Genomic DNA, 58,013 nt, shown 5'->3' on the forward strand with positions numbered 1-58,013 from the left:
ACATTGACCTGATAGGCGTCAGTTGGGTAAAGCACGGTCGGCAGTTAGCCTCTTGAGCTACAATCTGAGATACGACGTTTTGACGACTCGTGTCCAAATTGAATAAATCAATTTACGTCATTTTAAAATATTTGCCGATGCTAAGTGTTTCAGCGAACTGACGCCGCTGATTGGTCGTAGATTCGAGTGAGTGTACGATGTTGATCATCATGTTTGTGTCACAAAATCGCATTCGTGTCTGATTTTTAGTGCCATGCTTTATTTCACTAAATCAGTTTTGAGTGTCACCCATCGGCGGGTTTATTTTTTTTTTTCCGTAAGATTTTAGTGGTGAAACATTATGATGCATCCCATTTATTTCAAAAATAAATAAGATGCCGAGATCGAGGATGAGATGAAATCGCATGGATATGATTATTCTGTTTTTTTTTTGAAGTCTTAAAATCCAAGTAGTAGCAATATTGTGTTTCTTCAACGCGAGTCGTCACCGATATTGTGGCTTGTCAGTGAAGTAACACTAATGTCTGCCTTAATAAAAACACAATAGACAAACTGGTAAACGTGTTTAGCAGCCTGGAAACGAGGCTTGTGCGTGAAGCTTCATTTTAAAGCGGTCTCACTCCGGTGGATTAAAAGTTCGCTGATAACGAAGATGATATCAACACCAGTCCTTCAACAAATCACGACAGCAGGGATCTTTATGTGAAACTCCAAACTTGAATAAGGCCGTTGTAAAGTGAAGTGTTTCCGTACTTTTACGATAAGCGGGGATAGTTTCGCGGTTCCTCTATGTAGCATTAACGGATGACGTGTACGTACGTTGTAGCTGAACCTGCATTTCATTGAAAACTAGTTTTCCCCTCGAACGACAAACTGTTCGGTTCTGTGTATTTATATTATTTAAACTAGTCTCCATTCACTCCTGCGTGAGATTAAAGTAAAGAAACTATTATCAGACTAATTACTGTTAGAAAATAATCCAGAGCAGCCTTTTCCTCCACTTTAACATTCAAACACAAGTCAAGCGTACATGCTCTGTATTTAAATGGAGAACAACACATCAGTGCTAGCTTAACTCGCCAAGCGGCCCGTTTATCGGACGGTGATGACGACGTGTGGAAAAATCACGAGCGTCAGCCTCGCGAAGAGCAAAGATGGATGACGTGCCTCTGCTTCCTCGCTTTACAGAACTGAAGCAAACTTCCTTTACACAGTGCGTCGAGACAATAAGAGATTATAGAGAAACCCAACGTTTCCCACGAGCACTTTGCGACTGTGGTGAGAATAAAAAAACTCGACCTGACCGATCACAAGCCAGTCTCAGCTGTCAATCATGATCAGAAACACCTGAACAGACAGTGAGACGAGAAGAGAACGACCTGAAGTGACAGAAAGCTTTGAGAAAAAACAAAAAGCACAAGATGGCGGCACGTGTGTTTAAGATATTTTGGCTTCGGGAGGAATTGGAGACGCGTCGTCCATCTTCATTTTCAGCCCAAGGTTCCGTTGAACATTAAACTGCCGCCACACTTCGGGCGAACGCATCAATTATCCAACGATGACTTCGGGAAACCGGCTTTTATTTCCCGCTTTTCTTTGACTGCCCGTAATGAACAGTTCTGAATATTTCATCTGTCAGATTCTTCATCTAATCTTATTCGAATCGTCAATAATATGACTCAAACACATTACGCTACTGTAGTGCATGGCTGTTCAATCGCCGATTCCTCGCGGTTTAACTTTCAGACTGCGTTCTGCACGAGGAGCTCCAAGGACCTGAACGGTGCAAAAAGCCGAGGATTATTAATATCATCTGTAAACTGTGCGGATCGCGGGTTAAGTGAGCTGGAAGGTGCTGCAGTGTCGTCATGATGCAACACTGCAGCAAGCCGGTGTCACGTTGTCGGAATCGACTCCTTTTTCCGTGACAAAATTGAAACAAGCTGCAAGAAATGCTCCCCCATCGAAGCTCGTTTGATGTCGAAAGGAGTATTTCTTTTTCTGCCTGTTTAAAGAAACGGACTCGTATGTTGTGAAAATGTGGAAATGAGGGAAACTGCATAGAAGGAAATGACACGATCACTTCCTGCTGGTCATTTTATTCGTGAGTCAAAACTTCACTTGTTAGAATGGGCTTCTTTTTTTTCTTTTTTTTTTTTTTTTGCAGTGATGTTGTGTCATTAGCCCGATTTCTCCGCCGCTGTTCTTTCTTTCTTTACCACGCTTCCATCAAGTATCAATAGATGGCTGGTCTGCTGCATTGCCACTGTACATAAATCAAAAAACGACAGAAGATATTTTTGTTCTCTTGGTGTAAACAGATTGTGAATAAAGTCTCATTGTCGATGCAGTATTGTAACGGAATCCACGACTTGTGAGTTTTGTGTCTTTATCCGAACTGGTGTCCTTGGACTTCCCTCATCGTGTCGCTGTTGACCACGGGCGTGGTCCGAGCGAAGGGCGCCTGAAGGGGTGAAAGCTGTTTCACCCGTTTCCCATAATTCGTTGATTTATTCTGCCTTTACCGACGAAAAGAGAAACATCCCACATCCGTCACTACGTCCTTTACGTGGCCTTAGTTGTTAGGCCATACATCCACTAGAGGGCGGAGGGGTGAGATCAAGTAGCTCTTAAATATTACTTCAGTATTTACGATGGATTGAAGCACCAAAAGAAACGAGATAAACGACTCTCCACAACTACGTCCACTAGAGGGCAGCGCTTGAACCTTTGGCTACACTGCCCCCCCACTGTTGCCGGTGGTACTGCCCCGCTTTGTCCGTGCACAAACACAGATAAGATGAATGCAGAGTCCAGATAGAAGCTTCTTTACGTGCATCTAACTTTAAATGAGCCGTAACCCGTCAGGTACGAAGAGATCCCACCGATAAAGCATCAACGACCACACGCTCACTTTCCAGACTGGTTTCATCTCGACGTCCAACTTCCCTCAACTTTTTATCCACTCATCCATTAAAACTTTTACAAGAACAGTTTCAGGTCAAAGAGTGAAATAAAGAAAGGTGCTGGGTCTGTTTTATTCCAGCTGGCGAACACCGATATATTTTATCTTTTTGTTTTTTTTCTAGCAGAAAGTTTGTGCAGCTCTGAAGAAGATTGCAAATACTCATTATTTTTTGTTATCATCATCATCATGTCATTTGCTGCTGCTGCTGCTGAGGCAGAACAATCACACACGGATACATGCATTTGCAAAAATGTGTTTTTTAAGAGCGAGGGGACGAATGTTTATTTTCTCTTTGACACGTAGGCACAATGGAGATTGTACGTTTGGGATTGAAAAAGGTTTTTTTGAGGTCATGAAACTCATTCAGCAAATAAATGACAGCGGGAACTTCAAAAACAAGTGAAGCAGGAAAAAAACATAATTACCTCAACGCTGTTTCTTCCCCCGTGTAGACACAAGTGTTATGAGCCTCACAGTGGTCGACTTTATTTTACATCCAAACAAGATGCCGAGCATGAAGCTATAACAGCCCCCACTCTGCCGCCAGTTATTCTCCCCTGTCGGCTAATGAGGTTCGCTGAAAGGCAGCAGTCGTGTCTGCACGGTTCGAAATCGTCCGCCGTTATTTGTAAAACCACAGAATAGCCGACCTGTTAATGGGCCGTCGTTCTTGCAGCGAGGAGAAATCAGAAAAGGGTTTTTTTTTTTTGCAATTCACACACTGGATGCAGGAGTTTTGTTTTCTGAAATGAGGCGTCTGCATTTTGGAATATTTCGTCCGAACGTGAGTCAGCGCAGAGCGTTCGTGTGCAGGCAGATATTGTGTGATTGTTGAGTGAGTCAATAAAAGACACACACACACACACAGTCAGTTTTATTTATCTGAGGGTTTTACAGAGCACACATAAAATAAAACTCGCTCATGAAAACACAGCTGTGTGGGAACAGGCTCCGGTCGTTGAGCCGTCGAGATCGAGGGACTTTCTAAAGGTCGCCTGAACGTGAAGTGCTGGAAAATGTTCCGACCCAATTTTTGGGACATTTTCCAGAGTTCGTGTTTCACATATGAAGAACGTAGCCGGAGATTGTTCGGGGTCAACAACAGGGAATTCAGGTGAGGGGTAGAGCAGCAGGAGGAGGAGGAGGTGGAGGAGGAGGAGGAGGAGGATGAATAAATTCCACTGCAGAAATCCTGTGTGTTTGTTTACAGCTCTGGAAAAAGCTCTGGAAGGGATCATGATACCTCTTTTGTGCCCCCACGTCAAATGCTCTATGTTTTCGATGCGTCTTTTTCAGAGGATTTTCTAAAACGTCAAATCCCCTGAACCTGAGCGATGTGACAGTCAGGAGGTCGCGTCACTGGTGTGAACTCCTCAGGACGAAGGCGAACGAAGGGAAGTTTGAATGGTCTCAGGCCAGTTCCCGGATCTGTCTCATCGTCACGTCAGCGACTCTTTCAAAGAGGCTTGAAGGAAATTATTGAAATAAATTCTTTAATTTAAATCAGCCGTCAGATCTTTTCTCATTAGCGCCTCGTCCAATTGGATTACCAATGTCCACGGCCGTGACTCGCAGAGCGCCACTTGGTCCCGTCTCCCCCCCGCCGGGTTCACCCGTGGTGAGAACACTTCTGGTGCTTAGTTGATCGTTTTCATCGGTGCGGGCACGTGCACTGACCCTAATATCACCCGCCGTCACTCATCATTAGCACCTCCACGAGCACGCAGGCAATGGCGGCCCTCGCGGGGAATTTAACCATTTGCATAGAAAGATTGCCTTTCCGCCACGCGACGGGAAAGTGCTGTTTTGCATAATTAGAAATGATGTGCGTCTGCCGGGCCAGACTGACGTGTGAATGTGGGAGGGTGAGGAGGAGAACGGGACGGAGACGACGTGTGTCGGTGGACGTGACGGACGATCACAGATGAAAATAGATTCAAAGAAGGAGTTTAGATGCATTTGTACAGTTTAACAATCAAATATATCAATAAATTACTGTAACAGGTGTGTGTTGGAATATGCATGTGTTCCCTTTGAGTGTGTGTAGTGACAAATAGATGAATAAAAACCTTTGAACTTTTTTTTAAAAGATTAAAACCATTTTCAATTTCCAGACATGAACTCCAGACAAAATGTCCGACTTTGTTTCTCATGTGAACATTCAGGTGAGGGGCGGAGTCCGTCACGTGTTCTAAACGTCATCAACACCTTAATGCACGGTTCATGTGTTCGCTGTAGAAACCTTTAAAAACAATAAACTCTCAGTGAGAAGTCAACCCTGACACGACGCACGGGACGGACAAGCTGATTTCTACATGAAAAAGGTTCCAGTCTGATGAAGCGAGCAGCAGAGCTGTGATTGGAAACGACTGCATCGCGGCCTCAACCCGTCTTTGACTCTCGAACAGCTTCTGCAGCCTCGAGGTTCTGAGAGTCGACCACCTCCGCCCGTCGACCCGCAGCTCAGATCCACAGTAACAAGAATCCGCTGTGTGTCACCACAGAGCGGAACCCCCCCCCTCTATCTGTCTCGCTCCGGTGGCCTCGGCGCTGGGAATGAAGAAGAGGAGGACTCCAAGTGATAACAGAGCCGGAGATAAGACGGACAGAGGAAACACACGCGCAACGAGCAGCGGCACGTTCAAGAGCTATTTGAGTCTGTCACAGTTGGCCTGCCACAGATCTGGGGGACACACACACACACACACACAAGCATGCACCTTGCACAAACTTCATTCTCACAAGTGCACACAGGAGTCGCCACTGTTTCAGTCATGCACACACACTTGTTTCCTGCTTGTGTGTCTCTATGACTTTATCGAACACACGTGACAGCGTTCAGAGATCAGAGCTGCGACAGAGCAACTCCTCCGGTCTCTGTAAATGTCCGGCCGCCTGTCAGAGGACGGACACCTGCGGCCAGAAGTTCTTCATGTTGTTCTTTTCTATTTGTCGAATGCGAAAGAGAAAATGCAGACTCTCGACACCACAGCTTTACAGGAAGCATCAGCACCTTCCTCGTCCATGGAGGTTCCTCCGGCGCTGAAGTTCGCTGCAGCTTTCGGGGGGAAATGTGTTGCCACAGCCAGCTTTGCGTTTTGTGTTACGAATCCTGCAGACAGCGTTGTCCCCCGTCGATTTTTGAAAAAGTGTAACCACACTTGAGACGTTGCATCATCTGATGTAACCGCTGTAAAAGCTGATCTCTCGGGGGAAAGTGGAGGTGCTGTCACCTTCTATCAAGCTGACAGCAGAGACTTTGATCAGGCAGGGAGGAGGCTCTTTGATGCTGAGTTGCCCCCCCCCGTCTCTTTTTCAGCTCATCTGGGTTTTTTTTAAGCGAACGTCCAACATGAAGCTAATCACGCTACGTTCACACGTCACAGCCGACGAACGAGGGCGGGGCTCTTATCTCGCGGAGCGCGGCACGGCTTCGGTTTTACTAGATTACCGATCGTCGCTAGCAGTCGACGATGAGGACATCGAAGAGGACACGTCGCCGCGCTCTGTGTCGACATTCCTGCGACGCTCAGGTGAGAATCTGTGAGATGAACTCACAGGAGGACGAAGACCCGAAGGTGAGTTTGACTTCAGCTCTGTGTTGAGGAGCTTTCAGGGGTTGATGTCATTCTGCAGGTTTAATTAAACTGGAGGCGGTGAAGTCATGAAAAGTCATTGCATCACTACGATGATGTAATTCCTACGATACGATCACGGTTTTTCGATCTATATACACTTTCATTTGTTTCTTTATAACTTGGATAGTAAGCAGATACCTGGAATAAAGAACATCGTCTTCTATGACGTCACAAAGCTTTAGATTGCGTCTCTATTATTTGCGGTGATATCACAAGATGTGTTTTTGACCTTTGACCGATCTGCTCCAGAAGTTCATCATCTATAGATCTGGTCTTAGGGAGGACGACCACAGACTCACTCAGGGTTTTGTATGAAGTAGATGAAGGAGCAGGAGGAAACGTCTCGTGAACCGAGACTTAGAGAGTCAGAGGAAATCCCGGGACAGGAAGAAGCACGTGGCCTGGAGAGAGGAAGTTGGCGCGATGACCCACGTCTGGATTAAACCGCTGGGCAGCCTCCCCAGTGATGGAGGGACGGACCCTCCTGTTGTTGTACGGGAGGGCGACGTCTCTGTTCACGCTGCCACTGCCTCTGATTTACCAAACACCAAACTGCTGTTCGTGAAGATGAATATAATTGCTGTGATATTAATCCCGTCCGAACTGATCCTAAAATCGTGAAGCTGCTTTGGCAACAGCATAATTAATCACGGTCCTGCCGTTAGAAGCAAATCTGAATTAGTGACAGAACGATGGACGGATTCACCGAGACAGGTTTGGAAAAAAATGATGGAGTGATAGAGAGACAGAGTGACGGAGGCTCCGGTCATCAGCATTTCAGATTCGCTTTCCTCTGTGAGGAAACCAGCCATCCATAATGCATCGCATGTCTCCTAGCAACAGCCGGGAGCCTAGCAACTGGATCTTAGCAACAGCAACAAACTGCCGCCTCCTCGTCCGCGGACCAATGGGGGAGCGACTTGGCTGATTCTGCGCCGCCAATCAGGAGGAGCGGCGCCGGCTAAGTGAGAGGAGCCAGTGTGTTTCGTTGCACAGCTGATTGGACACACACACACACACACACACACACACACACACACACACACACTCATTCCTCTGTCGATGTTTTGTTATTTCTGAATTGCTCAACTTCTACTTACACCACGTTCATCATTATTTATTTTTTATTTCTGTGTCCAGACAGTCGCACAGTTAAAGTTTCAAGATTCTTTTATTTGATGTTTTCCATAAATATTTCACGTTCTGCTTTCGGGCACTTTTACCTCAGTGAAGCAGCTGAAGCTTTCTGAATAACCTTTTCATCTTTTATGGTTTAAATGATAAAGTCGGCAGCTCCCCGTGGCCGTCTCACCGAAGCACTGCCTGGTTTTAAATGGCTTCCCTCCTATCTGTTCTCTCTCCGTCTTCCTGGAGGCTGAAGCTAATATCACCCCTCCACACTGAGGAGGCTCCGTTCGCCCGCAGGGCAAAAACAGACAGAAAAAAGAAAAGCTCCATCTTTAACTTTAAATGAGCTGTAATGGCGTCTGCGGGGCCCCTTACCCCAGATCCAATATGGCCTCGCATCCAGCAGACACACGGCGGCTTTTCAATTCGCGGGGCAAAAGGTGTGAGTTTTATCTGGAGATTCATTCCCTGGGCTTAAATAGAGGAATGAAAAGTGAGGCTTAAGTCACCTGCCTTTGTGTGAGCTGGACGCAGCTCATTCTTCATTCAGCACCAGGCAATCTTCAAATCCACAGACGAGGAAGAGGAGGAGGAGGAGGAGGAGGAAGAGTCAGTCGAGGTGGCTTCCCCACCTCTGGTTGAGCAGAGCTTGTCTGTGAAGTGATAACTTGATGAATCATCTCCGGCTTCCTCTTGGATCGATTGGTGTCTGGGTGAGAATTCGTACAATTAGCAATTCCTGCATGTGCATCGTAAAGAATCTGGAGCCGCTTCACCATTTACCTTCAACACCTTCACCCGGCGCCCTGCTCTGATTGGCTGGAGTTGGCGGCGGCTCTGAGATGCCTCAGGGACTCGTCAGCTGATCGGGGGCTATTTTGTCGTCGACTTGCAACACGTGGCGGAAAATCTCGTCGCGTGAGACTTAATGTTGTTCTGAAAACAGCAGCTGACGTCGTCGCTCAGTGTCTTCACAACATTTGTCTTTTCACTTTCAATAAATCAGTCCATACTGTTCATCACAGCAGATATATTTCGATATTAGGGAATTAAGACGTTTGATAGAAGAAAGTGGGATAACGTTGTGAGATCGACATTTTCTAAGAGAATCATTCGTGGAAGAAAAATGCTACAAATGCTCTCTGGCCTTTCAGCAAAGGAATAAATGTCAATAATCAATCAAGTGTGAAACTGAAATATTCATGATTATCAACAAACTAATCAATAATGATCATTCCTGGCAGCCCTGCACGTAACAGACCTTCATTTACACAAGCTCCTGTATCCTCGTCTGGACTTTTTATAAAAGAAAATGTGTCTGCAGCCATATACGCTCGCCTCTGTGTGTGTGTGTGTGTGTGTGTGTGTGCGTGTGTGTGTGTGTGTGCGTGTGTGTGTGTGTGTGTGGGCAGATGCTATTAAAATGTGTGACAAGTAGAAAAAGCACCAGACTCCCGGATGAAGATCAGAAAGCAGCGAGTCCCTCGACAGGTGATCTCCCACAGTGCATCTGTGAAAAAAAAAAAAAAAAAAAAGTCATCAGTGTGGGTCTACATGAAGGTGAGTGAATCACCCGTGGCACTTTAAATAAGTAATTAAAGGGAACTCGCTGTTGACATGACATGCAATCACCCAGGATTACATCTGGACTTTTGGAAATTTAATATTTAAACCTTTTCTCTCACCGAGGTGGATTCGAATCTGAATTGCAAATGTTCTCGGGTCACCGGCGGACGCAGCGGCGCTTCGAAGGGACGGTGTGCGCGGCCGGGATGTGATTTCTGGAGAGAGGTGAAACAAATGACAGCGTAATGAAAGCCTGTCTGGAGCAGACGATGACCTGTGAAGGAAAAAACACATTCCAGAGAGAGAGCGGGGCTGAAACGCTCGTCTCAGACGTGAAACAGGTTCGTTTCAGGGGAGCAGAGACGACAACATGTCCGACAGGCACCAATTGTGAAATTTGTTGAACAATCAAACACAAGAGTCTTTCTCTTCTATTGGACACATTTCAGACCCTGAAATGAGGCGGTCCTGTTCTCCAGAGGATTCCGTGGTCGGCGTCACCAGCTCACCCCGCCCTTACCGCTGTTACCTAGCAACAGAGCTGAAGTCGGACGGCAGAAAGTTTCGATGCCCCTTGGTTTTTAAAAACACTTAAACCGCCGCTCAGGTCGAAGTTTACGTGTGATACACTCGCACATCGGACGTCTTGATGCCGGTCGTCTCTTCAGAAAACGCTGAAGAGTCGGGCCGAGAAGGATCCTAACGCTGGAGCCTTCGCTCCTCGGGGGATGGAAGGATGCATTCGTCGCCCGCCTTTCGAGGAGCTTTCGAAAGTTTAATATGTTCCACCAGCTGAGATCCGCAATTACAGCAGCTTGGAAATAACTGGAAACCTATCAGACGTTGAGACTTCCATAGAAAATGTTTACTGACGTTATAAATCAAGTGAGGAGTCATTTTTCTCATAGACTTCTATAGAGAGAACCAGGGGAGTCGCCCCCTGCTGGTCATAACAAAGAAGGTTTCAGGCTCTTTTGCATTCCATTTGTTATAAACAGTCGGTCTGAACTCGGAGACGTCGTAGATGTTGGCCACACGGACGTCATTTCATCGTCTGCAGCTGGTTTGTCTGTCAACTCTCGTCGTCTCCGCCCGACCCCACCGTGGGCGGCAGGAGCGAAGCAGTTTTTACTTTTTGAAGTTGATGTGTTGTCAGAGTACGTGTTGCCCCCCCCCCCCCACATCAGACCTGCTCATTATAATCACCAAAACTTCCCGTCTTTCATTCCGCTCTGATTTGTCCTTTCCCACTTTTCTCCTCGTGAATGTACGACTTCCCTCCAAATATCACCCCCCCAATATTTTTGTCTCCCTCCTCTCTTATCTCTTCTCTGCCGTCTTCTTTCTTTCCTTCACCTCCGTCTCGCTCCGCCTTTCTGTCCCCTTCTCCCGTCTGCTCTGTCCTTAATTTCCCCTTTTCACTCCCGCTCTCTCTCCGCTGCCTTTATTCAGTTCACTTCCTATTCACTGTCCTTTATTGGCATGAATGTTGGATGAGCAGCTCTGTGAAATCAGCTGAATAAAACCAATACAGAATCTCTGCCACGTAACAATAAGAGTCCCTCCATCCGTCTCTCGGCCTTTTGTTGCACCTCGACATATTTTGCCCCCTTCCTAACTCGCTCTCTTGTGCTTCTTCTCTCTCTCTCTCTCTCACTCACACACACATGCGTGTACAACACTAAGGAACAATTTTCAAACTATATTCAGTTTGGACGTTGGACGTTTAATTGGCCCCTCTGTGTAAATGTGGGCCCCTCTATGGCCCCTGAGTTAGAACAAATCCTTGATCCGCCACTGGTGATAACACATCGTCATGTAGCGTTGCCCCACCCCCCAACATGACGTTAACCATTCCAGCTAAATGTTTAACGCTAACCTGTCATTCTTGGGCTATTTTCAATATTCCTTATCTATTATTAATATATTAATATATTAATATTCAACGACCCTTTAAACCAAACCTGAACCGAGTCTTAACCACTCATTCATCTCAGCCTCAACCAGTTATTTCATTAGTTAAGAAACACTGGACGTAGAGAACTCATCACTGTGATCCAGATTTCACTTTGAGATTCTGTTAATCACTTTTAAATCACCGGCTCCACGTGATATTCGAGACCTTTTGACCAGAGATCCAGATTTTAAACTCTCTGCTCAGGAGAGGACCTAAATCTACTCCAGGGTCTAATTTGAATTTTACACTAATCTGATCTAACGTTAAAAACCAAAATATTCATTTTTGTTTTGTTTTCACAGAGGAAACACCCCCCCCCGTTACTTTTCAACTCTTTTCATCTCTTCACCTCCGCTGCTCACACAATCCATCACCAACTTACTCCTCCGACTCCTTCTCCCTCCTCCTCTAAATTTAAATTTCCCTGATTCTCTCTCCTCGTCGCTATCTCCTCCATCTCCCCCCCCCCCGCTCTCTTCTTCCCACTTATTTAATTTGGTATCACATTAAGGCTTCGGAGGAGAAAGTTAATTACGCAGCATTTTGAATTATGAATTGTGAGACTGTGTAGTAACATATTGCCTCATTTCTCACCACAGACTGAAGCCTCGGTGAGATGTTTCACAGCTACTTTGCAGGTATCACAGACGCCATGTTTAGTGGGATCTTTCATACGAGTTCAATCTTTTTTTTATTAACTTGATATGATCTTTTTTTAAAGCCCACACGACAGATGAAAGGCTTTGCCCTAAATACAATATTATATAAAATCAATAACGTGAAGAAAATTACTTTTTGAAAGTCCTGTCAGTATTCCTCAATTAGCATTAAGCTATAATGTGGCGGTGGTTATATGAGGAATAAGACAAAGGTATGACCCGCTCTTTATTTTTACACGCCTGTAACTCGACTCAGCTCTTAAAGTGAAAAACAAATGAATCACTGAAATATTCGGTAACACAACAACATTAATTAGAGACGTCTCATAAAATTAATAATCTGTTCGACACACTGACTGGACGAAGCTGGAGGACGTGACAACTCCGGAAAAGAGAAGCCAAATCATTTAGATCGCCCCCTGGTGGCTGGCTACGCTATATGTCAGAAGCCCTGCCTGCTCCGTGTTAGCAAAAGGGACATAAAAAGTTAAAATACACGTTAATGTATTTTTCTAAAGATGATTTCTGTCATTAAAGTCAGTTCTTATCCAACGTATCCGGTGTTTGTTCTAAAGCTATTTGATGATATAATATGTGAAACGTCAGGATGACACCACGGTCGGGTCGGCCTCCATGGGAGCCCGCAGGGCAACGATGTGTTGTTGGGCCCCTGTTCACCTCCACCACACATGGCAGTGTCATTATTCATGCAGCTGAATTAATTATCATATAAGTCTGTTGATAAAAGCATCATTTGGTTAGTGATTCATTGTTATCATAAGTCATTTCTAAGCAAACGTGCACATCTTTGAGCTAAAATCTTCCAGATAGAGCGTTCCGTCTCATTCCGTTTTTTAACGTTGAGCATAAAACAAAACGCAAACAAACTTATCTGAAAACCTGGGAATATGGGAATCCACTGGAAGCAAGAGAAGAAAGTGTTGAGGTGAACCAACGATTTCTGTTCAGGGTCCAGTTGAATGTTTCTTGAACTAAGACGATAATTAAACGTTTAATGACAACACGGAGCACGATGACGCTCCATTTGTACACATCGTTATAAAGACGTGTGTCACTTAAATATAAGTACGGATTTGTGGTGAGATCAGACTCCCACATTTACACTCTACTTACTGTTCCTGACCCCCCCCCGCCTCCCCTACCCCTCGCTCGCCCCCGTCTCCAGTCATTTACATTTATATTGAATTAGAAGTCGTGGTGGAGAGCGAGTGGAGGCAGCCGAGACTGATCATAATGGGAGATTATGGGCCGACTGCACCACCATTATGTCGTGTAATTACAAAGAGAGAGAGAGAGAGAGAGAGGGGAGGATGGATGGGGCCCCTGGATGCCCAGATGTCAGGATCTATTTCATTTAGGGGAATAATGTCTCTCTGTTTTTCGAGACCATCTTTTTTTTGCCTGTAAATATTATGGAAAGCTGGACCCGTTGTTATGGGTCACGATTTACGGCATTAAGAAGAATGTGTGGGAACTCACCACTGCATCTTCATCCCGCCTCCAACTGATGCTGTACAAATACATGTATATATATATATATATATATATATACAGTATATATAAATATATATAGTTTTACCAATTGTCTGTGGTATATAAGAAAACCAATTTAACAGATTCATGACCCACGTCCCAGCATCTCATTCCCGTTCTCAGGGAAACATGTCGTCCTGGATTGAGACAATAGTCGCTAAATAAAGACTTGTCTCCATTTATGAAGTTAACGTATCAGATATATACGGGCGCTGCCATCTTGAGCTTTTGACGTCTGCGCAGCATAGTGATCGTGGAGGATCCAGGTCCTGCCAATCAGCTGTAATCCTGCGCACATTTTTTATCTTCAGGTTTTTGTTCATTTGTTTCCACGCGTTCTATTGTGACAACAGCACGTCGTGTTTCAGGTTCAGATTAAATGAACAATGTGCTTGAGAAGAAGACGGGTTTTTCTGGTGGAGAATGTGATTTAAGTTCCGTCCTGAAAAAGTGTTTGAATGTTTCCCGTCTTATTTAAAACTTTTAAACCAGGTGGAGACGACACGGAGCTCAAAGGCTCTGAGGAGACATTCATGTCGTCCTATCAAGGTCAAAGACAGTTGATTGAAACTTAATTTAGATCAACTAATTTATTTCTAGATTCGATGCTGAATCTACTGTGACTCAAATATGAATTTAAATAAACTAGACAGGAATAAAAAAATCTTGCTCTGCTGACTGAGCTCATTACATTACATCCTGACCCAAAATCACTCTCAACAGGAAATACATGAAATTAAAGAGAGGATTGATTTTTCTCTTGTTTGTGATGGACTGTTTGTTCAACAACTGTATCTGAGTGGATTTGTGTTTAAGCAGTGAATTATAAGGCTGTAATTTACCATAACAAACAATCCCAGGTACTTTTTATTTCTGTGTTTCTATGCAACCTCCCTAGATTCATTACTTTGTCCCTTTTGGCTTTGATGAACGTATAATGTCAATATTAGCTGTAAAGGAAAATCATATTGTGGGCTGACAAAAACAATTACATCTACCAGCGTATGAGAGCGAATCACAGGTTAACGTCTTCGATTAGATGCAGAGTAGAAAAAAAAAACAAGCAGCAAGACCTCAACTACTTCCAAGAGGGAGAAAAGTCTGGAGAGGCACAAAACAGACAGAACAAATAATAAAGATAAAACAAATAGTGGAAAGAGGAACTTTATTTTCAGCTCGTGGGTTTGTCAGGGTCGTCCACCGGTAAAGAAACATCTTGAAAACGAAGCTCGAGGCCGAACAGCAGGGCCGTGCACAGACATTTTTGGGGGGGTCAGGTGCTCAAGTAGAAAAAAGGGGTGCCCCTAAAGTTACATGCTCGATTCGACCCCTCGTTCACGAGTGAGGGGGGGGAAGAAGGGTGAATGGAAGGGGAAGGATTGGTGGAGGCATCTGAGACGGAGCGTGATGGGTTGACCGGGTGTATGTCAGATTGACAGGTGACTGGGGGTGTAGTTGTGAAGAGGCCCCGCTCCCCAACCTAAGATAACTTAGACTTCACATTGACTCTACGCTTGTTTGCTTATTGTCCGACAAGCAGAGCAAGCAGCTGCTCCTGTAGGCGGAGGTCAGAGGTCAGAGGTCAGAAGCAGCAGCCGTTCAATCTTTTACGTGGTTGAACATCTTTTAATGATTTTTGGTTCCCTGCCGTTTATGCTCTAATAGAAACAACCATTTAAACTTTGGGATCGATGAGGGGGATAACAACAGTCATTAAGGCCGATAGCTCTGAGGTGTGAGCCTGAACTGTGAGCGTCATTATCATTAACAAGCAATAACATTCTCGTTCTGGGAGACGCTGATAATCTTTGAGCAGTAAATATCTCCAAGTGTCACTTTGGAGGTGAGCAGTGACTGAGCCATTGTCAGACTGGACGATGGCGCCACCTAGTGTTTGCTTCACCATACTGGCATTTTCATGTCTGATGTCCCATGTGACAGATCTTTAATAAATATCCTGATAATAGGCTGATTTGGTTGTGAGCTGTGTTTGCTTTTGTTGCATGTCTATATTCTTGTATTAAACATATTCGCGTGTTATATTTAACAAGCAACGTTCAGTTTCTTTTATATATATTGTTTTTTAAGGCAGACGACCTACTTCTTTGTTATGTTTTGTATTTCTATATTTTAATGATAAGGTCTCAAAACCTGTGTCCATAGACTTAATTCAATACAAATGTTATTTTATAAAGAAAGTAAATAGATGCACACGAACTTTTCCACAAATATATATATAAAACAGCGCAGTATCAGACATGTTTTTACAAGTACAAATACATTAAACATTGACAAGGTTTTCCATTATGTTACAAACTGATTCTTCATCCTGGGAGAAGTACCTCACAAGTGACTGTCTGAGGTTTTCTTCCTGTTGATAAAGTTTTTCTTGGTAGTTTTACTCTTGTTAGTAAAGAACAGAGAATAAACATCTAGATAAACCCAATGAGACAAATTGTGAACGTGGGTTAAACAAATTAAATTGCATTGATTGATTGATAAATATGAACATGGCAACTGACTATAATCATGTGTGAAATAATCACAAATTAAAAACATGGATTATAGCTGCAGTGGCCACAGAATAACACAGCAGAGGAGTGTGTGCACACATTCAGATTAAACCATATATAACCATAAGATTTTATAATTTTTCCTGTGAAGCACTTTGTCACTTGGTTTAGATCCGTGCTGTACGAATGCAGTTATTATTATTATTATTATTATTATAAGAGGCGCTAAAACATTGCGGCTTTTATTTTGAAGGCTTCACATACAGGAAGTAAACATTGATGACGCACATACTGCTTCCTGTTTGCTTCCTGTTTGCGGCTTCCTCAGTTTGCGTGTTTGTCCCACAGACTGTTTATAAAGTTTGTTCTTTCATTCCTCGTTTCACGACGCGAGTCCGGCTCCGGTCATGAGCGCCATCATTCCCCGGATCGAGCAGCTGTCCGCCCGGGTGGTCCGCGTGTTGGGCTGCAACCCGGGACCGATGACTCTGCAGGGGACCAACACTTACCTGGTCGGCACCGGGCACAGGTGACAGCGGGTTAGCATGAGCAAACATTAGCTTAGTAACTTCCATAACTAACTCACAATCTGCCCAAAGTACATTAAGACTCCACACGATCATGGGGAAACCTGACCTCTGCTTTTAGCCCATTGAGCTACTGTCCTGTCAGCGGAGGGGAAAGTACTTCACACCAAACCTCACTCAAAATGTTCTCAATTCTGCGTTTTCTTGCTTGTAAACGTAAATATTTAGTGTAAAGATCAAGAGTGAAAATGTAAAATAACGCCTCAGAACCCATTTATTCTTCCGGCTCACACTTAGCATCAGAAATAGTTATAATTCAGTCGGGACCTCACGCCAAACTCCACTCTGACCTTTATGCATTCTGCGTTTTTTTTTTTTTTTTTTTTAAATCCTTAGAGAGAATAGATGTATATTAGTGTTTAACTACCAAAATTAAAACGTATTAAAAGGCAATTGAACTGAAAATGATTTTTAAAAAAAAGTTAATTTAAAAGCATTTACCGAGTAAATCAGGCTTAATATTAATGGAATAACTGAAAAATGAAATTCAATTTAAAGCTCGACAAACTTTCATGTGTGGTTTTGATTCCAGGCGTGTGCTGATAGACACCGGAGAATGTGCCGTGCCTGAATACATCAGCAGTCTGAAACAAGCTTTGACACAGTTCAACACCAGCATCCAGGAGATCATCATCACTCACTGGCACCACGACCACGTGGGAGGAGTGGAGGACATCTGCAGGGACATCACCGGTGAGGGCCGCAGCACATGCGGGGGCAGGTTAAATGACCCCAGCGCCTTTTAACCACTTTTAAAGATGGCTACTTTTCATCTCTGACCACCGTTTGTGTGGTTTCCCTCCTGCAGGTTCTGATGTGAGAGTCAGCAAACTGCCTCGCGCCACGCAGGTCAGGGAGTCCGCTGGAGAGAAGAGCTATACTTACCTCAGAGATGGAGATCTCGTCCAGACAGAGGGGGCTACGCTCAAGTTAGTTCACTTTATATATGTTGAATATATGGACGGCATTTTAATCTAACAGGACTTCACAAGAAATGAAACCAGAAACCAAAAGACATAAAACACACACACACTGTTAAATAACAGATGATAGCACTGAGCCATGTGTCATCTCTCTATTTCCCAGAGTGCTGTTCACCCCGGGTCACAGCGATGACCACATGGCCCTGCTGCTGGAGGAGGAGCAGGCGCTCTTCTCTGGAGACTGCATCCTGGGCGAGGGCACGGCTGTGTTCGAGGACCTGTACGACTACATGAGATCCCTGAAGGTTCTGCTGGACTCGCAGGCCGATCTCATCTACCCTGGTGAGTGAGCATGTGCTGGTACGTGTGGAACACACTATGATGTGACAGTCGTCACATCTGGGAGCTGCCCTTCAATGCAGGTGTGTAAATGAATGTCACTTACATCTCACAGACATTTCAGTATCTGCGTTTAGGTTTGCTCATATCAAAACTAAAATTATTTTATTTGACAGAATAAACAATGCAGAAAAGATTTTTCACCTCTGTGCCGCTCATTCAGCTTTTTCTTCTCTTCTGATTTCGATCTTTTCACAATCATTCGTCATTGTTCCCCTCGTTGTTTCAGTCAAGCAAACAAACAAACAAAGCTTTGTTTCATAAACTGAAAACCATTTGAAAATGAAACGATTACACACAATTAACAACTTGAATTTACTTTTTAAATGGATCAGCGTCAGTCTGAAGCTGCTGTTGTCTGAGCAGGTCACGGCCCCCTGGTTCAGGACGCCGGCTCGAAGATCAGACACTACATCAGCCACCGGCAGCAGAGAGAGCAACAGATCCTGGCGGCCATTCAGGACGGAGCAGGAAAACCTTTCTCCTCCATGGAGCTCGTGAAGACCGTGTATAAGGTCAGGACAAAACCCTGCCTCACTCTGATGCTTTTTCCAGCCTGACCTAAAGGGCTGAGTGCTGCGAGCACTAAAGATACGATCAGCTGTACAGAGGTGGAGCGTTGTAAAACATCTGCTCTGAATAGGTTTGGTGGCATTCATACCAGATGGGAATGTGTTCAGGTCTCAGTGGAAGCAGATGCAATCAGCAAGTTTCTTTGAGTTTCTTGAGGACTTAATAAAACATCTGTGATATTCTTTGGTCAAAATACCAAAAAGCACCACGACACCCTCCTCAGCGCTCTGTCTCCTTTAAAATACAAAGTAAACTTGCTAAATTATAGTTGTGTTTCGATTAAAGCACCTGGAACATTTATCACCTGCCGACGTTTGTGTGTCTGTGTTATCAGCTTGGTCTTTCAAGCAAATTAGCCGACTGTTGTATGAGGAAGCTACAGCTACGACAAGCTGTTCCATTCCAGTCCACCAGGTGGCGATAACGCCGAATAATGACTAACTAATAATGATACTGTACAAATAGAGCACTATAGAGCAACAGTAAAAAATGAAGGAGCATCTAATCTTGCTGCTGTTGATCAGGAGCTAAAGGAATAGAACTATGGAAACGACCTGAGATTACAAACCCTGCCACCGCTCACACAATCCTCTCTGAGCTGTGCTTTGTTTTCTCTGGATTCACAGTAAAACATGTTTCTAACAGTTTTTCACTGCTTCTCTTTAACAGGAAACACCTGAACACCTGCACCGAGCAGCTAATGTCAACTTGGTCCATCACTTAAAGAAACTGGAGAAAGAAGGCAAGATTTGCGTGGGTATGTCATTTTTCTTATTGTGAAAACTATCAGGGTGGAAACTGAAGAATTCTTTCTGCGTCAGTTTAAGGTCATTTTTATTAGATTCGGTTAAAAATGAGTTTGATGGTTCAGTGACGTGGAAGAGGGAGAATGTTTCCTCTTTCATTCCCGCCCATTTCATTGAATATTAAAGTATGTAAATATGCTGGGATGTCAAATAAAATTACACTCACTCACTGTCAGCTCCATTTCAAATACCCTGATTATTGTATTTATGTTTTTACAGTTGAGTCCTCAGAGAACATGAAATGGAAAAGTAACCTGTGATTTTCACCAAGACACTGAAGAAAAAGACTCTACAGCCGTCTTCAGACATGTCCTGTGGGGGACCTCTGGAGAATTGGGTTTGGACGTTTTCCTTTCGCCCACGAACGACGCAGCGGGAGCTTCTCTGCACAGACGCATTCGAAACAGCAACAAATCAAACGAGAGGCGGAGCAGCAGACAGAGGCAGGACGTAACATGTTCATTCAGCTGCAGTGAGCACATAGTTTTTTAATTACAGCACATCGACACCGGCGTCGGCATTTTATCACCACAAGCTCTCCTGACATCTTTGTCTGTGTCTTCTACATGTGTGGTGTTGCTTTTACATGCAGAGATTTAACGTCCCACGTTAAGCATCATCAACACGCTCACTATAAATCATAACTGTGCAGTAGGTCATTGAATGATTGGTCGTGATGTTGTTGATCTTCCCTCCAATGAAAAATCCGGGGGGGGAATGAAAAATCGGTCTCAAAGACTTTCAACTCTGACTCATTGTAAACTTTGATTTTTGATAATTAACCTCTATGACCTCATTGTTAGAAGTGCCTAAATGTATTTTCAATCAGTCACTAGAGGGCAGTATCTACTGTCATTTAACTTGAGAGGTAAAACTTTGAGCGTTGCAGTTTTTGTTCCTGCGAAATGACCCAAGAATTTTTAGGTTCAATTCTAATGTGAATTAATTTTACTGTGAATGTGTGTTGGAGAATTTAAAATAATGAATCATCATCATTGTGCGTCTGGTTATTTTTTACGACCACGAATGAGGATTATTGTGTATTTGTGATCATTCTGAGGCAGATAGTGATAATTATCTATCAAATATAACTGTTTTGTGACGGTTCCTCCAAACGTAGAATAGAAATGTGAACAAGTCAAAAACAATAAATAGAAACAGAAGATGATAATTATAAACTTTATTTCTATAGAACTTTTTAAAAATCTGAGTTTACAAAGTGCTTTGTTAGCAAGTAAATATAAGAGAAATAACAACTAACTACTTTAAGGTCGGAAACAAGTTAGTGTTCAAATGAAATGAATAAATAAACAAGTTTGTCACATGAACACATAAAACTGAAATGGGTTTTAATAAGTGATTTTACAGGAAGTTACAAAACAAAGATAAGTTATGAGAATAAGTAAAAGTAAGTATTTTATTTATTTATGTATATATATATATATATATATATATATATATAGTAGAAGGGAGGGGGGGTGTACAGTCAAACAGCCGGACCGTGGCGTCTCAGAGGGACCAGAGGAACATGGCGGCTCCGGCCCTGGACGCAGCCGCCTCCACCGCCGCTTCGTCCCGCTGATGACCCGAGTCACGCACCGGACAACACCGACACACGCTCCCCGGCACAGCCCGCACATGGCTCCTCAACTCCCGGGTAAGTTTGCCGACCGACCCTTCACTCGCATTCACAGAAATACTAAACATTTCTCCGGGTACCGGGACTTCACGGCGCGGGTTTCACCCTCAATGGCGCCGCGACTTCCCCCGTGACGACATGTCAACGCGCGGGTGAGTGTGCGGGGGGGGTTTAACCCGGGATACAATGCGGGGCGTGCGTTTATCCAGCAGGTTGTTTTAACTCTTGTGTTTCACCCGCTTCGGTGAAGTGTCGCACCGCTGACTCGCAGCCACCAGCGCCGGGGCTTCGTCGTGAGCCACCCGGGTGAACGCGCTCCTCTCCGCCGGTCGCAGCCGCCGGCCCGCCGCCCCTCTTTAATTCAAAGTGCGGTGCGACCATCACGCCGGGGCCGAGGTGTTCGACTTCCTGGTTAGAAAACACAAGCTGCGGGTTTCATCTGCGTGAGTCTGCGTTCGCGCCACTTCCTGTCGCCAGGTGTGAAAGCGAACTTCCAGGTGACGCGTTTAAACGCTCGCCGGTTTTTTTTTTTTTTTTTTTTACACGTGTTTGTGTTGATTTGAAGTTTGAAGTTTTTAAAGTTTTAACTTCCTCAAGAAGAGTCGAGCCTGGCCGGGTACTTCCTCTTTGGGTTTTTCAAAATAAAACATCGATTCCAGCGGTGCAGCGTGCTGTTAGCTGCCTCAACTCGGAGGCTGAAGACGGATTGCGTCACAACGACGCGACTAGACCACCCCATCGCTAAGTGACGAACAGATTTTTAAAAGACGTAAGGACATTGGCAAACGACGAGACGACGACGACTCTTCAGCTCGCTCGCTGGGCGACGACGATCCTCTGTAGATCGGACTAGTCTAATTTCAGTTCAGCGTTCTTCAGAGGATGCGGTCTGAATTGAGATCGAGCTTGTGCGTCACAGAGGTGCGACTTGGCTGTTCCGATTACGAAAGCTCCTTCAGATACAGCCGACAAATGTGTCCTTCCATCCCCGAGAAACAGTCAACGGGTGGATCCTTTCCGGGCCCAACTAATCCCAGAATTCAAGTGACAAACAACGAGACATGTGATGCTAACTGTACACATGTTTAAAAAAAACAAAGAAGGGGGATGGGCGTGTCCGACATCAGCCCTTTTGCTGGGTAGCGGCAATATGGGTGTGACGAACCGGTGACGTCGATTCCTCTCTAGACCCGACTGTCTCATTTCTTTTTCGGCGTTCTTCAGAGGACGCGGTCCTCTTATCAAAAGTAGGCTTGGATTTTAAAAAAACGGAGGACGTGACGGCTCCGAAAAAAAGTAAAGCTAAAGCGTCTCGAGCGCACCTTCCCTGCCTTGTTCCTGTTCACGCTGGTTTGATGGATTAACATAATCAGCTGGTTTTGGGGGGGATGGCCCGTTCTCTTTTAGACTGGGAGCCCCCAGAAAATGACCCACCCTGTTCCTACGCCCCTGTCCACTCCCAGTAATCACATTCAGAATTTTAGCGTATCAAACAGAATTCCTCCTCCCGGTGCATATTGACCACTCGGTGCTACATCGCTGTTTGTGTTTATTAGAATAGAAATCCAGCTCAGTTTAAACAGTCAGGAAGTCGTTTGCCAGTGCAGGTTCAAGAATGTATCTTTGCTTGCTGTTGTGTTGGTTGGTGTGTGTTTGCCGATGTGCTGGTATGTTACCATAGAGAACCTGGGAGTTTGCCTACGTGACAGGTGCCATCGGACTCCTCTGGATGTGTTATCTTTTGAGGTCTGGACTTTTTTTTTTTTTTTTTTGTGGCTCTTTCGAGCTTATTTGCTCTCCGCTGCTCCCCGAAGTGAACTTTGAAAAGCATTGCAACATGTGCAGCAGGTTGCCAGGTCTCTGTGTGTATCCCCCTTCTCAGTGAGCTGATTTCTGTAACTTTTTGTTTTCTTAAATAGTTGAGAGGGTCCAGAGAAGTGTAACAAAAATTGCTCATGCTTGTTTTCTATGTTCGTGGATCAACCCCGGATCTGTTTCTATTTTGGTTTTGTTACTGCTTTATTATGATTTGGTAAACTCGGCTTTAATGTAGCAGGGTGGTAAGTTGTCGACTTAAATAAATGTCAGAACGCTTCAATGCATTTTCAGTGCCAAAAGTACCTTAAAGTGCTGCAGCAAGAGTGCAGGAATGTACTTAAGACCAAGATCTTAACATGAGATTGGCAGCTTGCCCAGAGTGGGATCCTTAGTCGCTTGAATTCACTAAACCACGTGAGGGCTCAGATAAAGTCCTGACCAATGACAGCAGCAGGAGCAGCAGGAGAAGGAGGAAGGGCAGAGGCTTGACTGTGCACTTCTCTGCAGCAGGTTTTCCACCAGGTCTTATCCTCTGCAACCAAATCCATGCTAAAGAAAAAGTGGTATGCTCATTTTAAACCAGGGCTGGGGAACCTTTTATTTCTATCAACGGCTATTTCTAATTTTTATAACATCCTGCATGGGCTGCACTAAATAATAACACAAAAATCACTCTCCCTAATGCAGCAATGCTGCAATTGCTTCTATTTTACTTGGCAGTGATGATGATGATGATGATGATGATGATGTTAGGTCCAGACAGCCAGGTCCCCCCCCCCCCCCCCTGTTTTAAACCATCATTATAATATTCTGTGTTCTTTTGCAGATTGAAAATAACTTTTGTCTGAATGTTTCATTTGACTCTTGGTATGCAGTTAAACAAGTACAACCTAACTAGGTGGTATGAATGTAAACATTCTCTGTAGTAATGAAGTTGGGCAGCATTGTCATCATCCAGCGTTTCAGTGAAGCCAAACAAACCCGGCGGAGATTTCTTAGGAAGCTCAGACTACAGATTCTCCAGAAACATGTTTCAAAGTGTTCAACATTTTTGTTTCTAGACGCACACCGTTCGACATTTGGTTCTACTGAGATGTTTTCCAGTGAGTGTGTGAGTTTGTTGCTCTACTCAACTGTGTTTGTTTATGTCTGTCTGGCTCTTCTCACTTCCACCAACTTATCTCACACACACACACACACACACACACACACACACACACAGCCACCTGGCTTTCTGTCACGCAGCAGAGACAGTCGTCTTCCAGGTCTGATCCTCCTGAGACCAAGTGCTCTAATTAACCAGCGCCACACACACACTCTTAAAACCTGCTGCAATTCAAAACCCCACAATTACTGTAATAATTCCTGTTCTAGAAAGACTGTTATAATGAATGTGTAAGTATTGAATATATATGTTTGTGTATACAGTATATAATAGTATATGCACAAGCACAATCTCTAGACTACTCGTAGCAGTAACGAGCTCTGGTGTGTGCAGGTGACAAATTAAAGGGAAATCCTGATATGTAAGTGCAGACACAGCATCCAGATGCTTCCACACATTATGATCTGCACTGTAGAGTACAACTAAACTACAGCTAATGTCCCATCATGCCTTGTGGCATAAAAATGCTGAGCAGGCCCGGCCAATTGGCAAGAGGAAATCACGCTCAGCTGGTCGCTGTTTTAGGATCAGAGAGTGAAGTGAAGTCAGCATTTAGATTCATGGGAAATCTCAGAAATCTCACCTGATTGAGTTTCTCTTGTTAAGTTCAGACTATCTCTGCTTTTTCTGCGGACAATGTCCAAACAGGACATTTTTTTTTTTTTTTTAGCATTTGATTATCTCTTGTCTTAAATGAGGCCAAACTATTAAAGCATGCTGAAAAAATAAACAAGCGAACGCATGCACAGTCAGCAGGACCTTCCTGTGAGCAAACCTTAATGAAAGCTGTGCAGGGTCGAAGCACCAGACCCGGGAGCCAAGTGTAGCAGGTTGCATAACAAGCGCTAATTTGGTTAGCTGGAGCTGAAGGTGGCTGTAATTCTCCTGCACTGTGACAGCACAGCTGAGTTAGAGGGAGGAAAAGTCCACGGGCCTCCAGCTGGATAATACAAGCTAATAGCATAACAGGCTTTTGCAGAACAAACGTAGGCCGTGGCCAGAGCTATAATCGTGGTGTTCTTCACCACTTTTTTTGGAGGTGGGACGTTGTTGCTAGGAAAACAGCGAGGAGGTTAAACCAGTCCAAGAAGCACTGAAGTGGTTATTGACGCCAAAATTCAAGACTGTGTTTAAATTTAATCGTGTGGTTAAATGACATGTTTAACACTTCCCCTGATTCCCACTTTCGCACATCTGAAGGAAGAGAAGTGTGTATTTCATCTTCAGTTATGACATTTGAAAACAGAAAATAAGATCCCCCCCCCTCCACAGCTTGGTTCGTTGTGTTTTTATTCGCCATCACACATCTGTGGCTGTCGGCCGCGTGCTGTGAGGAGTCTGAGGACGGTTGTAATAATAAAAGCAGAGTTTGGAGACTTAGAAATCAACGACCTGAGTGTGAACATCTTGCGGCTGAGCTTTTGGTTTGTTAAATTATTAGAGCGCGACCGATCTGAGCCTCTCGCTGACAGTATTGGTGTTTATGTTTGCAGATATGCTCAGACTTGAAAACGTTTAGTTTACAATGATCAGCTCAGCTCTCGTGTTGACAGGGTCTTTGTTAAGAATTGTCCTCTTGCAGTAGTTAACACAACAACCTTTGTTTTTTCTTGATAAACCCTCCACCGTGGATTTTAACCACTTCTTACCGTCTGTGATGACTCACAGCGCAGGGAAGAAGAATGAGTCTTTCCTGGGTTTTTATTGATGAAGCTCGGACATGTCACCACCCGACGCAACTTTCAAGTGCACAAACTGAGCCTTTCTGAAGCTGTGTGCAGGAACATTTGTACTTGCATGTGTGCTTGTGCAATTCACAAAGCAGTTGGGTAGAGATTAGCTGTCCATCCCTCCTACACACACACACACACACACACACACACACACACACACACACTCACACACACACACACACACTCTCACACACCGTGACGTGCACACATGCTGACACATGCACACATTTGCAGCTCTCAGCGGTGGCAGGTGCATGTTGAAGTGCTTGTATGGTTTTGAGTCGGCCGTATCCAACTGGCTACACACACACACACACACACACACACACACACACACACACACACACACACACACACACACACACACACACACACACACACACCAGAGGAAAGAGCAAGCAGATGTTTGGGCTTCTGTCCAAAAAACTTGGTTCTTCTTTTTAATACTTTTCTTTTCTCACACGCACACATTTGTACATCTATCTAGTGAGTACACTCATTGGCATAATGCATTCCCCAGCCCTTTACCCTAAACTTAAACCATCACAACTAAATACTTAGCTCTAACCCTCAAACAGCCCATTGATAATGAGAAAGTCCGACATCCTCTGCACTAAAGCCTCAACAAGATTGGGGAATCTGGGATCTGTCCGCTTGTAGTACCTCGTAAATTTGTACAACATAATTCAATTTTCTTAATCTTAATTCTTGAGTTTAAGCTAATTAAAACCCAGGAGTAGTGATAAATTGAAATTAGAGATTTCAATTTATTGAGATTAATTGAAAACATGTTTTCATGTCGATGAGCAGAAAGAAGAGGAGCGAGAGAATGTGGTTCACTGGAAAACATGAGATGTGTGATATTTCCTGAAAAGATGAGTTTTCACTAGGTTACATAAGTGAAAGTGGGACGGCGCTCAGCGAGCAGGTAGAGCCTTTTAGTGTTTGTGCTCAAGGGCTCAGCAGCATGACATGTGATCTGCTGAAAAATAAAATAAAACATTTTAAATGCTTCTTAAAGTAGGTTTCTCTGACAGCTCAGCTGTTCAAATAGAGTTTGTTTCGTAAAATCGGATGTTTGAACGTGAACCGCGGGGTGAGAACCCGATGAACCCGGACCAGCACCATACGGGCCCAGGTCAAACCTCACGGTGTGAAGGAGGCTTCAAAACACTCTGACTCTTCCCCTCAGGCAGGGTCAGTGTCTGGGAAAAGCAGCAGGTTTTCTTGTTATTGTGGGCGAGAGTGAGACGTCCAGCGCAACCAGTGGGTTAGGTTTGAGGTGAAAGTCACACAAATTGTTTTACACTGTAAAAACTCAACGGCGCGTTTATCAAACACAAACTCCCATACATCCGATCCTGGGTGTGTCCCCCGAGCTGTCCGTGATGACAGAGGGATTCCTGTGGTGCAGCGAGGTGACGCGTCTCACTCCATTGTGCCTCAGATTTGGAAACTGAATATGACTGAGTAGTCCTGGGAAGTACTGCGAGAGCAGTTCAAGTAAATAACCGGGGTTACATCCCTGGGTAATCTCTTTCAGACTGGCATTTGTTTACAGCAGCGCTACAGAGGAACTTCTCAGCCGTGAAGTTAGCGTGTAAATAAGCAGTAATACTTATTTTACTCATGTTTTTAATCATAAAACTGAAAGCTGGAACATGTCAAAATGTATAGAAGCTTGATTTTTCACCAGCGGGGGATTTTAACATTTCAATCATTGCTCTTGTTTTATGTGTTTTGCAGACGGTACGGATTGAAGTTCAAAATGTAACACTTTGTGGATTTTTACCCAGGATGCTTTGCATATGAGGTAAGTGAGCTCATTAAATTATGCCAAAATATTTGTATGTTTTTCTGGTCTTAGTTTTCTTTTTTCCCTTTGACCTCAAATCTAGTGAATGGGTGTATATAATAATGTCTGTGTTGAGTTTACGTTGATATAAATATGAACGCACACAACGTTATCTTCAGTATGTAAAACCAGAGGGACGCAGTCGCTCTAAAGGAAAAACATCAGAATTAGAAAATGAAGAGGAGAAGCAGAAGGTTCCAGGTTCAAAACAAAGACTGAGAGTTTATACACTGAGGCGGCAAACCTAGTACAACAGGGACGTCCTGACACAACAACATGGGAAGTGAAAGTGCGTGTGCGTGCGTGCGTGTGAGAAACACATCTGCTTCCACCAGCACTTAGAGCTTTTGTCATTTTAAAAATGACCTCTCTCTCTCTCTTTCTCTCTCGGTTGTGTTCGCTGCCATCTCACTTGGAGTGAGGCTTATTATCAAAGCAGCGACGAGGCTTATTATGTAAAAACCGAATGCACAGTATCAGTCTTTGTGTTTCTCTGTCCCTTGTTGGCCTTCACTGTTTCTGACAAGCATCCGTTTGCTTTTATTTTGAAGGTTTGCGGACATAGGGAGAGTTCTAAAACTGTAGTTTCGTCATGATTGTCGTGCGTAAATAATTTTTTTTGTATTCTTACAAATGTAGCGTTGAGAAATTGGACAAATTGAGGAGTAAATGAGGACTCACACTGCTAATGCTAATGTGGTGACGTGCTTATCGTCGCCCATAGATTGTAAATAAAGATGGACGACGCCTCTACCCGCTCCAACTATCCAGAAATGAATTAATAACATCCAGGATATGAACTCCGCCATCTTGCATGAGTCAGAGCCAGAGTCTGAGCGCCGGAGGATGGTGGGCGGAGCCTCAGTAGTGAGGTCCTGCCGATACATGCGCTCGACCAATCGTTACTCAGTGTCAGCTGTCAATCATGTGATTTCATCCCATTTCCATATCGTGAAAATAAAAGTTCACCATCCTCGAATTTGGCAAACTTATCATGAAACATGAACCTCAGTGTGATACGAACGACCTAAAATAATCATCGCACTCTGACTTTTTTTGTTTTGTCCATGTCCCATGTGCTGACATGGAGGAGGTGGGACTATTTTTACTTCCAGTATTTATTTATTTATTTTACAAATATCAGAGTATTATCATCACTGTCTGTGTAAAAATGCCGTTGAATAGTAATCAGCTCTGCCACGACTTCTAACGTCAGTTCAAAATACAAGATCAACAGGTCATGTAAATCATTGTGGCTGTGACACATGGAGGTTTTTTTCTGCCCATCGGCGAACAGGAGGGAGGAGTGTGTGTGTGTGTGTGTGTGTGTTGTGGGAGGAGACAGGGAGGAGTGTGTGTGTGAGTGTGAGTGTACATGATGGGGGAGGGGACAGGGAGAGTGGGAGAGAGAGAGAGAGGATTTGTGGCATGTAGTTTGTCAGCTGTCATTAGGCACAGATGACACACACACACACACACCGAGCTATCTGACAGAGGAAAGAGGGGAAATACAGAACGAGTGTGTATTCATGGTGTGTGTGTGTGTGTGTTTGTGTTTGTGTGTGTGTGGGTGTGTTGTGTGAATCGGTTGTGTTGACTGTGTACATGGAGTGAAGACCAGTGTGTGTCCCCGGCCGGCATGGGAGGACTGGCCGGCTCTGGACTTGTTATGGACTGGTTTAACCAAAGCAGAGGTAAGTGCCTGTCGGACTGGAGCCTCTTCTCTTCTCTTCTGAGTAACAGCTGTAAAATCCACATTCATATTTTAAATGTTTCTAAATGTCCCAGAGCAGCTCCTGAATTATATCATATCTCTCAACTATATATATATATATATATATATATATATATATATATATATATATATATATAAAACACTGTTTTAATCTCTCAACAACAAACCTTAACAAACATTGGTGTTGATTTATCTGTTAATCAATGAGAAATATCCACTCGTGTGTTGTGATTGTTATTATTGTGATAGTTACTTTTATTTTCTATTTCAAAATCACTAATTCTGCTGCTTTGTATTTCAGTTTGCTGTTAGAATGAACAGGAATACTGTTGAGTGTATCTCGTGTTGATAGCAGTGTTATAGTTATGTCTGTTTACGACCAAACTGAGATGAGTTTGATGCTCACAGTATGCGTGACTGTCTTAGTCAGAGGTGGACTTTGAGCTGCCATGTATTATTGTGGTTTTGACACTGTGTGTGCGCGTGTGTGTGTGTGTGTGTGTGTGTGTGGGGGGGGGAGTGGTTGTGAATGACGGACTCACACACACACACACACAGAATGCACAGTCAGCAGGCCAGTAGCTGCTCTGTCACCTGAGGTCTAACCAGACAACTGGTAACTCAGTTTGCTCTGACTCAACAACAACTGTTGTAAACACTCATCCAGAGAGAATCTACTGTACACACAGTCCACACAAACAAACCAGCAGGAATTTCACACTCAAGTCAGTTGATGAGTTTCATAATACACCAACAAGTTCACCGTTTCGAATTCTCCAGTTCCAGTGTGTCACGCGTTGTTCTTTTTTTCCTTTTCATATTAACGTCTCCAGAAGTTCAACTTTCATTTTCCCATAAAAGAGAGTAGCTAAAAAATTCCATTACGAACAGATATCTACACTAAAAACACAGTTTCTATTCTCAGGAAGAGAAACACACACGTTTATTTAAAAAAAAATTTGCACAATGTGCACATATAGTATTGTTCTATGTCATCGCCCAGCTGTGACTGTATGTTAATTTTCACGCCCACACTAGCCACCACTGCAGATAAGTCATTCAGTGAGCTGAAGGTGGAGTTTGACCTCTCTGCCACCAAAATGATGACAAACTGCTGCTGTATCTCAGTGTTCGAGCTTTCGCTTCATGTAACGTCTGTTTTCTTCAAGCTGTGGATTGTGATCTTGCAGCAGTTCAGTCATTAAATCATATATATAACATCGGAATTGTTAATATCCAACTTTTCAGGGTAATAACCCCCTGAAACCCAAAACCCACAGGACAAACCTTTCCGCTAAAAATACACCATTTGTTCTACTCAGACGCTGTAAAAACTAAAATATTTGTGGCGTTCTCAAATGTACGATGGTTTTTGAATTCATAATGTTCAAATATAACAAAATGTGAAATTACAATTGTTATTTGACATCAAAATCCCGTTACTTGTGCCATATTTAAAGGTAATATTCTTTTACAGTCTTTTCAAAATACAAATAAAAATGAGATTTATGGCTCTATATGTGTGTCTCATGCTGCACAAATGACATTTCGAGTGACTGCCTCTTGCCATGGATGTGCTTGGGGTTCAGAGCGTTAAATAGGATTTTCTCGTAGAGGACAACTTTGCATAGGTCTTGTTTAGCATTAGCGTGACTTTTGGTTTTTATTCAACACTTACCCGCAAATTAACTTGTGCTTATTTCAGCAGCCGAATGAGAGGACGTAGAAATCACGCTCGAGAGTTTGTCCACTGTTGAAAGTAAGGAAACGAGAGAGGGCGAGTGTCACTGACAAAAGACAAAGACTCTCTCTCTCTGTCTCTCTCTCTGTCTCTCTCTCTGTCTCTCTCTCTGTGTCTGTACAAGCCTCCCTCTGACGTCCTGACTGTGTTTTTCCATGCGTGCTCAAGGGTCCAGAGGTTTAACCACTGGACAGATTTGGGGCACTACACTATAGAGTGTGTGTGTATGTGTGGTTCAGTAGTTTTTGTACTACGTTGTCGGAATACGAGGTACTTGTGTGTGAGCTGTCGAGCTCCTGGCACCGATTCCATCATTTACACAGTTCTCATACTGATTAGTTTTTTATTTGTTCACAGTTTTTGCCTCAAGACAACATAGACACATTTTGGCTGAGTGAGAATCATCACCAGGCGTCCATGTTTAAATTGGTGCACACGGTAAAAAGCATTCAGAGGAGGAGGATTGGTGTGTGTGCGTGTGTGTGTGTGTGTCTTTGTGTGTCTTTGTGTGTGCACATGCGCACATGTATGCATACTCACAATTGAATTAGCATCTGGGCAGGCATGTACAGTGTTATTGATTCCGGTCTATAATCGATCAGGCTCTCACATTACACAAAGCTGCACATGCAGAGTGATGAGCAGCTGTGGGATGAGCAGCCTGAAAACAAACCGTCTGTAACCAGTTTATTTAAAGGGATAAAAACCGTGTCTCCTCCGATTCTTTGATGTTGTGACTGATCCGACGTTTTCTGCTGCTGGTGACACAGTCTGAGTTTTTGCTTCTGTCTCTCTTCTCCTCCCTTTTAATTTCCCAAAGGAGTTATATGGACGACTGTTTGTGGCTGTTTCAGTTATTGCACTGCAGAGAACAAGTCTCTAATTAGAATGGTCCTGATCTTAATTTGTGTCACTAGCAGTGGCTCTAGCTCAAGTTTACGATGTTGATGAGGAGATTAAAAAGAAACAGGGGACAAAAAGTTCACATTTCTAAAAGGAATCGCGCTCAGGTGAGACGAAATAAAATGTTTGACCTGTGCTGTTACGCAAACACCAATTAGTCTGTGTTTGTTGAGACAGGGGAGCGTGGCATTGGGTGAGCTGGGTCAGTCGAAGTGTGCATCTTGAATTTAGAGGGGGACTCTCTTCTCGACACACAGAAAGGTGTTTGCTTTCCATTCCAGCACACCGGTGTCAGGAGTCTTTGGAAACTTTGACAACAGTTCAATAAGATGGGACCTGGCTGCCAGGTGGCAGGAGAGGGAAGCGGGTCAGTCGTCAGAGTGGCCAAGTAAATTCGATTGTTTTGAAAAGTTTTGGGGGAAAAAAACTGTCGATTTTTTTTATTTAGAAAGATATGTTTGTATTGCTCTCTAAATCTAAAGTGTAATGTTTTCATATCAGAGTCAAACAAAGCTGCTTGGAACACGGTGTTTTAAAAATGAATACCGAGGTTTGAGTCCTGCAGTGGCCACAGGTCAGAGGTGACTCGGCCCTTTGCTGCGTACCCTCCCCCATTCTCCCCCATTTCACTCTGGCATTGTCTGGTCAACTTAGAGGGAATGCAAAGAACAAGGTGTCTATCTGTGCAGTACCACAAAGATGGAGGATCGCTTCTCGTTTGCGGAGATGCACGAGGGGGTAAAATTTAACCTCCTGAACAAACCTGAAGTTGTTTCCTGTCATTTTGTGTCAGTTAAGTTGAAAATCTGACAGGAAGGCGAACACGGTTCTGCAGTTAAAGTTACGTTTTGACGTATTTGTCCTGAGCCAAGTTGTAGTTACCTCGATGTTGTCTAAATCCAGCTAGATCAACAAAATGCTTGTTGTCCCTGGCAACAGGCGGTAAGCCACCGACCATAAAGCCACCAGCTCAGAGGAGCATCACCGTGGCACAGCAGAGATGTGCACAAAGAGATTGGGCGTATTGACGTGGACACACACACACACACACACAAACAGACACACACTGTCATATGTTGCAGGCCCTTCAGTGTTGGAGAAGCCAGTGTTCTTAATCCAGGTATTAAATCTACTTTATGTGTGTGTGATGGGTGAGGGTTTGTGGGCTCAGACTGTGGCCTTGACAGAATCAGGAGCCAAAGGGAGGAGGGTCCCACCTCTCACTGTATTCCCAGTGTTCCTCAAAAATGAAAACAACCAAAGCCAGATAACACCTGCTCAGCTTAGATTAGAAAAGAGAGTTGGAAAGATGTTCATGAATGGAGCGTCAATGTAAATGATATGTTTAATTTATTAAAGTTTTCTCCTGAAGATGGAGTGGAAACAATAAATGAGACTTAATTAATCTATTCTTTCCATAATTCCATAAATAAGAACCGCCCAGTAAATGTGTTTTTTTTTAATATAACAACAGAGATTTTTCTGCTAACCCTGCAAAACACATAAGCTTTAATTGTCATTTTATAACTGTGTGTGTGTGTGTGTGTGACTCCATTTGCAATCCTCCTACTCTCTGTGTGCTGTTTTATTTTTCATAATTACTGCTGAATAGGTTGCGCTGCTTTGTTTATCTCCTTCCAATCTGACCTCCAGCTGGCTGTAATGTGAAACCTACCTGCTCCCTGTCACATGTAACATACCAGGAAGTGGACACTGCGGGGATATTCCTTGAAAGCTGAACAGAGCAGAATGATGGTTTATAGTTAAATAAAAACACACCTGAACCCAGATACTAAACACAGGCAACAGGGTTAAATTAAAACCTGTCTACTGAGGTTGTGCTACTCTAAAGAACACAGCTATTAAAGAAAAAAGAAAAAACAATTTACATGATGCTATTCTTTATTATGATTGAGTGTTTCTCAAAATCAACACTGATGTTTACGAGACATCTTGAATAACAGTTCCATCATGAAAAAGCTCTGCGCGGCACCTCTAGCTGGTAAAAGAGAATTAAAAACGCTGCACCTGTCAAAGCCTCACCCTGTCGCCGCCGGTTTTTCAGAAACCCAAAACAAAGAAACCGAGCAGCGATGGTTTCCATTGACGACAGAGTCCACTTAAGCAGGCTGTGGTCAGCCCTCAGCTTTAATTCCTTAATGGCTGGTTTGACCCTGTGGCCTCGTCTCTTCTCCCCAGCTCAAATTGTTTTTACATGGCTTCACTTCGTGAAGCTCTTGGCTCCTCTGATTGCATTAGTATTGGGCTGAACGGGCTAAAGGCTTTTGTCGCAGGCTACATTAGTGTTAATTCAGTGTGTGTGTGTGTGTGTGTGCGTAAGGCCATATGTGTGTCTTCATTTGTGTTTGTGAATGTGGGCCCATGTGTAACTACCTCCGACATTGATTAAAGTATATAAACCATAATAATCTGCTGTTCACCAAAAGCTATGACAACACCTTCATTTTTCAACGTGTCTCTTGTTGTTTTTAGTGATTTTAAACTTTTACTGAGTTTGGTTTTGGGGAGATTTACTTTTACTTTGTGTAATGATTAATCATTAAAAAAATGATTAATTTGAATGTGCTGTTTAAAAGTATGTGCAACGTTGATCAGCCTATCCTAATTCTACTACATGATAAGTAGATGGAGACGTAGACATTTTCACTCAAAGGTAAAATACCTGAAGCCCGAATATCCCGGATAATAGATTAGAACTTCCTAAACGGTTGACGACCAATGCAGCCAGCTACCAGGGGGTGACTGGGATGAGGCTTCATCTTTAGGAAGCTGTCATGTCGTCCATTTTGATTCACACTCTGTTTATTCGTGTGAAGCTTTTGTGACCTGAAAACAGGATGGAAACACAATGACATCCAATAGTTGTCAAGATTTTACTCTGCTAAGTGCTTGGGATTAGGTTTGTACGCTATTATTGTATCTGCACAATACCTGGTGTCTCCACATTGACTTCTCTTCTCATGGTCGTACGTCCACGGCTTCTTTTCCCACACCTGAGCCTCGGTGTGACGTTTAACCTCTCAGTTGATGCGCTTGATGCCGCAGGAAATAATCCTGCTTCTGCTGCTGCGACCCCACTATCACTCCGCTCTGAACCAAGCTGGTGGACCAACTGACAGACATTAGCAACCCCAGAACCACGCTGCTAGCACGGCTAAAATTGGTTGTAAAGCAGGAAGTGTTGATAACTGAGTGACTGGTGATGATAACAGCTGATTAACAAGGTCTCTCCTTGCATCATGGGAACTCTCAGCTCAACCAGATCCGAAGACTCCACAACAATCACAACATTCGCACTTGTTCGTTTGACGTCCGTGTGAGAAAATTCCCCAATGAACTGAACCCATCGTTCTTCAGTTTGTTCCCGTGCTCTCTGCCCAGTTTCCCTTTTAAACATCTTTTCCTTCATCCCTTTTCTCTTTGTGCTTCTCATTTTCTCCTCTTTTCTCTCTCCCTCCCTGTTGTTTTCTCTCTCCCTCTCTTATCCTGGTTTCCTGCCTTCATCTGCTCAGTATCAGCCCCACAGTCTGTCTGTTATGTAATGGTCAGGTGACGTGTTGGCCCGTTGAAGGGCCTTAAAGGCCTGCCGCCCTGACAGACAGCTTCTAACTGCTACTCTGCCTCATCAGTGATAGAACGATTTGTCATGTCCCGACCACCACATGCTTTTAGTGAATCATTCACTTCACACTTCGGTCATTTCCTAATGTCTATTTGAGAAAATCCTCATGTCAAAGTCACATCAGGAGTAAAAAGATTTCCGCTACTTCAACCTAAAAACTCCCAGGTATTGATCTGACTGATTGATCATCGCACATCAACTGTGTTGACTTCATTAGCCCTCAGATATCTGCCGGTTTTGAAGAATGGATTTGATGCTGTGTTTTCGTTGAAGCAGATGCGATGCAAGTTGTAAATCTTTATTCCAAGAAGAAAAAAGAAATGCTCTTCACCTCAAAACCTTAAGAAAGAGAAATCCAACAACCTTTAGAAAAGTAGACAACATAAACTGAATCTAAAGATGAACGACATGACAGCTCTGTAAAAGTGAAAACAGATCACCTTGTACACCCCCTAGAGGTTGACTGCAGTATAGGTCATAAACCAGCTCCTTCATGTTAGCAGGTGGGCCATGAACAAAACTAAAAAGTTCAAATAAACATCAAGTTGTCCCTGCCAATAGGTGTTAACCCGTATTATTCCACAGCAGCTTCAGGAAAGTAAATGACTCCTGTTGAAGATGTCAGCTTTGACAGAACTCTTCATGTAAGTTTGAATGCCTACATGAATTAGCTATTTCTTACTGAGGCAATTATTGACACCTACTTCATTCCCACTGGGCCTCCCACATGTTGCCAACAGGCACTTTATAATGGCACATTGTTTTCATGAGTCACGAACACGCTCCCTGTTTGATTATGCACCATTCAAGCAGGTTGTGTACATCTCCAGCACATGGATCCTTGTCTCTATAACCCTGTGGTGAAGAATGTTATGAAGCTTGTGGAGCAGTCGAGAGGTTTTTGATTTCTAAAATGCTCCGTTGCACTTGAACCAGTGAATTTAGATTAAAAGCTTCCTCACACTGGCACAGACTGTACTGTTTTACATATTACAAATAGCCAGATTGAGCAACAGGTTAAAAAAAATATCTATTTGGATGTATTTGAAATCGAAAAGCTTTAAGTGAAATTTGCCAATGAAATGAGAGTTAATTTGGCAGCAGAGGTCTGTTTCAAAATATTTTTACATCCACCTTCGATAACTGTTCTGCATTTGCGTTCTGTTTGTTTGCAGGATTACGCAAAAACTTGAAATCATTTCTGTTTCAACATGACAAAATATCACAGTGTGTTTTATGTTTGCTAATAGTCTAAATAAACTGCATGCATGGATCCTTACAGTTGTGTTTTTGTCTGTTTAGGTGCTGATATTTGCTGAAGATGAGTAGTGGGAGGCCGGACACCCCGGAGCCCCCCAGAGGGGGAGAGTCTCTGAAGAGGAAGGACTGTCAGTCAGACCTCCTGGGACCCAGGTGAGACCTTCATCCACTGTCTCAGTGCATCCTACACAGCAGTAAACCCACATAGTAATATCAACAAAAGCCTCCATCTAAAACTCACTACAATTAGGTTCAATAATAATGTCCCAGTGCCTCATCTCACCACAAATAAAGGACCGACCACTCAGCTGATGTCCTCTGACCTGCTACACTTTCCTCACAAACCGGAAATATTTTACAGCGCTAAGTGTTTCACATACACAAAATGATTTGTGTCCACTTCCAAAATATTAGCGCTGACCACCGCACAGTGATTTTCTGTCTAGACACACTAACATACACACACCCACATCGACATCAGACACATCTGTGTCATCAGAGTGGCTGAAAAAAAATCACTTGGTCTTCACGAACAGAGATGACAAATGTTTATTTGCATATTAGCAGGAAGTGAGATCCAAAGTGGTCACAGGAAACGCATTCAGGACGAGCCAGGTGTGAATTGACGCACAGAGAGTAGAGATCACTCAGGGCAGATGTTCATAACAGGAACGGAACAGGGACAGAAATGACTACGTTTGTGTGTCAGTGTTTGAGACTAAGTTTTACTGTTGGAGGTTGTAGTGATGATGCACTGACGTTATAATGAGGAGAATGTTTGCAGCTCAGGTTGTAGTGAGGAGAAGACAAACAAATCTGTGAACAAGCTCGTGCAATGAAGAAAGCACAGTGTTTGTGATGTCCACAGTTGCAGTCATTCATCCACCTCAAGTGTGAAACTGCAAATATTCAGCTCGTGCATGAAGAAAAAGTCTTAATTCAACCACTAAACAAGAGATTCATGCATGTGGTGGTGAACTTTTTAGATGTCATCTTCTTTTTTTCCTTCTGTGAACATTTTATTGGTTATGTTGACGGCATCTTTGCTTCCCTTCCTGTGCTGCAGCCCGAAGAGGAGCACGGAGAGGAGGAACCGGGAGCAGGAGAACAAATACATCGAGGAGCTGGCAGAGCTGATCTTCGCCAACATCAACGACATGGACGACCTGAACGTCAAGCCGGACAAATGCGCCATCCTCAAAGAGACGGTGAAGCAGATCAGGCAGATCAAGGAGCAGGGTGAGGATCTACTTTTGTTTATGCTTAAAATAATGTGATGAGAACCACTTAAATGGCCGAAACCATCTTTGAGGATACTGAACTGGACGTATACATAATGCAGTTCATATGGCACCTTCCAGATATCATATATCATCTGCTTTAGCTGAGCCGACATGAGTTTAGCTTCTACAGAAAGAAACCTCCACTATTTTCCTGTTTCAACTGTTCCTGGTCTTTTCTTTTCCTTTCCTGTTGTTTCCTCCCTCACTTGTCTTTCCCCTCTCTCACTTTCTCTTGTCTCACCTTTCCTTTGCTCCTTTTCTCTCCCTCCCTCATCTCCCTCCCGTTTTGTCCTCTGCCAGTCGGTGTCCACTTGTTGTTGCTCTGTTTGAAAAACAACAGCTGAATAAGCACACACACACACACACACACACATGCACACACATGCACACACATGCACAATGTTTCATCCCGTTTCTGTCGCATTAAATTAAATTAAAACCAAACTTATTAGAAATATAAAAACTTAACTCCCTAAAATCACACAAACCATTTTTAAGAAAACAATCGTTCCACTTTTTAGTTCATGTCCCATCTATTAACATGGAGGTGGGGGGGGGGGGGGGGGGGGTGGGGGGTAATGACCTGTACTGTATAGCCAGCCACCAGGAGATGATCGAGTCACTTTGACTTCTGCGTAGCCGCGATGTCGTCATCTTTTATGGAGAGTTGGAAACTCAGAGCTTCGGGAGCTGATGAGTTGTGTGTTGTTCAGTTATGCAGATTGAATCTTGTGCAAAGTTTGATTTTGTGTTTACGGGGATTTTCATCTCTGTGCTGACCTGTTAAGTGAACGCCCCACGGTTCACAGAAAATAAATGCACATGAATCACCGTTCAAACAATAACCATATTTATTTATTTATTTTTGAAAAGCTCGTACTGTGACTTTAATGCTCCTCCACCTACATGACAGCCGCAGCGGGCTCTGCAGTGACAGGGTTTAAGGGCTGATGACTCTGTACAGCTCTGGTCCCACAACAGGAATGTGAGCTATGTGGCCTAATGGGGCCATGGGAGGCTTAACAGTCCAGTGGTACAAGCAGGGAGGAGAGAGGAGACTGGCCTCTAATATGACTCTAAATGTGTGTAATGTACCGTGACTTCACTTGGCGATACCTGCTCTCTGTGACATCCCGGGCACTCAAACCTGCAGGTTTACCAACACATCGCCACACTGCTGGAAGAGGGTGGTGTAGAGCTGACATTATAATGAGGTTAAAATGAGGTCAAGTGCTGTGTAATTAATGTAAAGGCCTCATGTGTAAATGACTCAAAGTGTGTGTGCATCTATGTTGCTGTGGTTTAGCTTGAAGGCGACAATAAAATGTGGAAGAATGAATGATTTTCTAAGAATCTGAGCATCAACACAAGTTTCATTTTTCCAGGAAAACAAACAAACTGAACTTCTGACCTCCCATCACAACATCTATACATTCAACAAATTCCCCAGAACACTTTGTCACGGTTTTCGTTTTTTGTGTTTCACTTCACTTATTTCAGAAAGGAAAAGGAAAAATAAAGGCTCTTCACTACTTCTGCTTTTCCCTTTGTCTTTCACAGACAAAGCTCCAGTGGTGGATGCTGAGGAGGTGCAGAAGGCCGACGTCTCCTCCACAGGACAGGGCGTCATTGATAAGGACGCCCTCGGGCCCATGATGCTCGAGGTGGGTCAGACCAACCTCTGGTGAAGCTCGGAAAAGTTGAAAGGTTACGGCGATAGTGACACAAGGCAGAACACCGGAGGAGGTGCAACGGTGACACAGAGAACGATGATTCTTTTCTCTTGAGGCCACTGACCTTTACTTGACCCTTGGAGTAGTTCACAATCACATTTTCACCAGTGACACAACAGGCTGCACGTGTCCAAACCAAGCCGTGCTCGCTCATCGCCGCAGCGCTGTAGACGCTGATGAGCCAGTGGTTCGTCGAAACACGAATGGAGCGCCAGTCTGACTTTAAATGGTGCCGCACTTTACAGTCACGGAGAGATAAGAGCTCCCCCGGTGGCAGTGGCGTCATCGAGCAACATCACGTGTGTTGCGACGTATAACATGAGACCCAGTGAAGGAAATACCTGACTGAAAAGCTAGATTAGAATAAGAGAGGAGGAGCCTCACACACACACACACACACAGGATATGAATAGCGTTCATCAGCCGTAATATTGACGAAAGGTTCTATTCTATTCTACTCCAGCATATGTTTACAGTAGTAGTTGTGCAGCTCGTGTAGACATGTGTGTAAAGGTAAAGGACAAATCCCAGTCTGTGCATATAGGTGGACAATTCACACATAAACATAATAAACACACAAATTTTATTCAAAAAAAACTTTTTTCCTTTTTCCATTTCCACCCCTCTGTTTTAATAATCTCCTCTCTCTTCTCTGGCTCCTCTTTTCTCCCCTCCCCCCATTCCATCCCCTCATCGCCCCTGCCTACCCACCTTCTCCTCACCCCTCAGGCCCTGGACGGCTTCTTCTTTGTGGTCAACGTGGAGGGCAACATAGTGTTTGTCTCGGAGAACGTCAGTCAGTATCTGCACTACCAGCAGGAGGAGCTGATGAACACCAACGTCTACAGCGTGCTGCACGTTGGGGATCACGCAGAGTTCATAAAGAACCTGCTGCCAAAGAGCATGGGTAAGAACTACAGACAGTGAACTGGGTAAACAGGAATTCCTCCTCGGGCCAGATCTTCTCATTTGGGCCCGGCCTCAGTAGATTACTCGGTACCTTCGCTTCGTAAAAAGACTCCTCTGAAGGACACAGCCCCAGAATTAGGACACAGCTGGTATTAACATGTGGTTTTTGTGATCCTATTTCAAGTGGACAGATCTTAGCACAGGTATGAACTCACTCAGGTCGGCTATTGATCCGATCACACGAGAACACGCATGTCCACATTCTTTTAGCCGTGTGAACACAAATATGTCCTGGGCCCCATGAAGAACCACCCACTCAGCCGACGTCCTCTCACCTGCTGCAGTTTCACCATTAACAGAACTCGTTATTTCTCTTCTCGATGATTGGTTAGTGACCACCACCACGACACCGCTCGCTCACGTCGACACAATGGGTAAAAACGACATATCTTGGTCTTCGTAAACAGAAATGACGTCCGTGTTTGTTTGTATAGAGCGCGGAGGCGAGATCTGATCTGAGATCCCATCACGATCAAGCATGTGGGGCCACTTTTTTATGCCAGATCTCAAAAACCACATGTTAATACCAAGTGTGTACGAGGCCTAAATGAGCTTTGCCATCTTGACAGAATGAATAACACATGATTTCCTAGATGATCAAGATCAAACTGATTCAAATTACTCCTCTGATCTTAGTTAACTCTAGTTGCATGTCTAGCAGCAGGTAGTGGTTCAAACGTTTCGGCCTCTGGATCGCTGTGTTTCTCTCTATGTTCCAGTCAATCACCGGAGCGGGGATTCCTCCAACAGGAACAGCCACACCTTCACCTGTCGTATGTTGGTCAACCCTCATGTTGACGGAGAAGATCAGCCGACCTCTGACCAGCAGGACACGGCGCAGCAGAAGTACGAGACCATGCAGTGTTTCGCTGTGTCCGAACCCAAGTCTATCAAGGAAGAGGGGGAAGGTACTGACTTTAACTAACGTTGTCGTTTTCCACTTAGCGTCTCTTATTCGGTTCTATGTTTTTTATTGCATTTATTTAGTTTATTTTTCTCTTCCTCTTTTTACCATGTCTCTCCGTTTGTTTCTCTGACCTCTTAGTTTTGCCCTTCATCATAAAATCTCTTCTTCTCTCCCCATTTCATTCTCTGTCACTCTCCCATCAGTCTATCCATCCCCCAACCTTCTTGTCTCTTGTGTCCTGTCCTCCTTTCATCACCACTCCTCTCGACTTTTCCTCACATCCATTGGGAGAGACTAATTAGTGTGTGGCACTTTGTCATTTCCCCATCTTGTCTTATCAAACACACATACACATTCTGGTGCTCTCATTTTCAATGTCTGACGGCCAGATATTGTGCCAGTCTGTCCCCTGACAGCAGGAGGACGTCTGGTGGACAGACTGAGGGCTTCGGGTTGCGGGTGGTGTGTTGAAGCTGCTGTAGTGTTGAGGTTGTGTTAAAGGAGACCTGCTGCTCATTTTCAGTTTTATAATTTTAATTTGGTTTAAAAAGGTTTACGTGCTCCAATGTTCAGAAAACACGTCTGTTCACTGATCTTTGCTGCAGCGCCTCTTTTTTTACTACTTTATTTTTTACTTTTTTTGTATAAAAGCCACAAATGACAACATGTTAAAAAATTGGATTTTCACTTTTAGTTCTAGCTCTGAGGTCACAGATAGTGATGGCGTTTGTTAGACGTATTTCTAATATTCTACAGGGTAAAATAAAGCGAACTTGTTTCCTTGTGTTTTAATGAGGGAAGAGCTGAAGCTTAAACAGGTGTGGAGAACAAGAGACCACCCAAGAGAGGCAAAGTGAACGAGAAAAACTCTGGTCACAGTCGAAATCACATTGTGTCTTTACGTAACTGCTCCCCAGACACATTCCTACACACATCATATGTTTGCAAGACTTCATCGCTGGTAGTCTCAGGATGTGATAAGACATCAACTCGCATTTTTCCCCAAATGTGCAGATTTCCAGTCCTGTCTCATCTGCGTGGCGAGAAGAGTCCCCGTCAAAGAGAGACCTGTGATGAAGTTCACCACACGGCAGGACCTTCAAGGTTTGTATCTTACTGCGACGTCTGTTCATGATCAACAGAACTGTCATGCTTCATACATACAGACATGCTGTAAAGGCTGGAACTCCAGGCCAGTGGATGAGGGGCAGTTACTTTATCTAGTGGTTCCCCCTGCTGCTGCACCTCGTCTGCTAACACCCGTAACCGTCCTGTCCAGGTAAGATCACATCGCTGGACACGAGTCTGCTGCGGGCATCCATGAAGCCGGGCTGGGAGGACCTGGTGCGACGCTGCATTCAGAGGTTCCACCTGCAGAACGAAGGCGACATGTCCTTCGCCAAAAAACACCAGCAAGACGGTGATTATTGACCGAACGCATCGGAGGCTTTTACATCCAAAACGTGTTGAATGTAGCTCTGTCAAACTCCAGGCATGTTCATCGTGGGGTTGTTGAGGATTCAGTCGAAATTCTACCAAATATCCTGTTTTTAATATCAACTCTCTGCCAATCAACTTCATCAGTAAATAAGTCAATTATTTAAGTCGTTTTTTACGGCAGTGTATCGAAAGAAGTCTCAGTCTTCTGTCTTGCTGAGAGGTCGGTTTGTTTCTGTTTGGGTCTTTCCAGTGTTGAAGAACGGCCATGCACTCAGCCCCATGTATAGATTCTCCCTGGCAGACGGAACCATCGTCTCAGCTCAGACCAGGAGCAAGCTGGTCCGATCTCCCGCCACCAGTGAGCCGCAGCTCTACATGTCGTTGCACAGCCTGCAGAGGTACGAGCCGCTCTGACTTTCACTCTCGGGACATTTCACACCTGAGAGTCTGAACCAAGCTTCTTCTAGTTTCGTGTGATCTGGTTGGTTTTGGTTTCACATTGTATTTAGGGACTGGGGCTTGTCATTTTGGGTTGCGTCTGCAGATACTTGACTCTGATTGGTTTGTAGACGGAGTCTGACGTGGGCGTGTTGACAGTTGCGGGGGGGTAGTAGTCTGTCTGTTTGAATGGAGAAAGTGAAAGCACCGAATGAACGTCCTCGTGGTTCAAACATTATATTGCCGCAGCTGCTTCCTCTTCTTTTTCTTCTTCTATGTTTAATGCTGTCTCTACTTCCTGTGATTGGTCCAAAAGTCCAAACTCCCCAACAATTGTTTTCTTTCTGGAAACGAACAGAACTTGTGTCTCAAAATAAACTGGGAAGTGCGAAGGTCCAGACCAAAGTTGGTGTGAAATGGCCCCTAAGAGCTGATCAGTAAATTAGTGCAATGATTAATGAAAGGATAGCGAAGATGAATTAGTTTTGATAGATTTGATGTTCTTCCTAAACCTGCAGTGATTCTTTCCAGAGAGCTTCACACTTCTCCACCAGTCAGTGGAGACAAGTTAGATGATTTCATGGTAATGAATCACGAGTTTTGCCCTGTGGCAGCCACTCAAGAACAAAGTTTATCTTCAAAATCAAATTTCTTCTTAAAATGGCACCCCTCTTAGAATTCAAACTGACTTTCCACTCATCTTAGAAAAACATCACATAATGACTTCAATTACATAAGAGCAGATTTGATTTTTCGGCCGTCTCTGTCTTCTTTCTCTTGTCGACCTGTGTCGATCACATGTTCCCTCTCAGGCTCTTTTTTTTAGGGGGGGGGTGTATCACTGCAGTGTGGATAACAAACAAAGAGCCTGTTATTAACAGCTTCCGCCACATGTATAGATTAAAACTGACACAAGCCTCACCAGCCAGTTCAGTCTGCAGCACTTCCATCACATCCTCCCTCCCCTGGGAGCCACTCAACCAGCATCCAGCTGCTGGTGCGACCCTTCCCTTCATGGTTTGGACGTCGGGTCAGAAAGCGATGCCAGGACTTGTTACCCGGAGCCTCGCGGATCAATGGGGAGAACTTGGCCTTTTTCTACTTCCACAAGTTTCACATTCAAATGTATCGCTCCAGTATTCAGCACAATGGGAGCTTTGTGTGTTTGGTGTGGGGCAGAAGCCGATCCATGTTGAAAGCTCTCTCTCTCTGCCACGTCTTTGTTTTCTCAGTTGTGTACACTGCTGCTGAGAGCTGCTATCAGTTTTTTCTTTATGACGAGACTAATTGAAGCTGAAAGAAAGGATATTACTAAACCTCTCCAGAACGCTGCTCATCACTCACCGTAGATATTCACTGGAATTCAGCAGCAATTCTGTAGAAAGAAAAACTTGTATTTTAAAACTTTTAAACTGTATTTAAAATGAAAAAAATATATAAAAATACTACAACCAGCACTGCACAGGAGCAGGTCGGATTCTTATTCCTGTTTTCTTCTTCCTTCAGGGATAATGTTGGTGGGATGACCACATACACACCAGGCGGGCAGGTCGTAGTCAAGCCAATGACCCCTACCAGTGCGAGTGGTCTGTCACCTTCCCCTGACGCCAGTGTCACAAGTAATACCCACCACTCCATGTCAGCCCCCAGCACCCCTGTACGTGGTTTCGGTGCGGTATCGGGTCGGGCGTCCACGCCTCAGGGAAACAGCCACTCACTCAAGCTGGGCAGCCCTTCAGCGCAGGGAAGCCCCGGCATCAGTTCCGGGGCCCAGGGTGCAATGCTGTCTCCTCGTCATCACCTGAGTCCCAGCATTCCAGCTAGCAGCTGTAGTAGCCCTCACCTCCCCCAGCATCCCCCTGGTTCTTTCTCTCCGGTCGCCGGCCTCCACTCGCCAGCATCCGTGTGCAGCAGCACCGGAAACAGCCAAGGGTTCAACTCCCTCAGTGCGCTGCAAGCCCTCAGCCAGGGCCACAGGGTTTCCCAGGGTCTCACAGAGGGCCAGCATCCAGATTCACCTGACAGAAAGCTGGCTGGCCTTCAGAGCCCTCTTCACTGCAGCAGCACAGGAAGTAGCCAACTAGCAAAGAACCATCCCAGCTTAGAGACTGACTTGTTTGGGAGTTTTGGAGAGCAGCAAGACTTGTTGCTGTCCCAAAACCAGGAAGGTGAGCAGGGGGAAGGCAAAGACAGTGACCATGACATCTTCGACAGTAATGGAGGTGAGCTCGGCAACACCACAAACCGCCTTCTCAACACCAAAGGGCACACGAAGCTGCTCCAGCTCCTCACTACTAAGCTAGAACCCTCTGATCCCGGCTCACCGCCGGGGCCCCTCAGGGACGACCAGAACTGTAAGGACCCGCTGAGCAGGGTCGGGGGTGTCGGTGGGGCTGGGCATAACAACTACTCCACTTCATTAAAGGAGAAACACAAAATTCTCCACAGGTTGCTGCAGAACAGCACCTCGCCTGTGGAGCTGGCCAAGCTGACGGCAGAAGCCACCGGAAAAGACGCCATTGGTCCCGAGTCCGCCTCAGGGGACAACATGGCCTCGCTGGCTGAACTCTGCGTAAAACAGGAGCCGGGCAGCCCCAAAAAGAAAGACAATGCGCTGCTACGCTACTTGTTGGACAGGGACGACAACGGCATCCTGGATAAAGCGACGAAGATGGAGCCTGGCGATGGACCAAAGCTGCCCAACATTAAGACAGAGAAACAGGAAGTGGGGTTCAACATGGCGGACCAGGTCAGTTTACAGTGTTTACAGTTGTGTTCATCATTAGTGCAGTTGGTCGACTGACAAGAAATAATCCAGTAAGTCATTTATAGTGCAGGTTAATTATCTCAAATGAGAGGTTTTGCTGTTTCTAACTGTTTAACAGCCGTCAGAGATTAAGCTGTGGCAGTATTTACACGTGTGTGTCTCTCTAGTTCCTTTCTTACACTACAACGTTCAGCCTGTAAAGAGTGTTGTGTTCATTGAAAGTTCAGGTGCGTTCACACAGAGGCGGAAGAACTGTGGATCCAACAGTTGTACCTCCGGAGTGGAAGGGGGAAGGAGAGTCTGTCTCCCAGGAAGGTTTCTCGTTCGCTCTTTGTAGAATGAGACGAGGTTTTGTTGAGCTGGAGCTGAATAAGCCAGGAAGCTGTTTGTTTTGTGTTTAAACAGAGGTTTAAACTCCTCTGATGAAGTTCCAGCTAACGGGAACAGGACAAACAGAAAGATGAAGCGAAGAGCAACGTGCATGAGTGTGTTTTTATCGAAGTGTTCACAGTCAAACTTATAAATTCAAGGTGCAGTTAGTGTGAGTGTGTCAGTAGTTATGAGCGTACAGATTGTGTGTTCATGTGTTTTCGTTCCACTGTAGTTGTGCCAGTGCTTCAAGAGTGACTGAATATGTAAACGTGTCAGTGTGTAACATTCACTGGTGCAAATCAGATTTAGGATGTGAAAATAAATGTCAGGGTTAAAATATTTGACTCCTCCATTCTCCTCTATTGTGTCTAAGACCTAAAGTAGGAAGTGGCTTTTTAGTGACATCTAGGGGCAACAACAAAAATCTGTTTGAATCTGTTAAAGCAAATTCAAATGTTGTCAATGTTGCTACCTGTTAGCTCACTGATATAATATATCAGATATTACAAAGAAATGACAGTGACGCCTTAGATCTCGCTGTCATATACTATATATACTATGAACAAAGAAATGTAATTGAAGGTTGATATTTTACAGCCTCACTATAAACTTTATTATAAATATCTATAGATAAAAAGGAAACACATTTATAGAACTTGAATAAGAAAACAAAATAAAATAAATAAGAAAAAACATTGATCTGTGAAAGGCTGTTTCTAGACAAAGAGAAAAGCTGTGGCTGTTTAATATTCAATAAGATGAATAAAAAACTAACAGATCAACTCTCTGTGGCTAATAAAAGCTAATGTAGCCGCACTATAGCTGCATTCTTCAGCTACTACTGGACACTGACAGTTTTTAGGGAACACGTCCATCACTCCCCCTTTTGAAATGATGCCCTCTATGTGTGGTAGTATTGAGGTCAGTGTGTGTTTCTGTTGTGTTGTGTGTGTGTTTTTACACTATGGCTAAACTGAGCTATGACTGTGTGTCTTATTGTACATCACACATGACCTCATTAGTGCCGGCAGTTTATTTTTAGCTCCTCCTCTATTCATAAGCCAAACGGCCCGAGGAAACCATTCCTGTGTGTGTGTGTGTGTGTGTGTGTGTGTGTGTGTGTGTGTGTGTGTGTGTGTGTGTGTGTGTGTGTGTGTGTGTGTGTGTGTGTGTGTGTGTGTGTGTGTGTTTTGCCTCACTCTTAAAAAAAAAAAAACTCTCAAAAACATTTTGTGATGGCAAAACAGTTTGAAGCACCTCAGAGAAAAGTAAAAACCAGCAGCAAACTTTTAAACTATGAAGAATTCTAAACAGAGTTCGGTGGATTCGTTTCAGCGGCAGCTCTTCTGGTTCAAGAAGCAAAGGATGTCAGCTGAAAATTCTTAAATGTGTTTGTAGAAACTCAAACATGCACATTAAGTCCTTAAATATCGTTAAGACATCCCCTTGATATATACTGAAGTGTAGGAATGTTTTGTTGCATTTAGTTTTGTAATTTAATCTTATTTTTGCTGATCTCAGACCAGTGAACTTGAGGACCTTCTGGAGGACCTGCAGAGCGGCGGCCAGCAGCAGCTGTTTGGAGCCCAGCCACCAGCTAGAGGACCACCCTCCTCTTCGTCCTCCTCTTCCTCCGTGCCCCCCGGTTCCTCTGTGGATAAACAAACCATCATCAGCGATATCCTACACATGAGCAACAGCAGCCCCCCCAGCCAGCACAGAGCCTTCCCCCCCATTTGCCCAGCAAGTACGTCTGCAACAGGATGTTTGTGTCTGGGTTCATTTGAGGATTTCTGGGTTCCTGCTAAAATCCTCATAATGTCAATGAGAAAATTAGAAAACACTCATCGCATTTGTCCCTCAGCAAGTGTGTACATTTATAATTTACGTGTGTCTTCTTCCCAGCAGGTTTCAGTGGAGCCAGGCCGGGCCAGCCGGGTCGAGGTGCCCCTCCTGTCAGGAGCATGTCCCTGGACGGCAGTATGGGCTCCAACCCCAACACCGCCAGGCCTTTCCCTCCTCATCACAGGAACATCAGCCCCTACTCCTTACTGCAGCATCAACAACAGCAAGGCATGATGGGAAGTCATGCAGGCATGGCCAACCAAGCTACAATGGCCAACTCAGGTGAGGCTGAAAAAAACAAAAGATAGAAAGAGCTTTTTAAACAAATTCACAAGCTCCGACGTCGTATCTTAAATAACTTTATGTACTGGAACATCCTGAGAGTTGATCTAAGTTTCTAAGAAGTATTTTTTGAGCTTCTCTATTTTATAAAAATGACTTTACTTGTGAAATTCTTCCCCCTGAATCAGGCATGCTGACTAATGGGTCAATGCGAGGCTCCATGCAGCAGAGCTGGGGTCCCCAGGGGCCAATGGGGGGTCCTGCGGGGCAGATGATGGGCCAGGGGATCGGACCTGGTCGCATGGTGCCCAGCATGAACACTGGGCTCCCCACGAGAGGCCCGCCTGGATCCAGAGCTATGGTGAACATTCAGATGATGGGAAATGGTGAGAAAAAAAGACGGGGAAAAGATAAACGCATAAAAGAGAGAACAAAAAATATGACACCAATCATCATCAAAAGCAGAAACGATCCTGACATTTGCATTTCTTTGCTGCAGAGATGGAGATGGCAAACCCTGTCTACCCTCAGCAGCAAGCCCCGCCCAACCAGACTGCACCATGGCCAGACCGAATGATGATGGATCACTATGGAAACCAAAGCAGGTTTGGCATTTATTCAACCTGTCGGCCGATAAGAAATCAGACGCGAGCTGCGCTTGTGGGGGTTTGAATGTGAGCTCCGTGTCGACCCTCGTCTCGTGACACTAACGCCAAGGTATCTTTCAGGCCACCGTACGGCGTTCCACAGGCGGATGGGATGGGGTGTTGCACCATGGGGCCCGAGGGCCAGCCAGACGAAGGGGCCCTGCTGAACCAGCTGTGCTCGGTGCTAAAGGACTATGAGGGTCTAGAGGAGATTGACAAGATGCTGGGAATCCCAACGCTGGCCAGACAGGTGGAATTTGTATAAACTTTTTATCAGCCATTTTCCCCAACCACAATGATGCTTTTTAGACCAAAACACTAAACACATTTTTTATTTATTCCCCTTTCTCACCATCTTCCCTCCCTGCAGGCTCCTCTGTCGGACCAGGACCAGTACCTGAGCTCCTCAGACCCAGCAGCCAGTATGAAGCCTCCCCAGTACAGCCAACACTACGGCGGGCAGCCAGGTTATGGCGGCATTCCATCTGATGGTGGGTTCCACGGACCCTCTATGGTTGGCCACATGGGGCCACAAAGGATGCCCCCTGCTGGTTACCCCCCAATGATGAGGATGCCTGGGGGTGTGGGGCCCAGGTCGGCAGGAATGAGGCCAGGGGCTCCCAGTGCCGTGGTGCCACCTCAGCCCAACAACCTGAGGCTCCAGCTGCAGCACAGACTCCAGGCCCAACTGGTAGGTCACAACACACGTGTCAGATCACTCCTCCGTCAGTTCTGCGATGCTTATCGACCTCAGACCTGTGGAATGGGGAACAGACCATCACATGCATCTGTGACTTTCTGCTGAGACGTCGTGGGTTTGTTTACTACATGTTTCAGTGATTGTCTCTGTCCATCAAACCTCCATCGCAGTTGGTCCAAAGTAAATTCACCTCGTTGCTCCGCTTGTTCTCCGTGTTCTGCGTGGTCTTTCTCTGGGTACTCATCAGTCCGAACACATGCAGATTAGGTTAATTGGAGACTCAAAGCTGTAGTTGTGATGCAGATGTGTTTCTGTGTGTCGCTCCAGCTTTCCCCGCGACCGTCAGTGGCAAAGAAAATGGATGGATATTTTTTTGAGAAAGTGAATAACGGATCCTTACACTTGTTTTAATAAGTGCCAAACCTCATCACCATGAAAAAGATGGTGTGATCGTTGTGCACTGAAATTCATATCACAGCAGTCTCTGTCTGTAGCAGCCTGCATATGAAGCACACGTACATTGTTCTTCTACCGTGTGATGCTGGTGAGTGGACAGTGATGCCGACAGGGTTCAGCGAGTTTGAACTCAACGGCCGCAGCCAGAAAGGAACAAACGTGTTTCAGCTCTCTGCCTTCATCAGCGATTCCCTGCTGCAGAGACACTTAACCAGCAACACACATGAATGCGGTGTGCACTTAAACACACACACAAAATCATTATTGCCTTTCGTGCCTGGCTGTTAACACACTTGTCTCTTTGGAGAATCCATTTCCCCCACAATGCTCCTGTTCTGGAGTGTATGCACTTTATGTTCTGTTACGATGTTGTTCATGCATTGAAGGGTATTTTTAGTTTCTGCATATGTTCACGTGTTTGGATACTAGATGTTTCATGTTGAGGGTCCAAATTGTCTAAAAATGTGAAGAGTGAAGGAAACATCAAAGTCTAGACTGCCACCTAGTGGAGAGTCCAAGACATAACGAGGTCCAGGGTTGTTTTTTACTTCACTTCATCTTCAATTGTGAGGAAGTGCAAGTAATTGTTGGGCTCTGATATTCCTTCAAATCTGTCGTACTTGACATGTATCTTAAATTTCATTCATTATGGTTTTATAAAGTCTTAAATATAACTTCTGCAGAAATCCTGAGGGCTGATCAACTGTTTTATTGTTTGAGGTCAGAGTTCATGCCAGAGGAAAGTGTTCCCCATGAGAGTAACAAAGTCTGTATCCATCCCTCATGTAGAACCGTCAGCCAGTGGTGAACCAGATGAGTGGGGTCTCCAACATGAATCTACCTCTAAGGTCTAATGTACCAAACCAGGTGAGTCTGTGTAAATGAGGTGTTTCCATGGTAACTCATTGACTGAGTGAAATTGTAATGAGACTCCTGATCACAGACTGTTGGTAAAGATTTTTTTATACATCCGAGTGATTTGTGTTCAGTTCTCTTGTAGAGTCATGTTTGCAGCCGGTTCCAGTGAATGGCGTCGTCACCTCTCTGTGTTTTTACCCGTGCAGGGAACCCTCAACGCCCAGATGCTGGCCCAGCGTCAGCGCGAGTACCTCAGCAACCACCTACGCCAACGCCAACAGCAGCAGCAGCAGCAGCAGCAGCAACAACAACACATGCACCACCAGCGTGCCATGATGATGCGGACTCAGGGCATCAACATGCCACCCAACATGCCCAGCGGGGGCGCCGCGCCCACGCCGATGCCCGTCGGTGGCACCAACCCGCGTCTCCCGCAGGGCAACCCACAGCAGTTCCCCTACCCGGCCTCCAGCTACGGTACTGGCCTGCCCTCTCCTCCTCCACCTCCTCATCCCGGCTCCTCCAGCCCCTTCTCCTCCTCTCTCTCCCCCAGCCGTCACCTGACTAGCCAGGGCATGATGGGAAATGTAGGCGCGCAGTACGGCGGGGTAATGAGTCCGCCGTCTCAGCACAGTGCCTTCCAGTTCAGCAGTTCAGGTATATGATTAGAGCTCGGCAGCGGTGGTCTGTGTTTTTCTGGGTGGTGGCGTTGAAATATAATCAAGTCTGTTTTCAAGTTGATTGGCTGCATGAAAAATGTCTGAGTGCAAATAAACAAAGTTACCGTGAGATTGTCTTAACTTCCCCCTGTCAGGAAAATGAACTGTGGTGGTGGAACTGGTCAAACAGAAACCTTCTCTTGTTTAATGTTTGTTGACTTCATGTGTCTTGTCAAAGATTTAAAATAAATCCCACTTCTCTGACCCCTTGTTAAAGATCTGAGAGGAAACTAGAGGTATCACACTTCACAATCTCCATCGGATCTGTTAAACCTCTGTATGACCCGTTTATCTGCCTCCATCACCAGGAATGAGCCAACAACAACAGCAGCACCAGGATCCAGTGTCAGGCTTCTCGTGTGGGGCTGCAACCCCTCAGAGCCCCCTGTTGTCCCCCAGGATGGGGCAGGGTCAGAGCCCCATGCTGCTGCAGAGTCAGGGCCAACCCCAACCCCAACCCCAGGGCCCGAACCAGGGAGGACCCCCCAGCTACCAGACCAGCACAGACCTCAACAGGTGGCCCCAACCTGCCAACATCTCCACAAGCAACAGGTAGAAACAGATTCAGGATTCATGTGAACATCACGTGGAGAAACATCAGATTCTTCTCAACGTATTGAACTCTGGCTTCTTTCAGTGTGTACCCGCAACAGTCCCAGTCCCAGTACTCCACGCAACCCAACGCAGGAATGTACAACGGCAACAACAACATGAACACGGGCGTCATGGCCGGCAACGGTGGCAACATGAGCCAGATGTCAGGACAGATGAGCTCTATGACCCCCATGAGCGCAGAGCAGGTGAGAGATTTACTTTCCACTGCTTCGTGTCGATGACCCTGATGATGAACGTTTCCTGTTGGATTCATATTTATCATGTTCTTATCTTATCAGGCGAAATTAGTTTTCACAGATTAACACAGACTCTACATGACGCCCTCATCAGATCTAAAATAATTGAAATATGTAAAAAAACGAACATAGGAGATACAACTCTTAGTTGTCATCCTTAGTATTTGGGTGTAATTGAACACATTCAGCGGTTTTGTTCATGCTGCTTGTTTTTCTGGCACAGGTGAGTGACAGCAGCCTGATCTTGGAGCAGCTGGTGGGAATTGAAATGCGGACACAAGATGATGACGCCAATTCTGTAAGAAACAAATTGTCTCTTCTTCCTGTATTGATAACCTTAACATCATGTTGTTTAGAAACAGAAGCTTTCATGGAATCAGTCTGATGAAATTAAACATGACCTTATCTATCTCTCGCTCTCTGATTTTCTGCCGGTCGTAGAATTTTTGCTGACCCCTGCTGTGGCTGAGACAAGGCGACGGTCAGACACACGGACGCCGGCTTCAGCTCAGCTCACGAAGAAACAGCGAGTTGGATGGAAACACTCTGCTCCCTCTCTCACACACGATGGACAGTCACATGATGACGAGCGAGACATGTAAAACCCTCTGAACTGCACCCACTTCACTCTGGCTCGTTCAGATAATCAGACATTTTAGAGAATCTGCCATCTGAGCCGTCCTAACAGCAAATACACCAACTGAAGAACCACAGGAAAGTGTCACAGCGCATTCAGATTTAAAGATTTCTCCCTAACTTATAAGATAATTCTCACGTGAAAGTTTAATTCTACATAATCTGCATTTCCCTCAGATTTATTTTCATCCGTATAAAATTATAACAGATTATAGAGACAGATATGGAGGCTTTTAATTTGAAACTCTCAGAGGAAGTGATTTCACTGGAAACTAAAACCTCTACACACATTCTGAATTGTTGACACAGTAAAACCAGATGTTGATCAAATGGTCACCAGGTACACGTGAACTTACTCCCATTAAATTTAAATCCCCTTAAGTAGTTGAAGTATTCATCAGGATATGTGTTTCCCTTAAATCCAGCCCGATGTTTCATTTTGGATTTGGATTAAACTAAAAACAGAACATCCATTATTATCTTTACTAACTTCTTCAGATTACGTTAACGTCAACTGAACACTGGGTTTTATTAAGAAACGTTTAATAGTCTTTTTAAAATAAAAAGAAACACTGAAATACAAACACAGACAGGTTTTGCTGATAGCATGTGCTCTGATCAGATGAATGTATTCCTAAACTTTTACCTGTGGTTCTCTCAAGTCTCTGAAGGTGTGTGTGTGTGTGTGTGTGTGTGTGTGTGTGTGTGTGTGTGTGTGTGTGTGTGTGTGTGTGTGTGTGTGTGTGTGTGTGTGTGTGTGTGTGTGTGTGACTGGAGAAGTGAACCATCGACAGGCAGAAACTAAACCTCTTGATTTTAACATTTACGGTTCTATTTTCGAGCCCGACTGAAAGACGTCGAATAAGACTTTATGGAAAAAAAAATATTTTAAAAGGTATTTATAGTTTTGAAGAAACTTTTAGATTGTTTGTATGACATGAAGAAGAAAATCAATCTTTCTTTATAATGAAATCTCTCAGAATGGTACATCTTGATGTCGATTTAAATATAATTAATATATTTCAACTGCTGTAGTTACTGGGGAGCTGTATCCCTGTTTAATGACTTTTTGAATGAAGGTAAATGTGTATAGATAGTGTACATACTTAGATTTATAAAAAACATTTTCCCCAGAGTGGTAAAGCAGAGCAGCAGACGAGAAATATTTTCACAGGCTGGATTAAACCTCAGTGGGTGACTTTGCTAACGTTAGCATTAGCAGCTCAATGATTTCTGGTTAAAGAGCAGATTGTTGTGTAAATATACGGAGTATTTCTTTTTTTCTGCTCCGCCGCTTTGGCTCGGCACGACATAACTTCTCGGCTATTTCACGGATTACTCTGGTTCGGACATCCACAATCACCCCACTGGCGCCATCTGCAGGTCAAAATTCAGATTCGTGCAGTTTATGACAAACAAACAACTCTCGCTGCACCGTTAGCAAATGCTAACGCTCTAAACTAAGATGGCGGCTGTTGTTAAACGGCTCTTAACACCATCCTGTTGTTCGGTGCGTTCACTTCGCCCACTGAGATTTTTTTCCACTGTGATTATTTCTGCCTCCAAAGCAGCTTTGCCTCGACACAACGTGTGTGTGGAACTAATAAAAACTCGTATTTAACATTAGTGTTTGTGGTTGCGATGCTCTGGCCTTGCAGGACTCACTGTCGAGTTACAAGCTGAAGGAGAAAGTTGTGACGTGTGTTGGTTTGTTGTGTCGATCTTTGAATGACGACACTTTCTCTTCGTGCCCCTGAACCATCGACTGCAAATAAAGATGGACGATGTTTCTCCTGAATGAAGCCAAATCGTGATGTGTAATTAAAACTAAAATTACAGAAATCGTCTTTTGGAAATAATGTATTCAACATGCACGTTGGCTTATTAGTTCGGTCCATGTCCCGTCTGCTTACATGGAGGAGGCGGGGTCACCAGGGGCCGATCGAGATGATTTGGCTTCACTTTTTTGAGCTGTCGTGTCGTCCATCTTTATTTCCAGTTTATATCTCGACCCGAACACAGAGAGAGATGTGAAGTCACAGACTGGACCTCAAACATTGTGGGAATATTTTAACTGAATCAATTTAAAAGGTGCTCTCTCTCTCTCTCTCTCTCTCTCTCTCTCTCTCTTTCTTTCTCTCTCTCTCTCTCTCCCTCTCGCTCTCTCTCTCTCTCTCTCTTTCTTTCTCTCTCACTCTCTCTCTCTCACTCTCGCTCTCTCTTTCTCTCTCTCTCTCTCTCTCTCTCACATGAGGTTGTAAAACTCTGGATTTTCTTGAATCTGCTGTGAATGAATCATTTCACGAGAGAAAACTTAAAATCTGAAAAGTTGTTAACGTCAAACTCTTCATCACGAATTGACGTAAACTCATTTTGACTGATACAGTATTTGTAAATAAATAATTTATTTCTCAATTCACAGACGAAGGTGTAATCAGTTGCAAAATACTGTAAAACTTTTACCTGAAGATGCTAAAGACGAAGCATAAGGCCTCAGCTCTGGTTGGCTGGTGTGTAACTGTAAAGTTTATTCGTGTCACACACGGCTCACTGAGTGTTTTACCACTTCATACTGTACATTTAATATTTACACAACCAGGAATTTTTATCTTCTCTCCCAAGAAATTACACAAACTGAATTAACTACAAATTATAATAATACTTTGTAATCAAAATGCAAAAATCTTATTTTTTTTTAGATTATTCCTCAGTATTCTTTATTCAAAACCAGTTTGATTTGCGTGTTTCTCAGTAAAATGATATTTCAGAGCTAAACAGGTCAAAGTGTGAGAGTCTTAATGTCCGCAGGTGTTCAGAGGGTCGTCGGTTCAGTTCATCCACTTTACTCAGTGACTGTGTTTTTAAGCAAAGGTCCAGACGTTCACACCACTTTATGCAAGCTGTCCCCTCTGATGTTGCTTTTGCCAATGCTACTCGTTAATTTATGATTCATGCCACTGTAAATAAATTATTTTTATGAAGCGGAGCCGCCTCCGTCTTTTTATTCCATCAGCTGGGACGTGAACTTTCCTGTGTCATTATTTCCATCGTTCACATGGATGATATCAACATGTGCCCGTTCAGTTTAATGAGAACTAATCTTCGTCCACCAGAGAGTGAGAGAGAGAGAGAGGATTTTCATCCTTGTAAAACTGATTCTCGGTCTCCCTGTGGGTGCAATGCTCGCTTTTCAGCAGCAGGAGGCGACATTATCTGTCGATGTTGATCAACTTTGCTGAGACTCTTTAAAATATAAAATATTCTCATGGTTCTTCAACATGAATTCTCCTGCAGTTTAATCCTAATATCCTTCAATAACTCAAATATAATCAGATCAGTCCAAATTTCAAATATGTTTTACATCCACATCCTGCTGCTCACTGATTTCTACACACTTTGCTTTCATATTCCACATTTTTTATATTTTCTTTGCCTGTATTTCTTCTTCCTTTCTAACTTTTTGAAAACTGGCTTTTTGTTTTTCTGCACTATAAGTATTTTTCTACACACACTGCCGTGTACTGTTGTGTTTCTAACAACATCATCATCTGTAACTCTTATATAACTTCCTCATGATATAAAATAATGGGAAGTTATATTCAGTATTTTCAGGCGAAAACAATATATTTTTATAAATAGATAAAACGGATATTATATTTGGGCACTTTTAGAAAGTTCTGGTTTGTTTATAATATCTTTGTCTTGTTGTCCAGCTCATTCAGATCCATGAAGATAAAGCTCGCAGCAAACACAAGGTCATGAACTTTACGAAAGGTCAGGAGTTCACTCAGAGTCCAAATAAATCTGTAAAAACTTGTAGAACTGTTTCACACGTGTGAAAGTAAAAACTTTAATATTATAGAAGATTAGAAATGACAGAGATGATTCGATCCACACAGAATATTTGATTTCAAATATCAGCTCATGTGTTTGTGCAGTGACTTAGTTTCATGAATGAATCTCATTTCTTTGTGTAAAGTTGTGTTCAAGATTTTTACAAACTTTTACTCTTCGTGTCTCTAAAACAGAGAAACTCGATCATATGACGCAGCCTCGGTTCCGATTGGTTCTGATGAATTTCCCCCAGTACGTGATGTGGACGCCCATTGGTGGATTACAGCTGCCAATCAAAAACAGACTCTCGTCATTGGCTGTCTGGCCTCCAACATATTAGAAGAGTTGAGGAAGTAAAGATGTATCACTCTGATTTTTATTTCCAGACCATACATTGGAGTTAGATTTAAAAAAAAAAAAACATGATTAAAACTTCTAAATCAATATGTGTAAATTATTATATATATAATTACACGTGAATCAAATGGCTCGATCATTTCATAATAACTCACT

The 58,013-nt window shown here is 44.1% G+C and overlaps 2 protein-coding genes across 8 annotated transcripts; both read left to right on the forward strand.

Moving 5' to 3' along the window:
- Positions 1-16,247: 16,247 nt before the first annotated feature.
- On the forward strand, positions 16,248-20,263 carry lactb2 (lactamase, beta 2). The gene is made up of 7 exons (XM_020106970.2): positions 16,248-16,512; positions 17,103-17,263; positions 17,379-17,499; positions 17,657-17,835; positions 18,259-18,407; positions 19,135-19,222; positions 19,491-20,263. The coding sequence occupies exons 1-7, from the start codon at positions 16,391-16,393 to the stop codon at positions 19,529-19,531; spliced, it is 861 nt and encodes a 286-aa protein (XP_019962529.2). The 5' UTR covers positions 16,248-16,390; the 3' UTR covers positions 19,532-20,263.
- A 524-nt stretch (positions 20,264-20,787) lies between these two features.
- LOC109642880 (nuclear receptor coactivator 2-like) lies at positions 20,788-56,652 on the forward strand. Of its 7 annotated transcripts, XM_069510618.1 has the most exons (25): positions 20,788-20,928; positions 27,373-27,439; positions 29,098-29,175; positions 30,922-30,975; positions 36,806-36,916; positions 37,830-38,002; positions 39,607-39,710; positions 40,509-40,686; positions 41,468-41,656; positions 42,670-42,759; positions 42,935-43,075; positions 43,346-43,493; positions 45,040-46,282; positions 48,194-48,419; positions 48,578-48,799; positions 48,988-49,185; positions 49,299-49,404; positions 49,528-49,696; positions 49,817-50,137; positions 51,392-51,469; positions 51,667-52,117; positions 52,488-52,731; positions 52,817-52,979; positions 53,254-53,328; positions 53,472-56,652. In XM_069510618.1, exons 5-25 carry the CDS (start codon positions 36,825-36,827, stop codon positions 53,481-53,483), a joined length of 4,623 nt encoding a protein of 1,540 aa, XP_069366719.1. In that variant the 5' UTR covers positions 20,788-20,928; positions 27,373-27,439; positions 29,098-29,175; positions 30,922-30,975; positions 36,806-36,824; the 3' UTR covers positions 53,484-56,652. The 7 variants fall into 7 exon arrangements, with proteins under 7 accessions (XP_069366719.1, XP_069366717.1, XP_069366718.1 ...); XM_069510616.1 differs by lacking the exon at positions 30,922-30,975; XM_069510617.1 differs by lacking the exons at positions 29,098-29,175; positions 30,922-30,975.
- The last annotated feature ends 1,361 nt before the right edge of the window (positions 56,653-58,013 follow it).

This window comes from Paralichthys olivaceus, chromosome 16 (genome assembly GCF_024713975.1).
Source record: "Paralichthys olivaceus isolate ysfri-2021 chromosome 16, ASM2471397v2, whole genome shotgun sequence".
NCBI lineage: Eukaryota > Metazoa > Chordata > Actinopteri > Pleuronectiformes > Paralichthyidae > Paralichthys > Paralichthys olivaceus.

What these genes read in the sequence shown, in the direction of transcription:
- lactb2 (XM_020106970.2), top strand. Translation starts at nt 16,391, where the DNA reads ATGAGCGCCATCATTCCCCGGATCGAGCAGCTGTCCGCCCGGGTGGTC. An exon ending in CTGGTCGGCACCGGGCACAG is followed by an intron (nt 16,513 to 17,102) that starts GTGACAGCGGGT and finishes TTTTGATTCCAG; the next exon opens with GCGTGTGCTGATAGACACCG. An exon ending in AGAAGGCAAGATTTGCGTGG is followed by an intron (nt 19,223 to 19,490) that starts GTATGTCATTTT and finishes ATGTTTTTACAG; the next exon opens with TTGAGTCCTCAGAGAACATG.
- LOC109642880 (XM_069510618.1), top strand. Translation starts at nt 36,825, where the DNA reads ATGAGTAGTGGGAGGCCGGACACCCCGGAGCCCCCCAGAGGGGGAGAG. An exon ending in CATTCAGATGATGGGAAATG is followed by an intron (nt 49,186 to 49,298) that starts GTGAGAAAAAAA and finishes TCTTTGCTGCAG; the next exon opens with AGATGGAGATGGCAAACCCT. An exon ending in AACATCTCCACAAGCAACAG is followed by an intron (nt 52,732 to 52,816) that starts GTAGAAACAGAT and finishes GGCTTCTTTCAG; the next exon opens with TGTGTACCCGCAACAGTCCC.